This window comes from Pieris napi, chromosome 10, assembly GCF_905475465.1.
Source record: "Pieris napi chromosome 10, ilPieNapi1.2, whole genome shotgun sequence".
NCBI classification, from domain to species: domain Eukaryota; kingdom Metazoa; phylum Arthropoda; class Insecta; order Lepidoptera; family Pieridae; genus Pieris; species Pieris napi.
Genome location: NC_062243.1, coordinates 11,512,685 through 11,584,773, shown reverse-complemented (window position 1 = coordinate 11,584,773; position 72,089 = coordinate 11,512,685). Strand labels below are relative to the sequence as shown.

At 33.7% G+C, this 72,089-nt stretch overlaps 1 protein-coding gene across 1 annotated transcript; it reads left to right on the top strand.

The window, feature by feature from the left end:
* Nucleotides 1-16,505: 16,505 nt before the first annotated feature.
* Nucleotides 16,506-70,469, top strand: LOC125053006 (BMP-binding endothelial regulator protein). The gene is made up of 8 exons (XM_047654163.1): nucleotides 16,506-16,768; nucleotides 36,337-36,499; nucleotides 40,972-41,072; nucleotides 57,636-57,900; nucleotides 65,216-65,425; nucleotides 66,404-66,651; nucleotides 67,483-68,619; nucleotides 69,325-70,469. Exons 2-7 carry the CDS (start codon nucleotides 36,412-36,414, stop codon nucleotides 68,581-68,583), a joined length of 2,013 nt encoding a protein of 670 aa, XP_047510119.1. The 5' UTR covers nucleotides 16,506-16,768; nucleotides 36,337-36,411; the 3' UTR covers nucleotides 68,584-68,619; nucleotides 69,325-70,469.
* The last annotated feature ends 1,620 nt before the right edge of the window (nucleotides 70,470-72,089 follow it).

The following is a 72,089-nucleotide window of genomic DNA, read 5'->3' as shown; positions in this document are numbered from 1 at the left end:
ACGGTGAAAAGGAATTGTTAACGTAATAAAAATTATTATAAATATATATTTGGTACTATATTTTCATTCAATAGGAATATTTGACTAGAAATGAAAGCACAAAGAGCTAAGGGCTGTCGAAATTATTCACATTTTGTTGTATAATAAAATTACGAAATTAAGCTTACAAATCATAATAGAAGGAATGATTAGGGGTTGTTTCTGTCATAAGCCCTTTAATTTTATCCCGTTTTCATTTTGAGTATAACATAAAGGACTTCCTTAGAATTCAGAAAATTGTACTGGAATAAAAGTAACATTGAATTACCATAATTAAGAAATATGATTTGTGACGGAATAGAGAAATATTTTTTCGAAATTGTTTGATGGCCTGAAAAAGAGGTAAATTTATTTATGGTACCATATTATGGTTTTGGACCTGTAGTAAGGAACTTTATCTATTTTCAAAAATCATTAAATAAGTTAAGGATTGATTAACTATTATGATAGTTTATTACTATGATACCTTTGTAACGCCGAGTGTCAACATTTTTTTCAAGAGCTGGACAGACTTTTGGCCACCCACCTGATGTTAAGTGAGATTGGAGGTTACGCCTGTCCAGATGTCTATTTAACCGTGGCTTAAAAGAAACTATATAATACTGTCAAGGGAAGGTGAAAGGGGGCAAAGAGATTTACTCCTTGGCTGTTTTTACATGAAATTACGAACCAAATCGTGCAGTGCTGGGGATGTCAATGACGAAGGGGTGACATTCTGACACTCGGTAGTTATTATAAATAAGAAAGTCCTATAATAGGTGAGATTCTACTACTCAAAATGCAAGCTTGTCGTAAACAATTAATTAAAAAATCGCAAAGAAGCCATTGTAATATACCCCGGTAGTGCGTAATAATATTAATTCACACGCACATCTAGTATTGAAGCCGTATAAACAGCAACCTTCCTATTAAATATACTTTGTGTTCTAGATTGGATTTCTTAAATATGATATCGTTGACTTATACAGACCTAAATACAGTCCGCCCTATAGACGCCACTATGTCGCACAGCCTTCGCACAAGAAAATACTCAAACAAAATGAATAGAGGGTCGCCCACACAATTTGCACACAATGAAACTAAGCTCATGAAATGGATGTTCGGAGTTGATAGCCAAAACGCTTTGTTCCGAGTCGAGTTTAATATTTTTATAATTAATGTGCGGAATTATTAAGTAATTGTCTTTTTTTTATATTTATCTATCAAAACATCGACAAACACTAACAACAACATCAAAAAATCGCCAAACTGATCATGCATGCTCCTATTTCACCATGCCTCCTGCTGATAGAGGACAAATATTTATTTTTAATTTATTTTATTATTATTTATTACTTAAGATGTCATGTGGATCATGGTGTAATGGTTGCAGCTCCTTACAAACGTTGTGTAAAACAAAAAACGTGGCGATTAAAAAGAGTTGCGGAGAGTTTATTGCCAGTTCCTCTCTTTCGTTCTACGCCCTTGATTTGAGAACTGGCAGTAAATGTAAAATTAGAAGTATTTAATGTATATTTCTTTTTTGACGTTCATAAGTGAACATTGTGTTACCTATATGAATAAATGATTTTTGATTTGATTGATTTGAATATGTTTCTATATTTTTGCAATGAAACGGATTTTGTCGCATTTCATGTATATTGAAATGAACAGAGTATTAAATACCCTATGTGTGTAATAAAATACAATAAAAATGAATTTCTGTTCGTTTGTCGGTAAAACTCGAGAATGGCTTGGATTGATTTGGCTTATTTTGATATTGAAATATTTGTGGAAGTTCAGGGTTTAAACGGTAAAACATAATAATTCCAATAAAAATTGTTTCTAGCTTCAAAAGATCGTTTTTTTTATACAAAATTATATATAAGTATATAAATGGTCTGTTCGCGTTATTGTAATTAAACTCCCTAAACATCTAGACCTAAATTTGTTTTTTGTTGTGTGTCAAGCAGATTCAAACTTCGTGTGTAACAACGTCTATCGGGTCCGATAGTTTATTAATAAAAATATTCATTTTCAAACATAAATTAAATTGACGTACACAATTCAGGCTTCCTTATTATGACTGATTTTTTAAATCAACGGAATAATTAACTTAAATTGAATTCTATTTTACCGTAAAATTAAGACACCAATTTAAATTACTTCATGTAACGTTATTGGCATCGTACTAACGTATATAGAGAAAGAATGGATTTCAAAATACGAAGCAAAAGTTGAAACAATAAAAGCTTTAAAGTTGTAAGGAGTTCCAGCTGGTAAGCCGCCAAGTCGTTGATGCTACGAGATTTACAACAACAACAATTCTTTATATAAAATATTTTCTTTTTTGGGACAAGCAGACGGCCTCCACTTAAACCAATTCTTTAATTTCTTCGTCCTTGTCAATAATAATTGTTTGTCGATTTTAATTTATATACGTATCAGTAATTGATGTTGTTTGTTTTAATAAAAATTAAAGTTACTGAGTCTAATTGTTTTAATAGAAATTTGGGTCTAAAAGTCTAAAATAACTGCCTCTAATAGTAGATTACTATCTGTATGATTTAGTGAAACGGAATCAAAATTTATAGTAATTTTAAAGGATTATTTTGAACATTTATTGTTGAAAATTTCATTTTATTAGGTTTGAAATTACTTATTTCAAATTAGGCTAGATCAGTATTTCCCAACGTGGGGCCCATGCACCACAAGGGGGCAAATTGATAGTTAAGGGGTTATTGCAAACTTATTAAAATTATATCAGTAGGTGATCAGCCTTCTGTGCCTGATACACGCCGTCGACTTTTCGCCGTCCTTCACGTCGTTTTCGTTTCCTTCACCGTTCGAGCGAATGTAAATTGCGCTCATAGAAAGAAAGTCCAAGCCGGGGATCGAACCTACGACCTCGGGGATGAGAGTCGCACGCTGAAGCCACTTGGCCAATACTGCTCCACCTTATATGAACTAATGGAAAATTTTAATACTAGTTTTCACATGCACTATTTGCAGATCAATCAGTACAACAAGATTCCACGCAAATGAGCCTTGTTGGCTGTAATTATACCTAATTAAGGACATTATTATGTCATGAACTCAGAATCGGTTTAACCATATTTATTTAAATCATTAATGTTGTTGGATGCAATTTTTATAGACGCGTGAACTGACTAGCTTTTGTCATGTCGTATGGTAATTTTAAAATTGGACCAGTAGTTGTAATGACGGAAATAAATATTCCGACTTATTACTCCGGTATTACGTATTTAATATTTTTCCTAAATGTTTGAACCTTTTGGTATATATATATATTCCATCTTTGGCTACATGTTTAGTATAATATATTTTTGTTGTATATAAATTAAAACTAAACTAAAAAAATGAAATAGAATGCAATGAAAATTCATCATTGAAAAAAAGAAAGTCGTAATTATTAGAAGTAAATTTTGCTTAGAGCGTGTTTAAGTATTCTTTATCATAGAAATAATTACCATTCGTTAGTAGTTAAGATATAGAAACCTACAATTAGCGGATAACCTGCATCCGTATAGTGCGATTCCCGTCAAAAAGTAATTGTGTGTGTGTGTGTGTTCGTGTAGCAGCATTTGAATCACCTGCCCTGCGATTCTGTAACTCACTTTTCGAACTCACCCAGCGAATGAAATATGAAAAGGTGGGAGCTTGTAGTTTATTGTTTATCAGAATGCCAAATCATAAAATGACAGCTTCACGACTGATTTGAGAGCGACCGCCGATGCGAAAACCGCTGTGTGAGTTCGAAAAGTGAGTTACAGAATCGCAAGGCAGGTCATTAATTAATGCTAGTATTAAAGGTATACTGCAGGGAGTAAAACTGATTAAATTTCGGCCATGCAATGCGCAGAGGCAATGAGAACTTGGAGAAACTGATTGTGGCTCGTAACACAGAAGGCAAAAGGTCACATGGCCAGATGGATCGATCGAGTGAAGACTCATCGTCCTCAAATCTATACATTGTTATAAAAGAGGCGCTGGACCTTAGGAGAAACCGATGGAAACAGATTATCCGCTCCAGATATTTCCTTGCTGAGCACGACGCTCTGACATGAGCTCATGAGCCACCGACTGAAGAGAGAGAATTGTAAACGAAATGACAGTCACTAACTTTAAGCCATTCCTTTGTAGGTTGAATTGTTCGAACCTATTCTCTCTTCATTTCTGCAGGTCGTGTAAGTGTCGCTGCACAACTTCCTTCACTCTACCCTGTCTTCGGGAAGCCTCTGCGTCTGGGTGATGGTTAGACCAATAAAGGTAGTAGGCATTTTTAAATATATAATAATAATTTATTGCAAGAATATGGTACAAAAATGTGGAAGGTGGTACAATCGTAAGTTCGCATATTCTGCCACACACAAAGGCGCGCAAATTTGTCTTAAGGAATTTTACATTAAATATTATTAGTCAGTAAAATAATATGAATTGGTCAGTTCTTATAATATTATTTGTATCGTACATATCATATGATACGTTATTAAATTTATATCAACTACAGTGTCTCACGCAAATAATCATTTATTGAATAATACATTTTTTTCTCATAGTAATACACCAAGTCGATTTTTAAAGACTCTAGCTGGAAGATCTTTAAATTCGTTTGGTAAATTATTGTAAACCTTAATGGCCATACTAAAGGAGTTTTTACTAAACAGTTCCAGATTGATTTTTGGCACAGCCAATTTCTCGCCATGTCTACTTCTTACTTCGACTTCTACATTCGACTGAAAAATTTGTATGTTTCTGTGCACGAATAAGGACATTTCTAAAATATAAATACAGGGAAGAGATAAAGTTTTAAGCTTCTTAAATAAAGGTACGCAACTATCAAGACAGTTTGCTCGACAAAATGCTCTAATACATTTCCGAGGTATATGTTTCCCAAGGATTATTTTTGAAAACATACTTGGAAACGCTATATTTGGGTAATACTATCGATATTCCAAATCACTATTATTGTTGAACATAGCAACAAGATCTAATTGTTTATTACAACCACCTGTTTATTGGAACATCTGCCTCGCTATAAAAAGCCGTAACTCGCTTACCTACTGCTCCATATTCTGTTCTATATAAGATAACCTCAATTTTGATTGTGTTAATTAGTCTGAACGGAATTTTCCGTCTAATTAGTACTGCGAGAGTAAATAGTGTCTGAAGTAATTGGTAGTGTTTTGTTTTATAAGCGCTTTTTACGGGGTGGGGGGCAAAGATGGCGGGTCACTAAGGGTCTTAAAAATTTTTTACCGCTAAGTGCGAGTCCCTATCATATCTATAATCTTGTGAGTTACACTTAGCCCTAAGTATAAGGGTTAGAATAAAGTGCTCACCATTGCCCGTGGTCACCTGCAACCCCCAACTGATGAATTACCGCTAAAGAAAAGTTTTTAAATCTATTTCGTATTTTTAATTACAATTTTAAGTATCAATTACGATCAATTAATCAATTCTAATTGTAAGCTTAAGCTTAGTTTTTGTTAGTGGTCTAAATACGAAACATTGTTGTCAGCTGTCTCTTTATTATCTTATTGGTAATTGCATAAACATCACATATACACAGTTTTATTACGTTTCTATACGACATACTTAATGATAAAGTCGATTGTTCAGTTTCTGCGCTGTATAATTTATTACTCTTCCGACAAATCCGGAATGATGTCGGCTGGCCGGTACCCGCTCCTTCCCTTGCCCTTCTCCCAAGTGCGAATCTGGGTTTGCCAAAGATCCACAGAACGAAGAAGATCCAACATGGCCGTTGGTCGCCAAACGTGAACGACAGTCAGTCCAAAATGACTGTTCGCCGTAACTAAGCGACATCAAAGCCTCAACAGAATTATAATAAAATAATAATGCAGTAATCCTCGGAGCAGTGAGGCTCCATGAAGCCTGCGAAGTGTCCAGTCTTCTGAAGTTCTGGAAAGAGCTAGGCTTAATTAGTTAGGACTTTACTCACAACTAATCAAATAAAAAAGGTCTAAGTGCGGAAACTGAGTCCACACTACAAACATACTACTTCATACATACATACATTCTGCTCCGACAAGGACTAGAAATATCCCACTGCTTTCATTTCCTCGTATACTTCATAACAACACTAAACCTTCATTATTTAATGGGCAACCACTATACAACGAATTTTTTTCAACAATAGTATTCCCCCTCTCGCAACTTCAAAAATATATCCTTAGAACACAACACACACGCTTCAGTTACACGCATTCTCACTGTTATATAATTTTTTAGTCTGTAAACATTTTAATTGGCGTTTTGATTTCAAAATTGTTTTGAAGTATGTTTAGTGAGCTTTTTTATCTAATAAAGGGCAGGAGGCTCATCTGATGTCAAATGATACTGATGCCCAATAACTGAGCATTAGTTTTGGAACGCAGACGACGGATATACGGATGGAGTTTTGTATTCTGCCTCGACGTCCGATGATGAAACTCTTCTGCAGGTATTAATCCAAACAACTCATCTGAACATTCTCAGTGGTAAATGCGGTAGAAGATGCAGAGATACCCCACATCTCTACGCAACGCCAAGGGATCAAGCCGCTCGGAAAGTGACTGGTTGTCGACAACTCAAATCGCTCTAGCGAAGTCGTAAGGTTTTCTATATAAATAACAATAACTCTAGTTGTGTGTTTTGTGTCATAAATGTTATCAAGTATCTAGTTTTGTGTTTGAAAACTTGTACTGAAGTCTTTATTCATTGCTGGCGCATTCCACATAAATTCTGTCATCGCGTCTCAAAGTCTCATACAAAATAACAACGCTTTTATAGTTTCATGGTTAGTCACCATTATTAGGAGTTTCGTACGTGAGGCACACTTTAAATCACCCACTGAGACGTGCATTGTATAGATATGGTAGACAATCTTTATATTTACGCTGAAAGCTTTGCGAAAGTCAATTGTCAATATCGTTGACTTTTATCTGTGATGTTTTTTTTTCAGTTAGACTACAACGCATATACAAATGCTTTACACTTGTGAATACAGACTAAATGATCATAGACAATCAAGAGCGGATCTAGAAATCACGATAGGTCCCATATTTTTTTATACATAAGACCGTATTCCTATACAACTTGGTGTGTTTTTTATGTACCAACTAGTTAATGACCGAGCGGGATCATTTACAAAAACGAACTCTAAAGAAATCTATTTTGTAACCATAACAATTAAAAAATAGGGATACACCTACCATGTCTCCTCCTCATCTGGATCCGCCTTAAGCTGATAAGAGTGTCAATCGCAACTGATACACACCTAGAATAAAGCATTCGAAGATTTCACAGAGTAGCAATCTTTACTTGAATAGATGTAGTCTTCTAAAAAAACCTCAGCTAGAAGAAGTATTATCATACTTATTTTATGAATAAGCTATCAGCAAGAAAAGAGCGTACCAATTCTAAAAAGGCCGGCAACGTAATAGCGCGCAATCTGGCAATGTTTGTGTTCATCGGCGGCGGTTACACATAACATCAGATGAGCATCCTATTCCAAAAAAAAATCAGAAAAGTTTCTTACAGTTAAGTTTATTCGATTAAAAGCAAAACAGTTCTCTAGAAAGCGATTAACTTCGTTATAAGACGATAATTGTAAACGCGAATAAAAAACGGAGACAATCTAGAAACCGAGCTAGGTTTTTACAAACGTTGTACGAGGAAAGGAGTGACCCAAATAAATGCGAGTCTACGACGAAGATAAATAAAGTCAATATTAATTAATGCACGCATTGATTAAGGTATCATGTCGTCTACATCTGATTTATTGTATCGATAGATGCAATTAAATTTATTTAATAACGGCTTGGTACTTGACTTTGTCTGTACAGCTTTTATCGTATTATTGCGTCTTGCGATATTTATTAATTTATTTAGTCAACAAATTATGCGCATAAACAATGGCAGATGGACGAACAGGGTAACAAGGTGGAAAGGGCCACCAGGGAAAGGTAAAAGCTTAAAGAAGTTGCTGGAGAAGATTGGGAGAAAAATGCTCATGATAGAGAAGAAGTCAATTAGGGGAGGCCTATAGTTACTGTAAAAGAAGTCCCTGAAAAATAGTTCTGTATTAAATTTTAAGTGTAGGTATCTTTTGTAAAGATAGATGAATGTTTCAAGGAATAAATGAGGCTTTATTATTATTAGTAATGTCAAGACCAGACCAGACATGTGTAGATTCATTCGAAACGACAAAAATCTTTCAATCTTATATTTTGTCTATCAATAAATCAATCTGAATACGTTTATTCAGTTTATATGCGTCTTAGTGCATGCTTATGAATGTCAAAAACGTCTACAAAATTCGCGAAAGAGCAAGACTACGCCATCGACGGTACATACATTAATGTTGTTTTTTTTAATAACAAACATAGTTAAATTGTACAATCTCGTGTGCAATGCTCGGTAGTATTTGTAATGTATTACCATAAGTATCTTTTATGAGAAGCCGGCTGTATTGGCGCCGGCCGTCGCGCCAATCATATTAGATTGAACACGGTAAAATTACATACCTTGTTGAGATACTTATAAACATGTGTCTGCAACATAATTGTCCTCGTACCTAGAACGTATTAACGTCGCCTATTTTTTATGTATCACAATTATTATGACGTCTGCACAACTGCGTTTCATTTGTTTTTATTAAAGTATCGCGGAACATTCGATCACCCAAAATGTAAATATAAATATGTTAGGTTTTTGCATCTGTATCAGTGACAGTTTTTGTTTTTTTATGTAATTAAGATCGCTATGAAATGAACAGAGGAGTTGTTTGGATAAATATCTGAAGTTGAGTTTCATCATTGGACGTCCTTCGTTCCACAACTGAGCGTTTTTTAAGTCAGTTTTTGTCGCGCACTATCACTATATCGACAGCCAACCACTCAAATGACTGAAGTATTTCCGAACCATTTCGACTTAGGGTTCTGCTAGAAAAGAGGATACCAATTCTAAATAGGCCGGCAACGCACTCGCAAGCCCTCTAGCATTGAGAGTGTCCACTGTCCATGGTTTGTTTAGTCCGTATAAAAAAAGTTATTTATTTCTTTATTTATTAAGAAGATTTGCAGCACAATACAGAAATAGATGTATATAACATTGTGGGCCAATTAAAATTGAATCAGTAGGTATTGGTTTCACGATCAATGTAGGTACTTAGCCAAATTAGGTACATGACATATCGGTGTGGTATACTGAAGCCGTTGTGTATACAAGGTAGAAAGATTGTTCTGGCACCAATTGAGAATCAGACCAGGCAGAACCAAAAGCATAAATATACGACATTTGGGGTCTCATAGCCTAGCGGTCTTATTAAGTGGCAGCTAGGTGAGGGGTACCGGGTTCGATTCCCGGTTCGAGGGCAAGTTTTAATTTAATTTAAATTTGTTCTCGGCCTTTGGGAGGTTTGTGCGGTACCGGGCGAGTGCCTAAAACCGTACATGGAGAACACGGTCGAAGTTCTAAGGCAAAACACGATTTATAAAAAATCTTATACTTGACGCTGGCTAATGCACAAACCGTGCCAGAGCCATTAAAAAAAATATATACGACATCAGTAACAGCATTATACATAAATTACCGAATTATGTAATTAAAAAGGGATGTCACGTAGTACTAACCTTTATTCCGAACATGAAGTTATATAGATTATTTTTCCGACCCAAATATCGGCCAATAGAATTGCACCATTCGACGTCACGTGGTACAACCTACATGGTATTATACTGATAATTTTTTGTGAAAATTTTCTCTGGTCGTTGCTTCAAGAAAAGTATTAAGTAGTTGTTTTATTCATTATGAAATTCTTATTTGTTAACTGTACATTTCGTCTCATGGTGCAATTCTATTGGCCGACATTTGGGTCGGAAAAATAATCCCCCGAATACCACACGAGCTTCAAAATTATCGGGCATTTCCCTCAAGGTTCCCTGCAAACAAATATAAGTCGTCATGACGACTATATTAATTGTTTGCAACGAACCTATCGGGAAATACCCGATAATTTTGAAGCTCTTGTGGTATTATAAGTGATAATACACTTTAACTAATAGTAATTCTATGTAAAGTGATAAATTGAAACAAGGCGGTATGTAGCAAATGTTGCCAAACGATTATATCCTATCTGGCGAGCGATCAAAATAGCCGATTCATATCAGCTCATTGCATATTAAATGGACAAAGGAGAACAAATGATTGAAAAGCGGTTATTACAGTGTCTAGAAATCAGTCTACCAATTTCATATCTTACTGCAATTAGAGTGATAATTTGTGCAAATTAAACGTTTAGTTTTAAAGCAGTACTAACACAGAGGTCAGCATTAATGGGGTGTACCCACAGATACCATTTGTTATTTATTATAGTGTTTTTGTTTTATTTTTTGTTATGTATACAATATTTGTTTTGTAAGTGATGCTGTGATCGTTAAGGTTTTGCCTGCTGATGCTGGCTAAAGCCCGTTGAGCCTACACAATAAATTTATAAATAGTAAATGATAAAATATGTTTCAGCCAATAGTGTACATTATTTTTGATTATATCCTCCATGAAGTAGCTGCTGGCAATGAAATGTTGGATTGATGATAGACAAAGTATATTTGTGTGAGAGTACGATGAAAGACCAGTTCCTTAATGTTATCAAAGATTATATATTAGACTAAAAACTAAATAAAATATTAATTAGTAAGTTAAGTAGACTAGCATAGGCTAAACTTAAAGGAAACCGTATTTTAAAATATGTTACATTCACTAGGTGGCATTATACACAATTTCTAGAAATCTTGAGAAAGAACCCCATTCCCCATTAAAGGTATACATTCCTTGTATATATAATATGCTATGTACGGGAATGCTTGTTCGGATTAATACCTGCAGCTGAGTTCTATCATCAGGTCTTAAGACAGAATACGAAATCCACCTGTATCACCTCAACGTCCGTCCACAACTGAGCGTTTTTAGGACAGTATTTGCTGCGCTCCACCACTATGTAGAACCAGCTGCCCTACTGAAATATTCCTGAACCAATTCGACTTCACCACCATCACCTTCAAGAAAAGAGCGTACCAATTCTTAAATATCTTTGATTTTAAGCAAACGATATCAAATCAGCTTATTTGTAAATAAGCCGCGCTTATTTGGTTCTCATAAAAGGATAATCGACTATAAATATTCAGTTAGCATTTAACAGCTCGAAATTAAAGCGAATAATTCATGGTTAACTCCAATCTTGAACTATTGAATATTGTCGATTATAGTGCCATTAACACTTTAACACACTTAATCACGCCCAACGATATTGTCAGATAGGATCTTTAAGGGCAGTCGAGTGTAAAACCTTTGCTGTTCGGTGTTTAGAGTTATATTTGCATATATTAATGCAAAGTAGTACCGTAAATAGAGCCTTAGTTAATGTCCTTCGATGCAAAATGATGTTATAAGTCGTATTATTAGTCTCTTTTTTGCTAAAATGACTTAATAGAGCCGGTATCAAAGGTAATTCGAAATCAAAACTCTTGTTGTTTCTGCTCTGTAGTAACCGTGTCTGTGAAGTTAGCAGAGCACTTACCAGCAGAGCACAAAAAAAATAGAGTTCTGGCAGCACACTCAATAGTTCTATAGTTCCTGATAGTTTTTAGAAAGAGTTCTGGACTTTTAAGTCTAATAAATAATTTAATGATATATAATGTGAGTACGTTTTGTGAAGTAAGGTTTCGATACATACATACGATTCGTACTTGTGTCATAGTGAAACTTGATTTTATTTATAATCTATATTATGGTCCATTACACCGTACATCTTGTCCTTGTGTCTTTTACGCTTGTCACGTTTCATCTGCTTCCTAAGTCTAATTTCCGCAAAATGTAATTACTGTCATTATTGTGTAATGGTAATACATAAATGGCTGTTACTGACAGATACGATTTACTTACTGTGGCTAGAACAAGTAAGTATTTTATTAAGGTATCACGCTTAACAGCCTGGCCACGGGACATTCGCCGACGCGAATATTCGCGCGGTGCGAACCGCGATGCGTCTAGCGACTGAATTAAACTCATAGCAATGTACTAATCAAGCCACGCGCAACGGCGACCAGCGATGCGACCGGCAAAATGTACCGAGCGAATCGCGCGGGCGACTGACGTCGCGACGGGCGAGCGAAACAAATGCATGAATCAGTACGGTGCAAGGCGCAAGCCACGGAGTCGAGCGGCAGTCGCGGCGAATAGAGAAGGGAATAAATAAGTTTAGTCGTGGTCGCGGCGAAAAATGAATACAGAGTTTTTTGTTACTGAAATACTGGCTAGACCAGCTATTTGGAAGTCTGGCCATCCACAGCATTAATTTAATATACCTTAATCTCAAAAACAATTTTTCAGCGGCACTTAAAATTCTATTTGCATTAACTTTTTTCTCCAATTCTGGTTGAATATTCATAAGAATATAATTGAAGGTTTCAATACTCATTCTGGTATACTCAAAAAAATAATTCTGGATATATTCTGAATTTCTCATACTTCATGTGGAATTCTCCACAATTTCTCCAAATATTAGATCTTGCACCAAAAGCTATTACTTTCCAAGCAATATCGAGATGATTTCGATAAAGACATTTCGCTGTCGAACTTCCTTACTGGTCGCGGCGGCAAACGTGACTGGTCCGTGGCCTGCAAACGGCCCCGCGCGAATGGTCGCCTCGCCTCCCGCATCGCCGTTCGCACCGCGGATCCCCGTGGCCAGGCCGTAAGTATGGACTATTGCACACTTCTCTATTCTCCTTGTACTTCATTAAAAGGCAGGCTTTTCGGGTTCCTAATTCCTAATCCTGAACGCCATAATGCAGATGTTCTGAGTCTATGAGCGTCTTTTATGAAGTTGGAGAGTATTCTAGTGATGTGTTTAGACATGAGTACACTGTCTTGTTAAACATGGGCCGAACAAATTTTCGTATTCATCAATTAAAAATTCCACCAATGAGTAATGCCTAGAAATCCTGGAAATTCGAACCAAGAATATTGTCTATTCTTCCTTGAAAGAGCTGCATTGGTTTATTTTTGGTTATCTTATGTTGGAAGGGTTTGAAGTATTCGTAAACATTTATAAGACTGCTGAAATGCATAGATTTTCTATACAATAATGCAACGCAAATTATTTATATTACGCTTCCGGTTCCAAATACGCATACGAGGGCTGCTTCAAAAAAGTTACTTTAGATTTAACATAGCATTCGTGCCCGTTTAAGAAAATATTCTAAACACTCAAAGGTGTTATATACGCCACTCGTAAACAATTTTTTCACTCGGTTTTTAAATCATTTTTTATTTCACACGCGGAAATTTATACATCAATAAATTAGAAATATTTTAATGACCTTTTATAACTCGATTTAAAATAACAAATCATTAATCAGCTAACTAAACAAACAGCGTTTTGACATCTATAAAATTGCGTTGAGTTATTGTCGTGTCATCGAGTTTAAATATTGTATTGAGCCTTCGTCAAGGAAAAGATTTATCAAGCTGATAACAGATGAGATGAATATTAAAACATCGATAAGGTATTGCTACTTAAGAATTAGTAATAGATTAATGTCTGACACGTATGACGTAGCGAGAGGCGCCGCGCTGGTCAGATTTTCTTCATATTTCCATTAATTGCGATAAATAGTTGAAATATTTGAGAAGTATCATTGTAAAACCGTAGTTATAATACAGTGGCGCTATAACTCTCAACTCAGTTGTATTACTCATTGTCTGTCATGTATGTACTCCTTTTAATTTCATGGACAAGTGGATCAGCCTTCTGTCCGGTTTCCTCACGATATTTTCCTACACTGTAAGAGTGAGTCGAAATGCAAATCGAACCTACGACCTCAGGTTGAGAGACGCACGTTGAAGTCACTAAGCCAATACTGCTGTCTATTGTTTTTTTTATAACAAAACCCTATTTTGAAATAAGAATGAATGTAAATATGTATTTTAATTTGACATTTAAATTGTACATATACAGGAAAGGAGGCACTTCCTTAAGGCCATTTTTGCCTGGTATTTCAGCTACGAGTGGGCTTAAATTCTCAATCGACCCATTTTTGTTTAAAATCTACAAGCTACTAAAGCGCTACAACCTTTTAGGTTTGGGCCTCAGATTTCAGTACCTGTTTTGTGATTATTTGTTTTTCCCTGCAGGTTGGTGATCAGGCTTCTAAAACGAGTCGTCGTTTTGTTGGGTCTTAACTATGCCGTTTCATCACGATATTATCCTTCACCAAAGGAGAGAAAGTTTATTAGTGGACAGCCCGAGCCTACGGCCTAAAGGATGAGTGTCGCACGCTGTGGCACTTGGCCAACAGTTCTATGTACATATAAAACTTAGAATTATTTATTTATTTCGTAATCCAACAGCGAATGTTAATAATATATAACAAAAAACAGTTTATTAAAGATTGTTAATAATATATACAAAAAGGTTCTAACATTAACGGAAGGTAAAAACCTATAAACATTATTATATACGTTTCATTCGGCTGTGTTGTATGTTGGTGTGAAAGCGAGGGTGTGCTCATGATGTAGGTAATCATAATCATATTCATCATGGAACATGATGTAATGGTTAAGCTAAAAAAACAAAAAACTTGGGTATTAAAAAGATTGGCGGAGAATTTATTGCCAGTTCTTCTCTTCCGTTCTACGCCCTTGATTTGAACACTGGCAGTAAATGTAAAATTAGAAGCATTACATATATATTTCTTTTTTTAACGTGCATAAGTGTACATTAGGTTACCTATATGAATAAATGATTTTTGAATTTTTGAAATCGACATGTGCCGGACAGAAGGCTGATTATGTACATAAAATAAAAATTATCAAAGAAACTAATGCGACCTGAGACCCAAACCCATAAAGGGTTGTAGCGCCAATGAATTACGATTATGGTTTTCTCAAATATTTCAGGCATTTATGACAGGCAGGCATGAATCTTAATGGAAAAATAAAGAAAATCCGATCGCCGCGGCGTCTCTAGCTACGTCACAGATATCAACCATTACAAATTCTTCATTGAAATACAATTTACACTAAAAGTAATTATTATCTACACCAAAGCTAGCATTTATCATGTTACCTAGAACTGATTTAGTTGTTCTTAATTGACTGCAAAGGCGCACCAACTATTATTTCTTAATGTTCGTATCTCCCACATAACCTATTGAAGTACTTAGTCAATAGTCAAGGAAAGCTTGTTTCTAAACTGCACAATCACCCCGCCTTAATGTTTATTTATTATGGTTTTTGCAAACGACATTTATCCCATTAAAATAATAGTCTTAGATTTCTGTTTTGTAAGAATTTTTGGACTCCTTGAACCTTTTGTGCCTGACACACGTCTTTGTTTATAGATCACGATGTTTTCAGTGGGCCAGTGTTGCTTGCGCAAGTAGAAAAATTCTGGTCCAGTCATTTAAATGCTGACCTCAAAGTAACAGCCGCTTGAACCTCTGCTGCAGCAGTTTGTGTAAAATTCTTGCCTTGCATCTAAACATATTTTTACCCGCTCAAGAATCTCTGAAAGATTCCCACGCATATAAATAAACGAAGCATATGTTCCATTTACCTTGGTCTCTAAGATGCCTCTTTTATTTCACAATAAAATTCCTAACCCTCCACTGATTATTAGTTTCATAATATTTTTCCACTTAAAGGGCGTTCACAGCTCTGCCCCAGAAATAGAATTCATGTAAATCTTAAAAACTGATGTGTCATTATTGTTTTGTATTTTGTGTGACAATTAAATTGATAAGGATTAGATATAAATGATGAGAATTATATTACAATAGGCGTAAGATTAGGCGCCCAAATATCAAGAATAATACATGTGTTCCAGCAGTGTGTTGTCGATCTTTTACAACGCATTTAACATGTTATGCTTGCACACAATGGTGGGCCAAATGTATATGAAATTCCATTATTAAGACGATTTAATTAATACGCAAAAGCGCAGATAATACATGAGTGCAATGTGCAATACCTATGTGATACACATCCTTCAGACTGACAACGACTTATCAATACTTATCTGGGACGTACTTATTTACGACTCGTAAATATGTGTGGTCGATAATTGTATCTAAACAATCGGGTGTGTGGTCCGATTGTTAAGCTGTGACAATTAGAATGACAGCAACCATAAAGCAGCATATGTCTGCTGTAGTCGTTGTACTTCAAAATTTAATATGATCTATGGTAGGAGCAATGCAATAATTATTTGTCATGACATGAAGTCGTGGTCACTGACCTTGAAGTTTGTCCAGTTTTTACTAAGAAGTACGTATGTGTATTCTTTGGCCTGGTATTTTGCTTTTTGAAATTTTTGACAGTTATCGAGACAGCCATGCTTATTGGCCTGGATGTAAGGAGGGTTCTTGTAGGCACTTCCTGTACGGCTGGCCCCTGGTGCTGGCGAGATTAGCGCAGGAGGCTGTAGGAACTGGTCCGGCGCACGCGCGGGGAGTCGCGCCGCGGCCGGCGAGTTAGCCGACCGGCCACGGTACACTCAGTGTCAGTACTCGGTTCGCCTTGCCGCAACCAACTAGCGTTGTTGAGACCTTGCGATCAAACCTCAAAAAATTTCGCACGTGAGTTCCACTTGCTGCTTGTTTTTGTGATAGTGTCGGGTGTGAAGTTCTGAATTGTATATTGACGGGATTTCTCATTTGTTAAGGTATTTTTTAATTATTATGCGTTTGTATAGTTTATTATTTAAATTTAAATAAAAGCTGTCCCTTAAAAATAAATGTTAAAAATACAATATTCACGTTTTGCACAGTAATTCTTTATTCAAGGCTTCGATAATTTTGCTTGACTTGCTAATTGATCCGGCATATTTTATTTTATAATCTACTTTAATGTTTAGTCATCGACGATAATCATTATAGAAATGATAATATGTATAAATTAGAAAATAATTTAGTAATTTACATAAATTTATTTTGACGATTATAAAAAAAAATATTTAGCGCAAAAGGTACTACAAAATATATAAATAATTTTAAAGGATTACAACGCGTTTAAATTTTGTTTAAATTAAAAATTTACACTTCAGTGTCAAAGTTGAATCTGAATACAATAAATTACTTTTTTTTAATAACAGTAATTCCTATTTTGTTACTGATAATTAAATGTATTAAACTATTATTAATTTATCTATATACAGTAGTCTTATTCAGTCTATTTTCATTAGGGTTATTTGGATGTCAGTAAAGATCCTACTTGTATATATAATATATAATTCTATTTATTAAATTAGCAAATCTAATTATCCTTATTTCTCTTTCAAAAAATCTGAAGGAACTGTATTTTTTTAAACGCCAATCAACTCACTTCGTAAAATCAAAAGGTGTTCAAACACTAATATAATGTTTTTAAAAAGTTGTACTTTTCATATAAATGTATGTGTTTAAGCTATCTTCAGTCTCAAATATAAAGCCAACAAACGCTTATAATTATGTTTTCCATGGCGTACTTATAGATAAGAATCTTCAATTAATAATATTTTTTAATGACTGTCATACGACTCCAACTTTGTATAATTGTGATCTTTCTTCTGCTTTTTCGTAACACAAATACTTTCGTCGTATTGCAAACTAGGTTTTTTAAACCTGGCTGAGATAAAATAGGAATTGAATCTATTTAAAGCGAAATTAATTTTCCTGTTCCGACGACAATTACTGTATGACTCTGTTCCTAGAATGAAGTCAAAACTTAAGTAAATGTTAATAAGGAAAACTAGCTCTATGACTTATTGACCAAACGAATATTTAATAACGCAAAGTAAAAACCTAAACGCACATGGCGTAATCGTAAGGTCCCGTGTTCTATTTCTGGCAAAACTCCGCCAACTTAACTTGTCGCGAAATATGTCCTGATGAATTTTTGTATAGTCTTTATACCTTTAGATAGTAAGTAAATATTGAAAATAATTTCATTAAACTTCGTTTATAAGTTCTACCTGAATTACAGTTAAATTTAAAGATCAAAATTTAACATAAGTTTTCGTATTTCCCACATTTTCCAAGTGTATGGTATTATGAATTATTTATATATTAGGAGAGTAACTTAACTGAAACGCTGGCTGAAGTCCAATTTATATAAAGGCAGTGTTGGCCCATAGCCATGGTTTATTATCCCGTGTATCCCTTTCATATATCTCATATCATATAACATAGTGAAGTTAAAAAGCTTTGCAATTAGTTTTAATTATCTTTTGTATGTTTATAGATGTAAGATTTTATTGTCATACCTTTTTTGATAAATAAACCTTATTATGGAGTATTATCAGAAATGTATTGAAAATGAATGTTAGCTTAGTGGTTAAAGCGTTTCTCGCGTGGTTGTGACTTTGGACCTCCGCTGTGTGTCTTTCATGCAAAATAATTGATATTACGAAAATATCGTAAGAAAAGAACATAATATGTCTTAAGACAAAAAAATCATCAACATTTATCAGGCACAGAAGCCTGCCCATAAACTATTATTATAGACATTATTATTATACACTTAATGATTGTCTTTTAATTTTGTTGGAACAGTACATATATATATTCATCATCATGATCATCAAAATAATTCGGTATAATTGCAGCACTGTCTCTTTCGATCACAGCGTAAACGCAATTTGCCAGAAAGAATCGAAAGACAATGTTGGTTAAAAGAATGCAATATGACTGATTTTTTTATGAATCAGATTTTTTTTGATATGAATTTTTCCGGAAATTCGAGCAAGAGCTAATTTTAAATTATAAAAAAAAAATACTAAATTACTCTTTACTATCCACTTACGTGAACATTGCAATTAAATGTCGTATAAATATTATTAACAATAAATGTATGTATGTATGTAATCAATGTGTGTAAATATGTGTATGTTAAGTAGTCGATATGTCAGTGACTACGAAACTAAAGCAATGTTTTCAGGAATCGAACCCAGGATTACGAGGCATGCGTCAAACCATTACCATAATATCGAAATTTTGTACTTAATTTTTAAATATAAAAATTACACTTTTTAGGCGCTGCTAGGCGACTCAGAAATGTCTGCAATACAACACAGGGAGAGACACTTAATATATCTATGACAAAACATATCTATGACGAACCGTTTCACCACATTCAGTGAAATTGTATGAGTCACACTTCAGCAGACTTCAGATGTTACCCTTACGCACAATATTAGTAATACACAACAATTTAATCGCATCCGGACTCCATAAATAGAATCTCTTCACTGATACGATTGTTCTGAATATTTAAAAATTCTGACTCATATTTGACAATGCGAGAATTCGTGTGACCATGATTGGTAATGGTAAAGTTCTCATAAGTATTTAACTAACTAAAGATTCATCCTTTTTCTTGAGATATGTATGATAATAATAAATCCTTTACTTGCAAAGGAAGTAGTATAATAGTGGAATAAATACACAATAAGTCCAGTCAAATTAGCAAATGACGAAATGCAAAAGATTAAAGTGTAAAACAAAAAACTTGGCGATTAAAAAGAGCGGCGGATAGTTTATTGCCAGTTCTTCTCTTCCGTTCTACGCCCTTGATTTGAGAACTGGCAGTAAATGTAAATTGGAAGCATTTAATGTATATTTCTTTTTTGACGTTCATAAGTGTACATTGTCTTACATTAATAAATGATATTTTACTTTGACTTTGACTTCATTAAAAATTCTTAAATTATTATAAACGTATATTATTCTTATATTATTATATAAGCTAAAAAAATATACGTCAGTATATCAAAACTTGTTCGTAAATGTAACAAGGATTCCTCGTACCTTTTAAAAAATTACAAGACAAGATTTTCATACAAATTTCCAAAACTTATAACTAGTTCTATAGTAGAGCTACTTACTAGCGTAGAGATTGGAACGTTAATAAGGGCCGGATTTAGGGGAGGGCTACCGGGGCTACAGTCCCACAAACATGAGTACCTTTGTCCAAACATGAGTATATTGTTCTTAAATAAAACATAAATTAATCTGTATTTATATATGATTGTTTAATACTACAATAATCTACTTGGTTTCGCAATAAACTATTGATTGAAAAAATCGACTGAAAAAATTTTCATTATTTCATTTTATTTTTAAAATAATTTGTGGCTAAGGAGTTGATCCTTCAATAAAATAATTAAATATTTTTATTTATGTGTTAATTATACACATTGTATAACAATTATCTCGGCTATTGTAACCACTTGGGAGCACATACCACCCTAAAGCTTACACAGGTCCTTTTCAATACGTAAAAGTACTTAAAATATTATTGTTTTATAATATAAAGATGAGGTTATCAAACATCAATTTTATAAAACATTTCATAAACTTTTCCTTTGTGTGCTGACGAATTATGTTAATATAAATCTAATGTTCTGTTCCAATTACCAGATAATTACAATTTTGTAATGCTATGAGGGAAATACCCTAGCTCTGTGCTTTACTATCTATCACGCGCCCGATTTAATCCCTTAATTAAACTGAATTAATCTAACAATAATAATATCTGTGCCTTAACATGCTGGGCACAGCCTACGATTTACTTTGATAAAAATATCGTAAAAAATATAATATAACATAAAATTATTATCTTTGTGATAATAGTTTTATATTATAGTGATAGTATAATACGTGGGCCTATATTAATAGGAATTTTTATAATTCATTTATTTATTATTATCCCAAACAGCCCCCATACTTTTCAAGAATCTTTGTATGAAAAGTTCATACAAACTTGACAGCTTAAAGTTTCTATAGACAACAAAGAACTTATTAAGCTTAAAGCTAAAAAGGCGGTAAAATACACATCTACATATATAAGTGTAGATTATACAATCACAAATATAACGTTTTACTAACAGTATTTAAATTAAATTTACATATGGGAACAGCGTATGAAGCTATTTAAAAAGCTCGTAAAGTTTTCTCCATAAACATTTAAACACCGAACATAACTAATTAACGCTAACTTAAGGCTAGACTAACTCTTGTTCTGTTGGACGAAGTCATTAATATCTTTTGACAGATTTACACACCACCTCTTGTCTGGCAAAATGCGGTGAGGTTTGCAATTTTATGTAAAAGGAACCCGCAATTTCATCTTTAGAACAGATGCTTTTTGTATCCGTTAATGACATTTCACAATCTCCTATCTATTATGTTCTGTAATTTTATACACTTTTTTAATCTGTGCTGAATGTAATCTTGTTTATGGTACACAAGGTACTATATAGATTTCGAGATCGGCATTATCATTAGATATATTGTTATTTAATACTTTTAGGGCACTATGCAGCCGAATTTATTAGAATGTATTTAATAACTATAAGTAAGGGGCCGTTCAAGTATTACGTAAGCAGATTTACTGTAATTTACCCCCCACACCCTCTCCCTTCTTCTTGTCCGTGAAATAATAGTATATAAACGTATTAAATTTTTGTAGGAATCCTCAAAATGCATTTCCTTTTCAAGCATGGACAATGTGTGGGTAATATTTGTAAAAAAAGTAAATATAATAAGCTAGTAGACCTCCATTGGATATTTCACTATCTCCTGTGTCTATTATGTTCTGTTATTTTATATTACTTTTTCACTTTTTTAATCTGTGCTAAATGCAATCTTGTTTATGGTATACACCTAGGTCTAGGATGTGTCAATAAATGTTAGCGACTTTTTAAATATGTATAGTTAATTTAAACGCGCTACAATTTTTATTGATTCTTTATGACCAATTCTTTATAACGCGTGATAAAATAACAATGAATTTTGTGAAATATAATTTGTATGACGTATGAGACAATAATTTGAAGAATTCGATATTATCAGTGTGTCATCGATTGATTGTGTTTGTTGAAACGATATCTCAATTGCCTCTTGATTACGGCGAAATTCCACAAGTGGGAGCATACGTCATCGATTTAGATTTTTCATAATAATTGTTAGTATTATTCATATTGATAATAAGACGAAAACTCACATAAAATGTTATAATCATTAGGTATACAAAATAAAACAGTGGCGCTAAACCATTTTCGGGTCTGGGATTTCTGTATCTGTTTCATGATCATTTGTCAATCTTAGGTTATTACTTATTAGCCTCTTGTGCCTGACACACGTCCATTTTTTTTTGACATGTCGGTTTTCTCACGTTGTTTTCCTTCACCGTTCGAGCGAATGTTAAATGCGCAAATAGAAAGAAAGTCCATTGTCACAGCCGGGGATCAACCTACGACCTCAGGGATGAGAGTCGCACGCTGAAGCCACTAAGCCTACACCCCTCTTTTTTCATAATCATTATATATTATGTTTTATTTTTTTTGGTTTTTCATGTAGTTATGTTAGTCATTATGAAAAAGCGGCTTAAAATCGTGAACCTTAAAAATACGTATCAAGGTTTTAGGGTAAGATTTTGGAGAAGAAAATACACTTTGTATGTGTCAATTGTGTCAATACTACACGCAAACTTTGACTCCGGTATAAAATTCTATATATTTTTGACATACACATATGGAAGTCAAACTGAGCGATCTTCAGGATCTTAGCAACTCCGCCCAACCGGACACTCCGTCAATGTTCCGGGTGTTTCAGCGAATGATGAAAAAGTTAAAAAGCATATTAAGAATAAATAAATGAGAATTTTGATAATTTCTATCAATTATGATAATATTTGCAACAAGATAATTGGTTAAACCAGAATTGATAGCCCATATTTCTATGATTAGGGTTTACCACAGATTAGAAAAACTAGTTGTAACTTGACAGTGGGATTAAAAACAGATAAGATAAAATTATATCTAATTTAATGAAATTGGTTTACAGCTCTTCAATTTATTCGTTCATTTCCTGTAAGATTTTTATATTCTGTACTGATAATTTTTTCACGTGTCCATATGATGATTTCTTTTCTCTATTTTTTTGAGAAATAATTATTTTATATGATACAGTGTTTACAATACTCTTAACCTACAAAATAATAATAATAATTAATATAAAAATAAATAGAAAATTAAAGCAAATTTAAAAAGTTTGATCCCTGTGGTATTGTACCATTGAGGAAAGCACCAGCTCTGGGGCTCCGGTACTATCTACCAGGCGCCAACTTACTTCTTTAATTAGCCCCTGTACACTTGAACCCCAGGACCCAAGAGTCTCTACTTCAAAGGGAACAACATCAAAATTGGAAGAAAAATCATGTGTCCAATTCACACGTGGTAGAAGTGAAACCTTCAAAAACAAAGTTTTTATAATTAAAATATGTAAATTAGACTTTTTCTCTATCTAAATGTAGGATCTTTTCTTTAAAAAAAAATATATTTTAATGTTAAATTTTTATTTATAACTTTAATATCAATCTATAACTTGGTAAAAACTAAAATAATAAAAGTTTGAAATAAATTCACAAGATCCAACGTGGGAGAAAATGAGATAGGAAGCATTATATAGTGTATAAACTTTTAATTAAGTGTAGTACGAATTTTTCACTTCAAAAAGTTTCTATAACTAATGATTTGTAAATAAAATTGATAAATAATCTAATTTTATAATTAAACTACTTACTTGACTTACTTATTTAATTTTCATCAAATCTGGTTTTTTATTTCAGAAAATGTTCAAATACACACTAATTTAAAGTTTATACACTTCTCTCTCACGCCAAATCCTATTAATTTATGTGTCTGTCTCTTTTTACTGTCGCTTTTTCCGTTGCATCCGGTTTGAAATCACAACGATTCTAAAGAAATTTATTTTTTATACCTAATTTTGCATTTGCTTCGTACATTCCAAGTTTTCATCATAGGTATATATTGAAAGAGCTACTAAAATTGAATTACGATGACGACATTAATGCTCTTTGTTAGGGAGTGGAAGCACTAAGCAGTAAACGAATTATTGGGCCAATAATTGTCTACTATGTAAAATCAGTGTAGGTTTTACACAGTAGCGATATGTCGATAGATTACTATCTACTTAGATCTCTAGATTACTAAACTTACTAGTTTCGAGAATAAAATTTTAGCGAACTATGACTCCTGTATGTTACATTTTTGACGTAGGCGTGTCATTAGCGCTAAGTCTCGTTTCTGAATCTTAAGTCTCTAGATACCCCAGCTATCCCATCATTCCATTTGTCCGTCCTTTCCGAAGAACGCGTTTTGGTCAAAGCTCACCCATGTCCAGATTGATCATTCTGATAAACGAGCTAGGTCTGGATATCCATAGTTGCTCCCCTCACACTATAAAATCGATTTTCGTTTAGTTTTTGTAATTGTAATTGTTTTGTTTCTCTTCGTGTATATCATGTTTGCCTATAAGTGCTTGTCACATTGAAAATTATATATTGTGGTACTTTTACTAAAGTATTTGTGTGCCAGCGTTGGCAAGCTTTTTTAAATAAAAAAAAAATCTCCAGATGTACTTACATCTTAATAAGTGTTGGTTGTAGTCCAAGTAAACTTCAGTTAGGCAATTTAAACTAGGTGTACCTCGAAGAATAGCTCGTTACGATCATGATTGTGTAATTAAGTTGCGACATTTACTAGTTCATTGCTTATATTTGTGTGTAGCAATTTCGCTACTTGAAATCGATAGGACTTTAATATATAAAATACACATATACAATTTATTTAATAGTATTAGAACTCTCTAGTAGTAGATGACTAAGTTGTTGATTATATTTTATATAAAGTAGGCTTTTCAAAAAAAAATTAAAGGCATACAAACACAGTATTAGACGCAAGTCGATAAATTCTGATTTCACCGAAATTGATTTCTAAAATTGAACCTAGGACAAAATGAAACACGCCTAAGGCTAGTTTGCTTGAAAAGTAAGCTTATTGACTAAAAAGCTATTAAATCATATATAGATTTCATAGTCAAACGTAGAAATATAATTATCACTTAAGAAATTATAATCTTGTAACTTTTTATCATAACTTTACACGTGTCAAAGTCGCGTGTCGCTCAGCTGTTTTCACCACTGGTTAGAGATATTTTTTTACATATCATACTTACTACAGCCATTTTAAATCTAATAAATGTTTATTTTGTAGAGACATGGTAAAATATCAATTGCCAAACTTATATACGGACATAATTTTATTAATTTTTTTTTATTTATTAACTTACATTAACAGTACATAAAAAACAGGTAACATTAATTTTTTGGGCGGCAATATAGCAACAAGCGATCTGTTCCAGACAACCTTAGTAATAAAAGGGTTAAAGTGACTTCTTGCATATGCATAGAAAAATATTAATAACAATGTAGAATTATACAATTATTAAACAAAAACAAACGCAAGTTAAAGTTCAAGAATCACAAAATGCAATTAAAAAATAATAAAATAGTACATCAATTACAAAATGTACGATTGAGTAGATGGATGGATATAATAATTGTTATCTTTTTATGCAACAGGACATTGTTTAAGATGTTTAAGAGGTCGGGAATAGAATCGTATTCCAAAACTATTGGAGATCTTAATTGCCCCAAAAGTATGAGCTGGGAAATGGAATTTTGAAAATTTTATAGGTATCGAAGTTAAGCCAAGAAGAACTCACCTAAATTTTACGGTGTAGCTACTGTTGAATGGAGTTTAAAAATGTTGGTTTTGGCTCGGCGACAATCTGGCTGCGTGGGCCTATCAGTTGCACCGAGGTCGCCCGCTCACCCCACTATCGCTTGTGCCTCATTAACTCTATTAATAAATAATTCATCTTGTATCCCTATTGTTCTGCAAAATTCATTGAGAACTCGTGCTTTCGACGTATTGTCGCTTGTTTGTTTCTTTTTACGTCTCACGCCAATGTTTAAAGAAGTGCAGGACAATGAACCGCGGTTCAAGGCAGCTGTAACTGTCTTGATTTTGTACTTATTTATATGACTTTAAGCTGTAGTGCTTCAGAGTGATTACAGTAGATTTACTGTATTCCTTGTTCACTGTAAAACATTATTTGTATAAATTATAGCTATTGGCCCTAAACTTAAAGACAGTCTTTTTATAAGAAAGATCTGTACTTTTACCACAACCTTTGAGGTCTGTTCAGATTTCTGTATCTGTTCTGTGTTCTGTATCACTCCAAGAATAGAATAGAATAGACAAGTAGGTGATCAAGCTTCTGAGACTCGACACACCGTTGACTTTTTGGGTCTAAAACATGCCTGGTTTCCTCGCGATGTTTTCCTTCCGATAGAGTGTTAAATTCGCACGTAGAAAGTAAATTGCACAGCCGCGGATCGAACCTACGACCCGCCTTGAAACCTCTAGCCCTGTAGCAATTTAAAAATCTTACACAGTTATAAAGCTATGTCATCGACTTAGGTTAAAACCTAAATATTTTTAAAATTTCCAATAAATATTTTAAATCCAGCCAAGCGTAACCTATACATCTACTGTATTATAAGGTATCTACAGTACTTTTAAGAAGCAACGTCATTTTATACTGGATCTGTTGCACCGAGGCACAATAACATTCCTGTCTTGAGCTTATTAAAGCGGTGCTGTTAACTTTTAAATGAATATTATCATTGAATGGCGAACATATAAGGAAACTACTAATCATCGAACGCTTTACTTTTATAGCAATATGCGGAATTTATTTACAAAAATATCTCGTTTAAACTGTCTTGTTATTAGATTTATATAACATGTTTCTAACGCGTAATTTATTGCACAATTTACCTTAAATTAGTTTTGTATGTTGCGAGTTGCTGTCTTTCTAAGATATATTAACGCATGACTTGTTGAGATGCAATAGACTACAAATGACGGAGGTATATTTTTTCTGTTTTTATTCATTTTTAGTCTGTGCTTAAAGCCAAATACAGATGGTAACATTGTTTGTAGTATCTGTGATTAAATATTAAATCATTAATCTATTATAATTGAGAATTTTTGGTTTGGACAAAACGGGACTTACCAGTAAAACATATTATCTTACTTATCTATAATACAAATAATGTATTACTAAGTCAAAGTACTAAATAAATATGTAAAGTTGTTTTAACCTAATTAGGTCATTATAGGGTGTACTGTGAACTCAATTTTTAATGTTGGTAATACCTATGAATCATAATTTTTTGTTCTTTGTCTTTCGCAAATGCAATGACTAATGAAATGAAATCGCTATTTTTAATAATTTTATAATTGAATTATGACATTTCCGAATAATGTATAAATTGTTTTTTTGAAAAAAGGTTTTTAGGTTTCTATTCGTATGTACTAAAACAAGAGAACAAAAGGATAAGGCAAAGATTAAATTGATTAAATTTTAAAGGAATATTTTCTTTAATAAAACCATTTCAAGAAAAAAGCGTACCGATTCTTAAAAGGCAACGCACTTGCGAGCCCTCTGGCAATATGAGTGTCCATGGGCGACAGCGGTATCACATAACATCAGGAACCTCCTGCCCGAATGTTACAAAACAATTGAATGGCCAAAATAAACAACTTTAAGTTTGCGACAACATTGTACTTTAGGCCAACTGTCTATCGCTATATCTAAATTTATTACTTGACAGCTTATAATACATTTGCAATATTTGGATTTGCGGCTAACTTCACTCACAAATTTTTGTTTACAAAGAACGCTTAATGGATATGTTATGTTCAGGCCTGTTAATTGAATTAGCCACTTGAAGTTGCCTCTCATTCAACAGCTCATTGTTTAACGCAACGAATGCTCTATTAGCGATAATGGCTTTTAATATTTAAATTTGGAAACTGCTTGCAAAAAGGGGTGTGGCTATACTTGCAAATGCCCGTGGTTTAAAAACAAAACGCAGCTTTTACTATCCAAGGTCTTTTTTGTTAAATGTTATATGCAATAAAGCTTTTGTTGTGTAAAACCTTCTTTTGTCCTTTCCACTTAGCATTTAACTATAATCGAAACGTTTCGGTGTAAATTATAAAACATAAGTGAGCGGTTTGCTTGATCTAATTTTGCCATTACAAACAAAAGATAATTATGGATTCTTCTCCAATATTTGCCAAGATTATCTCACTGCAGCGGCTGACGATAGCGGTTATCACAGTGAGATCAGTGTTATTTTAGGAGAATTCACCACATCCAGTGTTTTTGCATACAAATGTCTCTAGATGTCACGCGAGTGGCTATAAACCGTGACCACGAAGCGTGACTTGAAGCCATGATCCTATAATTGGCAGATTCAAGCCGCTAACCTAACCGAATAATTGGCCGAGCAGGTAAACGTAAACAAGGAAGCGAACGGAACTACACCCTACGGTGGTCCCGCCCTTCGAGCGAACTTGTTGAGCAAAAAACCCGATCTTGTTTCGAGTACAGTTAGGTGGAGCATTAAGTAATCTGAGCTGAGAGAGCGGAGATAATGTTGCACGTGAAATATATCCGAGAGTTTTTATTGCGGCCGCGGACTGGTATGTGCGAAGAAATTCACTTCGACCTTGCGTATTGTTACTGTGAAAGTACCACGGAACCTGGTTGAAGCCACTCTTTCTCAATAATATTATTAACTGCTATTTGTATATCTTATATATATCGTCTATCTGACTCTTTTTGGCAACTTTTGAAGGATAAATTAGCTGGAAATAAGTATGATTAATCTAAACTAATAAAAGATTTTATGCTTGGTTTAATGCCTTTGGTCTTGATTGGTTTTGAGAAAAGCTATGGCAAAGACCAATAGCAGTAATGATCAAAGCACCAAGTCATTCAGAAGCAGCAGTGGCAAAACTAAAGTAGCCACGGATCGCCAAACTTTGAATTAGAAGATGACACTATAAGAAGACCAATGAAAATATTACAAAAACGGGATAAGTTATAATTTTTTTAGATTCAGTTACAAGCTCTGCGTAATGTTGTTGAATATACATTATAACTATACTATAACTTGATAATAATTTTTATTCAAAAACGTCGATTTCCAACACGAAAATCGAGGGTAAAAAAAACGAAAAATTCTGATAAAATATCGCATAAAAATGTATTTTCTTTATCGTTGATTTATAATTACATACCATTTTATTGAATGAATAAAATATGTGACATTAATTGTATCACCAATTGTAAATATTTGGAAAGTTATCAAGTAGGTACGATAAACAAATCAAGCCAGAAACGTATTTTTATCATTGAATATCTATTTTATTTAGGGCTGAACACAAAATGCCTAGACCTAATTTCATATAAAAAAGTATATTTTATATAGATCCCGAAGTCTCGGTTAAAAGTTGGCAAGGTATGGAGAAAAGTCAGATATTAAATATGATAAAATAGATATGTTATAATAACAAGCGTAGGTAATTTTAACATCAGGTCATCATCAAAAGTAAGGGCTTCTAAATTTAAACACGCCTTTGCGTGAGTCTGACCTATAACGTGGATTAAAAAATTAAACAGAAATTTAATAATGTCAGACATTAATAAATTATTAAGTATTTAAATTTTGCGTGGAATTTTGGTTAAGTAATTAAAGACACGCCCACTGTTAAGTAAAGATGTGTCATGATGATGTGATACTCTCAAATAAATTTATATTAAAAAGGTTTACACTACGAGATTTCCCAAACATTAAAAGCTGTACCACCCGTAGTTGAATATACGTTTGTGTCAAAGTCTAGTACGAAAAACTTCTTCAGCATTGGGACAATAACGGGCCACTGTCACCTTAATAAACATCTCTTTGTCCTTGGAAAACAGACACTCCCTTGCGGGTTTGTTTCAGCGCAGAGGAATCAGTCACCCACGTAGTCCTGGAATGCGTGGCTGTGGTTTCCCAACGAACAGAAATCCCAGTGCTCAGGAAACTTCTGATTCTGGAGGAAGCTAGGCTGGCTTAATTAGTCAGGATTTTACGCACAATGGGCGACAAAGTGCTTAAACTGAGTCCTCACTACATACATACTTTTGACTGACTCCATTAAAGCATTAAATATTGTTTATTTTAATTGACCTCAAACGAGAAGTGTCTAACTATTTGAGCCTTGAGGATTCTAAAGAAATTTTGCTATTAGTTAAGCTAACTTCATATAAACCACATCTTTAACCACTTACTTAAAAAATTATTGCTATCGATTCAAAACTTTATACCTACATTCACTAACAACCTTTAGCAACATCTTCTCAACCTGTCCTATGCTGAAACAGAAAGTATTCTTCTTGTGCAACAGTAGTTTATTTATAAAATTCTAATTGTTATGTAGAATTTATTAAGTCAAGTATCTAAAATAATTAATAAATTAATTGACTAGCTGCCCACGACACAAGATGGAGGCTTATGTACTCTCTCTTTTAACTATACATCCTTTTTTTGTGTAATAAACTGTTTTTCTTGCTCTATGTGAATAAATAATAAAAAAATCAGTGGTGCTACAACCTCTTTAGGTCTTGGCCTCAGATTTCTCAATCTGTTTCATGATCATTTTTTAATTTAATTGGCAAGTAGGTGATCAGCGTCCAGTGCCTGACATACGCCGTCGACTTTTTGGGTCTAAGACATGTCGGTTTCCACACTATGTTTTCCTTCAGAGCAAATGTTAAATGCGCACATAGAAGGAAAGTCCATTGGTGCACAGCCGGGGATCGAACGTACGACCTCAGCTATGAGAGCTGAAGCCACAGACCAATACTGCTATTCTCTATGTGCATGCAAATCTAAAAAAAAAAATGCCTACGCATGCATATGGAGTAAATATGTAAAACAAAAGACTATAGCGCTTTCCGTTTGTGATTGTTCAGAAACATCTCTAATCATAATCACGATGACATGATGCGTCATGATTTCCGTTTTCCTAATTACAACCAAACGGTTGTGGCCTTTCTTAAAAAACGTTTCTACTAAAGACGCTTACAACAAATAATATACTAGCTTGTCCTACAGAGGTTGTATAACAAAATTGGGTTGGAATTTGATTAACAGAATCAAATGCCTAATTGGGAATCATCGAAGGTTTCATTAGTGGTAACTAGTGCTAATTATGTCGTCACGATGTTTAGGGACTGTTTTTTCAATAATTAGATAAAATATGCCAGCCCAGGGTTCATTAATACAAACTAGAATATTGTGAAAAATAAAACAGCATATAGTTACCGATCGGAGGTATTGGATTCGTTGAAACGATTAATAATTACCATTTAATTAATGAACAATTTATTTCGACGGAAATGTTTCTATGCCCAAACAAGTATTCTTTTATAATTACTATATTATTATAGAATTCTACTAACAATTAAGTAGGCAGTATATTAATAGGGTTACTACTCTTTGTCTTCATTGTTTTAATTATCACGTAATATAACTAATATGAAGTATTTATCTAAGCTATGTATGATATCTCTGACCTTAGATTGCCATTGTACATAATAATTCCACTATAGTAATTAAACAGTATTTAATTGAAGTAAACTTTGCCACGGCGCACATTTAATTCACTTGCATAAAGAATTAATAACGATAATAATACAAAATATTAAAGCTAGACGCACTAATTTTCAGTTCCCGTACAAGTCATTATTATGCATTATTTAAATCAACATTCAATTATCTCTTGTGCATAATTGTTTGTGAATGTTGTAGTGAGACTAAAAACGTCGTTCTTTTGTCGACGGCTCGTGTGATTGGTGCAATAAGTGAGCGAGCGTCTTTTGTGTGCCGTTTTATATTTATCAAGCTCAAGTTCCGTGTGTGGAGTATTGCATCTTTGAGCCGGTGCTGCCATATGTCATCTGGGTGCCTTGGATGCAGTGGTGTTACAATAGGGTGGCAGGGCTGGCAAAATGCCACGGGCCCCCGACCCAAGAGGGGCCCTGCCCAAGAGATATTATGTTCTATGGATGAATGTGAAGTCTCTAATACGCATTGGGCTAGCGTGGGGACTACAGACCATTCTCTCTCGCCTAAGAGAGTTGGCCTATGGCCATTAGTGGGACATGTACAACGTGTAATTCAGTTCAATTCTCGAAGTGTATTAAAATTAAACTGAGTACAGCGTGACGATTTTTATGCTGATAGGGCCCTATCAAAAGAATTTGCCACGGGCCCAAGATGGTATAGTTACGCCACTGCTTGGGTGCTATTGAGAGGCGGGCTAAGTGAATCATAGTCAACTTCTCTCGTTGAATCTCAACTCTTGAGTCTTGGCCATCGCAGTTCAGTTACCTGCCTTTCAGTCTTCTATAGATTGCACTTCGGAGAATGCTCCATTGAATCACACAATCTGATTCCGTCATCTCCTTTCAAACAACGCTCATCCAGAAACCCGCTGGAGTTTCACGCCCCTGTACGATTTGGTTCGTCGTTTCTTATAAAACAGCAAAGGAATGGAATTCCCCTTGCCCCCTTCCATCTTCCCTAGACAGTATAATATTGGTTCATATAAGCGGCGGTTAAACAGGCATCTCCTGGCGTGCCCTTCATTAGGCCACATCTCACTTTACATCAGGTGGGATTGTGGACAAACGTCCAGTTCTGTATAAATCTCACCCCTCTGTTGTGCCTGCTGTTTGTCTTCTGTACCAGAAAAAGCCTCCATAAATGATTATAAGGCTCAAAGACATAGACTAAAGAAACTCTTGTTGATATCATATTATGATAAAATTTATTTAGCATTAACAATTAAAATCATATAAAAATCAGTTAAGTCCTTAAGACACTAATATTCCTTTAAGAGCAATTTTTTTCTCGGTCTCGTTTTTAAACTAATGATTAGCAGGTGGAAGCTAATCATCCTTTGTAAATCTAATAGTTTAATTATTAGATCGAAACATATATTTGTAGTAGCGCAATTTCTAAATTGAACGTATTGTTAATTACGTTATTACTTTACAATTAAGTTATAATGCAACAATGTAATTAAGAACTTATCAATTGCTTAACGTGTTCGAGGAAGGGGTATTGTATGGAGATTCCGGACACAGCAAAAAGGTTTTAGCGAATGCTTACTATAATTTCCTGGACAACTTGGTGGCCCGAACGCTCAGTTATAAGTTGTGTGTGGCCTGTACATAGTGTTTGTGCAATGATTTTACATTCGGGCAACATTGAGAGACGAACTAAGGTAATGGAAACATTTTACGCGATTTTTTAATAGTGCTTAAAAAATAATGAAAGCTGTTAAATGTTAACGTGTAGTTACTATACAAATGAATAAAACTTGTTTAAAAAATTTAAACGCGTTAAAAAATTTACCCAGCAAGTTTTATATGGGCTAATAAATTTTTGTAATGATCTTTAAATTTAGTTTTACTGTTATTTTTTGTGTGTTTTAATTGTGGAATTGTTTAGTTTTGTTTTTTGTGATTAATGCCAAGAATTAGTATATTTATACTATAAGCTTTTCTGTAAGCTTCGGATACAATTAAAAGCTCCTGTAGTTTAAACAGAAAATGGGGTTTATAAAACCATACACTACTTTAAAAGTTTAAAGTAGCCATTATAAATTCCATTGTCCGATTACATTATTATTAGTCGTGTTGATGGAATAAAAAGTAAAACAATGCATAAAGCGGATGTAGGATCTTCTGTTTTGTAATCTAAAGAAACGTCTCTGGTATTACAGGAAATCAATTGAACTTCTTACTGCGCTGTTAATAACTTCTTGCGACGAACTTTCTTATGCTCTAAAAGTTTACTTTTAAGAAGCTTTAGCCAGTCAATTAAATTGCGGTCATTTTACGTGATCCTTATTCCAAGCTAAAAAACAATGGTAATTGCAAGAACTAGAACAATTAATGTTGCTGACGACTTTTTAGCTTAATTAATAGAAATTGAGTCGATTTTTAAAATTTGTATTAATTTTAGTTGGGCTAGTTATGTCATTGTCGTGAAGGTTTGGTTGATATGAAAATAATAAGTATTGTTATGCTAAATGAAAAAGAAAAAAAAAACTAATGGCCTCAGGTGTGTGTGTGTTTCGTGGTCATGTTTTTTTTTCTAATAGGCAAGTAGGTGATAAGCCTTCTGTACCTGACACTTCTTTTTGGGTCTAAGGCATGCCGGTTACCTCACGATGTTTTATTTCACCGTACGAGCAAATGTTACATGCGCACATAGAGAAGTCCATTTCTGCACAGCCGGGATTGGAACCTACGACCTAAAGGATGAGATTCACACCCTGAAGCCACTAGGCCAACACTACTACTATAGATGCTAAATGAATGATGATAAACAATACAAAATATTCAACCGCCTTAAAAAGTAGTAGCGTATTACGAAGATATACATCTTATTGTTGTTAGTTGTATTATAAATAGATAATTGAAACTATTTAATTGAAAATATTGGTTTGATTATTTATTTTAAACATAAAAATGTAAAACTCGTTTTCAAACAACAAGTTTCAGAATACAACGATAGTTTTTTTTTAAATTGCAATTTCTTCTTTTTGTTTTAAAGCATCATACTAAAAGACAATTTCAAATAACAGTGATAATAAGCACATTTTATTTATTAATGAAAACATTTTCATTGCAGAAATATGTGTCGTTTTTTGTAACATTAATTACGTTAACAAAATTACAATTACTAATACAAATAGTTCTAGTACCGTTTTAAAAATGTAGTTGAGCGAATTCATTAGGTTTTTTGTTGAATCTAAAACGCATTACTGAGGAGGATCTAAAGCCGGAACTTGTCTAATTGACAATGAGAACCTCATGGCGCTTACAAAAGCTTAGCAAGCATCACCCGATTTACAGCACATATTTCTAAGTAGTTACCACGCGTCTTCTTTGCCTGGAATTTGGAATTATGAAGCCAAAACTTATTTATTTAGTGGAATTTATTGACAAAAGTTTGTACAAAAATATCGTAAATGAAATTCCTTATTTTACGTCTACTGGCAGTTGTATTATTTAAATATGATCTTACGAATCATACACATTCTCATCAATGATAAAAGAGCATACAAATTATTATGTAGAATAGGCAAATAGCAATGAAGTTCACAGAAAAAAAATAATTCTAAATTAAATCTTAAAACATATTTTTGACCTTAAGAGTAATTAATTTAGATGAAATAAGTGTCCATTACAATACACAATCTATCAATTAGTAAATCAACAACTATCAAGCTAACCCGAAAGCTTTTTGTAGACACTACACCTGTAGTGGTGGAGTCCTCATTGATGGACCCCAGCTATCGTTTTTGACGTTATAGATATATTAAGTAATATCTGATATAGCAGTCTCTCTAATATTTTTTAACCGTATCCTGATTACCTTGACTGGAAACACTACATTTAGGCAATTTATAGAAGGTTCGTTTTTTCGCATTATTTAAGGCAAAATTAATCAGTAAAACATGAATAGAAAGAAAAAATTAACGTTATTTCAACAGCAATTAATTCAAACTAAAATGTTTTACTATAATCACTTGTTTTTTTAAATATCAACTAAGTTCTTGGACTTTGACTTGCCATGATGAGTTGCAAAACGTAAAATCAATTATTAATTTCACTACATTTATCTAAGCCTATAGATTTATAATAATAATCCATGTGCCAACATATGTGCATATGTAAAATCTATTAAATTTATTATACCCTATAATTCTTGGCATTCTTCTGCATCTCCATGGGTCTTAATAAGAACAGAAAGATCCATTGAACAATTGTAGTCCAGGCACACTAGGGGTTCGAGGGTTAGAGATCCCACCCTCACTCAGACTGTGTCAGCCAGACCTCATTGGGAAGTTACGTAAACATTTAATTTCAATACAGCGTTAAGAATTTGAAATGGTCTAGGCGTAATTAGAGGTAAATAATACGAGGCATTGACCTCGTGTGGAATGTTATAAAAAATGCACTAGGACGAAGTTTGGCAGTCAATCGATATTATCGTGAGCTCAGGGTCACTTTGAATAATTAATTGATCGATCTTGTAAGGCATATATTTGAAATTTATTGTTTTATTAATTTTTATTTTGATTTATAAAAGCGATTTGCGTTTAGTGACTTATTTCTGGTTATATATGAGTTTTAATAAAGTTTTTGGTATTAATTATCGGTAATTTTTTTAGACTCTTAATTGTTGTAACTGTGTAATTACCCGTAATTGTAACCCCTGTACGATCAACCCCTATTTTTTATTATAGAAGTTAGTTATTTTTATTGAACTAAAAAATTTTTCTTGGAAATAATATACATGGCAAAACGACGTTTGCCGGGTCAGCTAGTTATATATAGAAGTGTTCATCGGTTGAGAGTATCGTATGCATTTTTAAAACTTTGTCTACTGATTGTCCTACAGGTGTGTCGGTCGAGTGGCGCGGTGCGAGGGTGTGATGCGAGGGGGGCGGGGCCCGCGCAGGCGCCGGTAGCGACCATGCGGAGACCGCGCGTCGCACGAGTCGTCGCATGGTTTTTTGCAATCGCCGCTACTCTCTCTATTACGACTGCCTCTAGTGTTATCAGTAAGTACCTCGTTTGTTTGACAGCAGTCGGTTTTAGAACGCTAAATAACAGCAGAGAAACAATTTCAAAGACAATTTTGTAGCTATTTGATGTTGCATTATAGGTACAAGTCAATGGCTACAAGTCAAGTTAATGTTAGTAACTTAGTGCTGCGTAACAAACTATTATAAATTTCATGTTTTTTTTAATAATAATAATATGTTAAGTTTGATCGATTGTTAAAACCCGTTTAAAATTGTTGTCAAAACGTATGGTCTAAATCAGTGTTTCCCAAGCTTTTTTTTGCCATGCCCCGAAAATTCTTATGTGGAAGCACTACAATACATAATTTCTATTAAAAAAAAATTGTTCACTTAAGAAATTTAAATGATAGGTTTTCGGAAGAAAAAGTACCTTGCTTTCAAAAATTTAACCACCTTCCACGGCATTGATCTTTAACTACTAGGAAGTTGATTAAATAGTTTCATAGTAACGTAACAAATTTGGAAATAATCCATCATCAGCATGTTTTTTTTTTTTCAATAATAAAAAACAACTGCAAATTACCGTTAAGAAATCGCAACATACCAATGCAACATTGTTGTATGATTGACGTGTCTCTATAAGCTTAAGCAACTTGGTGTATGCAAAGTTCGAAGCGTCGGAGCACAGCCGGTTATATAAAATGTGTACAAGTTTCGATTGCACAAGCTGTACCGTGACAATTCTGCGCTTGAGCAACTCGGATCCCATGCATAGATCACCGTACACCTGTTGCGATATTTTAATTTAATCTACATAATTTTGTATGCGCTTGGCATTTTTACGATTTAACATAACTTTTGATTCCTTTAGCATTTTGTATAGGCTTTTTGTATGCCTAAAAATACGAGAAAAAGTTTTATATCGAGTGAGCTAGTGTATTAAGTGTGCAACTCTCTTCCCTGACGTCGTTCGAAACCCAGCTGTGCACCAATGGACTTGTCTGTGTCATTTAACATTCGCTTAATAGGGAAATCATCGTGAGGAAATCGGCATTTAAGACCCAAAAATCAACGGCGTGTCTGTTAATAGAAATCTGACCAGTGTATGAAAATTTGACGTCACGAACTGTAATTTTCATACAAATTTAGTTTTCGACGATCTCATTTTCTCAACATTAGTTGGTATATTTTATAATACTGTCTGTTTGACGATCTGGCTGCCGCAACAAATTATTCAATAATATTTTAAACTAGACAAGCAATAAACAAACAAGCAACAATAAAAGACACATACAAAATGTACTCATACAAAATCAAGACAGTTACAGCAACCGTGAACCCGAAAATCGACAGCGTATGTCAGGCACAGAAGACTGATCACCTACTTGCCAATTAGAAAAAACAAATGACCACTGCTCTTTTTCTAATTAAACAGCTATGACGTCACCATCGGACGGATCTATATACATTCTATTCCCCAAAAACGTTCTAATCACTCATCATAATGTATATGTACTTATTATATTTAAGCGAAGTGACGCGATGTGCTAATTAAAACCACATATAACATATACCTTAAATACTTTGTAAACAAAATCCATAGAAATGTCAATCATATTGATTTATAAGAAAATATAATTGAATGGCAAAATAATTTATAGAAATAAATAAATCGGTCTTAAGGTCACAAATAATAAACGAGGCCTTAGAATTCTTATAACCGGACTCAGAGTCGTCTATTAAATTATTTATAATTTCAGATTATAATATGGGAAGACACCTACAATATTTATTGATTAGTTAATGAAGCATTTTCATTAACCAGTTAAATAATTTGGTAAAATCAAATAATTAATTATTATATTATATTTTAAGTACGTCATTCACATTATCAAATCAATTAAATAACTCTAGTTCTACAGTGAATGTAAAAAGTATTGATGGCTGTATTACTAAGTATTCCTACGTACTTTATCAAAAGCAGCCTAGCGAGTATCTATTCTCTATACTCGATACGATATCCCGAGTTTTTAGCAAAACGAATACGATTTTTTATAATACAGCGGCAAAGGGGTGGGGGACTCAATGTTAAGTGAACCATAGACACACACACTGCCAGAAGGTTCGAAATTTATCTATAATAAATTTATTTAAAACTTTATCTTCTTTATGCGTAATTTCATTCCGTGACTGTTTTCTTTTGATTGTAAGATAATATATAATATAAACGTGTATAATATATAAATATACAAAATCGTATATAACAGTTAATGATACTCATTCGATTTCAGCAATTTAAAATGAGAAATAAAAGTCCAACAGCTTCGCAGATCGCAGTCTTCGGAATTAAGAACATATATTATGTAATATCTCTTCTTTTTGTTCAGGAAGAGGTAAAAGTATATTAATAAAAAAAACACTTCATCACATATATATTAAAAGAAACAAAGCTTAATAAGAACAGTAAAACTTATAATATATAAAATTCTTGTGCCACAATGGTCGTTCCCATACTCCTCCGAAACGGCTCTACCGATTCTTATGAATTTTTTATGCATATTCAGTGAGTCTGAGAATCGGCTACTATCAATCTTTCAAACCCCTAAGTGATAAGGGTGGTCCGGTCCACCCCTAAACTTTTATGTTTATCTTTAGATTTTTTGTTTTTTTTTTTCTTATGATACAGCATACAAAAATACATACAACCCTTAACTTTCACCCCCCCTACGATTAACCCTTATTTCTTATTGTTTTATTAAAAACTTATGACATGAAGTCTGAGGTTTATATGGAGAAAAATTCACAGAACAACCTAAAAAGTTTTCATTCCGGAAAACCGAACAGTCTCATAGCAAAATGTTCCATGTTGGTAGGTACTAAACAGGTAGGCTAAGTAAAATCACATTGAGGAGAAACGAAGTTCGCGGGGGCAGCTAGTTTCTAAACAGAAAAATTCTATCTACCAATTTATTTGGAGCGCGGGCTTATCTGTGAATACGGATCCTGCTACTCTTACACAGAACAATACAGCATTCATCACGCTTTATGTAACAAAATCTTTTGCTAATCCTACTCAAAACCTAATATATTAGAAACAGTAGCAAGTGAGAAATATGAAAACAATAATAAGTTGCGAACGTTCAAATGTTTTCCTTAAATACTTCTAACTTGGTTTATTTACGATTTCATTTACGTAATTGCTTCCCTTCCTGTTATTATTGTATAAATGAAATAAACATTTTATTCTTCCGGATGTTTTGTTTTCTCAATACGAGATAAACTACATCATATTAATAACATTAATTTTGCATCGCATAGCAACATAAACAAGTTGTAGTTCAAAAAAACAGATGCAATGTGTATCTGATTCCTTTCATTGTACTCTCACAATAAGAGTACCGCAAAGCTCGTAACGACAAAAATATTGGTGCCCTGTGTACTTTTAAGCTCTCCCAAAGGCACCCATAATGTTATAAACAATAGAGGAATTTGCAAAATGAACAAAAGAAAGGATTATTTTCCCTTTTGTTCTACTATCATTAGATGAAGCTTAATATACGGAAAGTAATATAAAACGTTATCTAAGCAAAGTGCAGGGAAGCCGCGGCGAGTCGTATATAATAATTTATAACCTTGATGAACCGTTGGTTGCCAAGCGAGATAGACGACGATGTAAAAATAAAACTAATTAGGTATTTTATCATTGAAAATATTGCTCAACATTATATATTCGTTGATAGCCTTTGCGTATATTAACCTGCAACATCCAGGAGTTTAAACTGGAGATGCAGAGATCAATTTCCGATAATTATTTTGAAATGTCTATGAAAAATGTCTCATGCTCTATGGTAACGGGACTCCACACTTAAATCTAAAACAAAAACAATAATGCTAACGCATATTACGCTATAAATGTGTTTTTCTTTAATTTACTACGTCACAACAGCTTACACGTAAGGCATTTGTGAGTATTTTACATGAGCGGAATGTTTTCGTAGTGTGAGCAAACATTACCAAAATATTTGCGCAGGAGATGGTGGCGCTCATATCTGTCCGGTACGTAATAAGAATGCGGATCTGAAGTTTTAAATCAAGGTAAATGATCGTGCGTTTCGGCAGGGAAATAAACTTGTATCATCTCTAGAGAGAATTTGTTTATTGTTGGAGAGTTTAGTCTATAGTGAGTTGACACTATGACGCGTCTGTGACTGGTCGGTTATAAAAAAATTACGCATATAAGAAAAGAGTTCTTATTTTAAAAATTCAAACCGAATTATTTTACGTCTTAGGAAATTCAGACACTTATTGGAATATAATTATTCTAGTTCCATTCAGTTAAATATTTTTTTACACAGCTTTTATTTCTTTTTTTTTCAATAATATAATGGTTGATTCATTATAAGTTTAACGGAGAGAGATGTGCTGATTTGTAAGGTTGACGTGGTCTTACTAACGAACATTGATTATATATTATTATTAACTTTATTAATCAAATTGAGTTTTTACAGAGGGTCAGCGGGCGCCGTGCTCCAACGAAGGCGAGCCCGTAAGACTTCAAGACGCGCGGCTCGAACACGATTGGAGTAGCTGTTTCCGTTGTATTTGCAAGGTACGTGCCTTAATTATAAAGCTGGTAAAAATTCACATAACATACAAAAATACCTACCTTAAAAATGTTAATGTTCGTAAAACTACGATTTTCCTTATAAAACTTTTTATTAAGACACTAAATGACGTATAGTTTCACAGAAGATAAAGAAATGAATGGTTTCAGGCTAAAACCATTTTGAAATTTCAAAAACTTATACGTACTTTCGTATGTATACAGTGTTCCGAATAAATGTCGTTGTGTTGTTCAATTGATCGATAATATGGTAGGCTCTTCACGCCAATTATTGTCTGTGGGGATCTACTTAAAGCACGTTTGTATTCACCCAATGACAACTGTCAGTGTACAAATTTATCACGAGCCAACTGCGGAATTATAATTCAAAGACACGTGCGACTCTCACCAATGGACAGTGTAATTTTGACCTTCAAATGTAATGAAATAATTGGGGAAACCCACTTCGGCATTAGCTTATCAAATGTCTCACATATTCTAATATTTATGGTAAATATCTGCTTAAAACAGTGTTATTTTTTAATAAATCTTATTTGTCACGGACGCTGACGGCTTAGGCCCACTATACAATTTATTTAAGTTAAAAATAATATTCTTAACAGGCTGGCAACGCACTTGCGAGCCTTCTGACAATGTGAGTGTCCATCGGCGATATCACTTAACATCAGATGAGCCCTTCTGTCTGTTTGCCTCCTATTACATTGAAAAAAAAAACCAAATAAATCACAATAGATACACAATTTTAGTAAGGAATATTCTCTGTGTCTTCGTCCAATTTATTTATATTCACTCAGCCTTGGGTCGTGCTTTTGAAACCAGACTGTGTTGTGGTATTGTTTCTGTCAAAAAAACATTGCGAGGATACTAGCACGTCTTAGAACCAAAGACATATAGACGTTTTTGAAAAAGAAAATATGCAATCTAAAGCCACGATATAGGGTTATTATTAATTGGATGCTTGGCAACAAAAGTTAAGTACTTGAAATATTATTTATGAATAAAATTACAATGTTAAATTACATAATCGCATTACGATTGAAAGCGATCCTCTGACGATTTAACGGGACACGTACGGATGTGAAAGTATGATGGAAAATTTAATCGTGAACTTGCAATAATTGTTAAAAGTTGTTTACAACGTTAAGGTATAACTTGCGTATGTATCGCGAGTTAGAATGCTCTTTTCAAATTACGAATCCTGCATATTTTTATTGGTGTAAAGCTTTTTAAAATCTTTGATACAATCGGGATATATGTAGCTCATATCCTAAATAATTTTACGTTTATATTATTTATGTTAGTCTCATAGACTACCAGAAATAACGAATAGATTTATTTGGAACTCCAATAAATTTATTAAGTGTTGCTTCTCGAAGTAAATAACTTCCAGAATGTGTTTAGCTAATTTTTTTTTAATGTTTTAATAATAGATTCGCTTGTTCGCGGTAATTTAAATAGTAAGATGTAATAAACATAAAATATATATGTTGTTATATCTCTGTAATCATAATGTGTATTCAAGGTAATAAATTTAATGGGGACCAGGCCGCATTATAGCTTGAAATATAAAAAGTTAAATCAAAATAGTTTTTCATCAGTAATCGCTCGGAATTTAAAACCTCTGCAGACAATAATTTGAATAGTATTTTCAAATGACAAAAGAACATTTGAAACATGTTAGTGTTGAATAGTGGATACAAACGCGTGCGTGGTATTTCCCAGTCGATCTCACCTCGCCGGATGACTTGTGCGGAATTTGAAAGCCCATCGGGAGATTAATCGCTCATTTTGTGTTAAAAATTAAATGTATTTTCTTGGCTAATGGTATTTTTTGTCATGTGCTCAGTATCTAAATAATATTACGTAACATTTAAATATTTTATTTAGATGTATCTAGAAATTTGGGAGTCTACAATAAAGTCCAAATTAAATCAGTGTAGTGGGACATATTTTTTGAAAATATTTGATATATTTATGATCTTAATTTATTTAACTTGAAAACATTTTGTTTATTCTTAATATAATATTTTGAATTGAGTTGAAACCTCTCTTTACTAGCTTGCAAAGTGTATGCCTGTCTTGGGTTTGATTCCATGTTTCATCAGCCAGCTTCATCATTATCTGATTATGGTGAATCGGTAATGCCCTTGCGATACTACTAGTAAGTAAGAGGAGATTTGATAATTAAGTTCGATATAATAAGAAACACGTGCGGTGCGCAAGCGCGGCGTCAGTCTGACCCCATAGTAGTAGCCTTTTTATGCAGTGAAGTAACAGTCCGATAGTATCTCTCAGCTACCGGTCACCGCTTACTTTAATGAGGCATGTCATTTATAGCAGCAACGATTGCGTTCGACTTTCTGTCCGTAAAAATTATTACTAAAATATCCGAGCTCTCTTTTAAGTCTGTTTGCCGCAAGTGTTTTATAGGCAACATCAACTCTGTTTGATAGTGTAAGAATTATTTGTTATTTGTTTTCAAAGTGCCCTAAGAGTGCTTTTCGGCTCAGGGATTAAGGATTTTAATGATAATGAACTCCTGTCTTGTGTGTCAGGACTATTTTTTCATTAAGAAACCAGAGGTAAAAATTCAGGAACGCTGCACCAATGTCTGCACTGATATAACGGGGCTCACTATCTAGAACAAAAAACTTGGCAGTTCTTCTCTTCCGTTCTACGCCTTTGATTTGAGAATTGGCTGGAAAATTAGAAGCATTTAATACATATGTATTTCTTTTTTTGACTTTCATAAGTGTGATTTGATTTGAATACTATTCGTAGTTGCTACGAGTCGTACTAATAGGTCCTTTATACATATACATTTTGAAATATTTTCTCTTTAGACATTTCGTAATTATTTTATATATACCATTACGCTGAAGTGTTATTCCAAGAAACGTGTAATCAAAAAACAAAACACTGTGCAGCACTTACAGTAATCATGTATCTTGGCTCCTATATGACAGTTTAATTGAATTGCGGCGAGCAATTCCTAGTTTAACATCAAGTCTTGATTGCATATAATTAAATATTTTACACATCGATGCTATTTCTGTACTGTAATTCAGTACCTACGCAAGATATTTTCCGGAAAAATAAAATAAAATACAATATATTTTTATACTATTCTCTTCTACATGCATTTCATAAGGAAACATGCTTTCTTTTACCACGTTAGTCTATACCAACACGTGTAGCTGGTGTAGATTTTATTAGAAACAATGTCTTTAACAGTAGAGGTTTTAAAGCGCGTAATGCACGTGAACTCCACTCCAGTTTGGGCATGGGGTTAAACTTTGAAATGGGGTTCATTTACCACGTAGAGCAGTGTTGGCTTAGTGCCTTCAGAGTGCGGCTCGCATCCCTGAGGTCGTAGGTTCGATCCCCGGCTTTGCACCAATGGACTTCCATTTGCGCATTTAACATTCGCTCGAACGGTGAAGGAAAACATCTTCGTCATCGTCTTAGGCCCAAAAAGTCGACGGCGTGTGTCAGGCACTGGAGGCTGATCACCTACTTGCCTATTAGATTGAAAAATAATCATGAAAGACATTCAGTAATCTGAGGCCCAGACCTAAAGAGGTTGTAGCGCCAATGGTTTTTTTCTTCATATATCACGTAAATCGCTAAATTACAGTTTCGGTATAAGATGCGACAATGTTAAGAGATAGTTGTTATGTGATGCCGTGGTACGAGAAAGTGGGTAAGTGGAGAGCAGGCGCAGGTGGCGGCAAGGCCTTGCCGCGAGCGCGCGCCTGGTATGCGGTCGCACCGGTTCTTCTAGTAAAGTTGATTTTTTTACACGCCACACATCAAACACTGTTCGTATATTTTACTATTATGCAAAAAATGTGGTCAATGTTGCCATCGTAAAATAAGTTTTTATATCTCAGTCGAATGGCATTGAGAAGGGCGTTTTGAAACCGTTGCGCGACAGCTGTTTATTTATTTATTAATACTTCGTTGCAATAACATAATAAAATTGACAAAATTAAATGAAAAGGAGGGCAACTGGCGGCTTTGGCTTTCGAGCGATCTCTTCCAGGCTGTTGAAAAAAAAGTTATTTACATAAAACTTATACAGGAGCAAACAGAAAATCTAAACTAATAAAGGACACGTGAAAAATAAAAGTGCACATGAATCACGACAATTCTAGATCAGTCTCACGTCAGTACGAAAGTTAGGGATACGATGTGGACAGGTAATGTTAGTAGAATAGAGATAAAGGAAGATAGAGAAGGAGCTAAGGGAATAGGGACAGGAAGTGATTATTTTTATATTACCTCCTGCTCTCGACTTTGACTAACGTGAAGAGATCTGATTTTCAATAGTATTTTAATAGTTCGCAGACACAAAACTCTTACAGGAGTATTTACGAAACTTTTGCTCTGCTTAACCAGTTTCGATTATTATTTAGAAGTTGGACAGGACAAATTTTGATTATGCGACTAATTGTCTTGTACGTAACTCAGAGACTACCAGCTTCTATAACAACTACTATAGAAATAGGCCCCGATAAGGAGAATAATATATTTTTTCGCCGCATCTCCGCCCACGATTGGCCTCGACGTCGACCAGGATCATTTACTTACCGAGATACAATTACAATTATTAATGGCATTTTCATAATAAAAAAGAAGTGGCGCTACAACCTCTTTAGGCCTCAGATTTCTAAATCTGTTTCATGATCATTTTTAGATCTAATAGGCAAGTAGGTGATTAGCCCCCAGTGCCTGGCACACGCCGTCGACTTTTTGGGTCTAAGGCAAGTCCGTTTCCTCACAATGTTTTCCTTCACCGTTCGAGCAAATGTTAAATGCGCACATAGAAAGAAAGTCCATTAGTGCACAGCCGGGGATCGAACCTACGATATCAGGTTTGAGAGTCGAACGCCGAATCCACTAGGCCGACACTGCTCCACTCATAATAACAAGTCTAAAAATATTACACAATTTACCCAACTACTAATTTTAACCTTGCTCGAATAGAACTCAAAACCGATTCAAATATACCTATATGAGTCCTGGTATGGTATTTTTGACCACCTCGTGGCTAGTTACGTGTAACCAGAAATCCCAAGGGTGGTGGGGTTGGATAGGGTCTATTTTATTCATAAAATTGTTGCCTTTGAGAAGTCCTGGATTCAATTACTGACGTAAAAAATATTGTTGCACACTTTATACATTCCTCCTAGACGCAACCGCATTGGGGTTTTCAGTTATTTTAAATAGGGATTAATTTCATAATTAGCGCTTATCTTCGCATTGCTCGTTGTTTAATTAAGTAATAAGTAATTATCATTTGCCGGATGCAGCGTTACCCCAAGGCTACTTTAATGGAATAATTTTATAGTTTGCAATATTTGATAAATAATTAATAGTTAATAAACAAAATAAAATAAAAACGTTGTCGACAAGACAATAGACAAGGCATAGATAACGCCAGGAGGTGAAAAGGTAAAACAAATGACGAACGTTTGCATGTTTCGCTTGATTTTGATTAGCCAACATTGAGATGTTGTCATGATACCATCGGTCCATCTCATCGGCCACCAGGCGGTCCCTTGTACTGCTGAGGTCTTTATTCAAGAGAATATGGACAAGTCCATCTGGTCCGCTATATATCCCATCCGTTTACAATCTTACACAACTAAACACTTCTCTAGAAATGATAGGAGTCAATTATAACAGCCATTTGAATTTCAATCGTACTTAAGAACGTATCCAGTTATGTCATTAAACTAATTAATGATGCATAAATTAGCACTATGTCAAAAATAAAGTATTGATATTAATAGAATTTGATTGCCTCGGAGGTCGTTGCGAGAAATATAAATATTGACGGAATTTTTCTAAATCTTCTTCGCGCAACTCCTGGTCTCAAACTTACAAAATTCGTATTAACAAAGATAAAAGAAAACAATTTTTTGGGTGTTTCTAAGGACAGTCCTGGCTTGTGCCCCGCAGTCTGAGCTTAACGTAATTCATTATGTAAATTAAGAGATAAAGCACATTCGAAATGAATATTATATGCTAACGTCCATTTTATAACAACATTTCAAAGTCGTTTTGTCACTGACATAAGTTATTTAATTTCTATAACTAGTGATATTGACTTTATTTTATTTCCCGTTTCGAGTGTGCAGACAGCAATTGTAGCGTGTTTATGCTTAAATTAATTGACAGTAATGAATATGCATTTCAAAACGTATTAAGAATACGTAAATTCTAAATACGTCTCTAGATCGATAGATTTTGAATTTTCCAATGACAAAATTTTAAATTATTTTTTAGAACGCTTCGATTACAATGACGCGGAGGTATGTATATTGTATAGTTTAGTTTTTAAGTTTCCTTTATAATTCTTATGTTACGACCTCTATTTATTCAAAAAGAGAGTTTAGAGTTTTTGTTTTAATTATCCATAGGCTAACTGCTTTTTTGGCTGTTTCGGAGTTTTATCAAGATAAAATAACAAAAAAATTTGGTGTTTTTGGTGAATTTGGACGATTATATTTTTATGTAATGACAAAATTAACGAATACTTGAGAGAAAAAAAACGTAAATTTCGTGCTAAGGTATTTCGTTGCACTGACTGTACATCTGATAACGTAAACTTTGCCACTCATTTTTATTACGACTGGAAAACATTGAACGTACCACTATGGTTATCAAACATAGGCGTATTAGGAAGTGGAATTGCGCAATACTCCCGGAAGTATTTGCCCTCTGTTATCACATAACGGAAACTGGGTTAACTTTGCCGAAATATCATATTTGAATTAATTTTTATAAGACAATATATATTTTATAAACTCTATGTTGAATAAACAGTCTCTCACTGCCTTTTTTATCTGTCAATGGATTTATGAATAAAAATATTTTTGTTTAAAGTATGCCAGCAAATATTTTTTACGATCGTTAAATTACATTTACTATCAAGAGGATAACTTAAACATCATTTATACACGTTTTATCCTTATTCCGAGAAACTAACGTTTAGGTATGTATTACATAAATTATTGAAAATAATTTTAATATGTAAATATTAAATTCATAGAATTATTCACTTGCATGGTCACAAGCGGGTGTCGATTCAAGGAGCCATAATCAACGCTATTTTCTCGGAGATTTTTAAGGAATACAAAAAAAAAACGAATCTAAGCCTAATAAAGAAGAGTATGTTGCTAGCGTTTCTTTCTGACAAGACATCAAATTAAGTAAATAATGTACTTCGCATTTGAATCATTTAAAAAGGTTTTTTACGGCTTATTCACCATCGAGCAGTGTTGGCCTAGTGGCTTCAGCATGCGATTCTCATTCCTGAGGTCGTAGGTTCGATCCCCAGCTGTGCCCCAATGTACTTTCTTTCTATGTGCGTATTTAACATTCGCTCGAACTGTGAAGGAAAACATCGTGAGAAAACGGGCTTGCCTTAGACCCAAAAAGTCGAGGGCGTGCGTCAGGCACAGAAGGCTCATCACCTACTTCATATTAGATTAACAAATGATCATGGAACAGATACAGATGTCTTAGGCCCAGACCTAAAAAAGTTGTAGCGCCATTGATTTTTTTTCCATTTTATTTATATACACCATGGACTCCTCTAATTAGGTTTACGGTCCTAAAGACATTATCCTAAGGTCCTTATAGGCAAGAATTGTCCCTCAAAACTGTTCACTAATATTTGCCAGGGCTACTAGGTTCGATTAGCGATTCGAACCTAATAAATTTAGCGCAAACGTGAATAATTTTTAATAAATACTTGTTCTGGTTATAGCATTTAATTAAAATGACTAGCGTACAAATTTAACATTAATTTAAATTAACCTACATCATTGTATTATCAAAATAACTTGTCATTGAAGTCCAAACGTTTAATTAATAGTACAGATAATATATACTATTTGTAAACAATGGAAACTTTAATTGCACTATCGCTTGCAAAATCCACAAGAAAAGTCAGTACAAAAGTTCGTTGACTTTGATAAACGATATCACACAAAAAATTAACTTGAATGAGTACTGTATGAACAGCGTTGGGATAGTGGTTAACCGTATCATTATCAACCTTAAACACTGTGTTTTTAATTGCGAGTAAACAGGACAGAAACCTGCAAATTTTGGGGAAAGATTTAATTCATTCAATTAGATTTTACATACGAAAGTCATACTTAGCGCGCTCGATGCTTAGTAATTGTTATTAAGGAAAAGAGGGCGTCGTAAAAAAAGGTGGATAGAAGATTTAGAAGGGTTAGAAGAAAGCAAATGTAGAAAGCTATGGATAGAGATATTTGGAAAAAGAAGTGAAGGGTTTCCTATCAATGTTACTGAAGAGAGATTTAAACTGTATATTGATTTTATGATGAGCATGTTTGGTAACTGTTTTTTTGTACCTCAGGATTGAAAGAATCTCGGTACACTTTTGCACGCGGGCCTAAGCCATGTAAACACAATTTTCTTTCTCATGTAGAATTTTGCGTGTTATTATTGTCATATTGAACTGATTTTTGAAGGATAATATAAATGGATTTCGGGATAATTAACAAGTAACTTTGATTTTATTTGACGGTTATCGACTGCAACCTGCCTCAAAAAAATCTTTTCAGTTTCAGAAGCATTTCCCCATGTGTGTCAAAACATTTAATTGTAATATCAACTTATCTTACTATTTACTCATAGATGACAAATCGAAGAACATGATCTCATGTCGAAACTATTAAACTATTGATAACTCGAATTCCGTAGACAACACGACAATAAACAGATAAAATTATCACTGTTCCCTTTCTAATGCGTATTTAATGACGTAATGTAATAAAATTGCCAAGTCATTTATTGTTAAGCATCATAATATTTTTTTACACTATCTAGTGCATGCGTCACCTACAAGGTATGTTACCCAGAGGTCCTAGGTTCAGGTACATTGTGACAGACTGAGGCACAGAAAGATAATTGCCGACTTGCTAAAGTCACACAGAAATATGCCTGTTTAATAAACTTTATTCAAACTTACGGTACACCATTTTTATAAAGATTTATCTATCGGTGTTCTCTTACCTTAAAAACGACTTTAAAATGCACCAAATACATCAGATATTTAACAATACAAAACAAAACGTCATTATTGGTTATTTTTTTATTATCTGTAAAGTGTCAGATTTCAGACCTGTCAAATCGATTCGGAAACCAAAACAAAATCGTTACCCAGTTTGACATTAATAATTGCATTTGACATTAATTATTTGTAAAACCCAATTTGACATTAGTAATTGTATTGACGCGAATTAATCTTCATCTAAATTCTCGAATGTATCATAAGATTTCTGAGAAAAGGTCCGGAGATTCTAACAACAAACTGTTTAACTATTAGTCCATTGAAAAGTTACATTTGGGGTTGCGTTTTTTAGAGGACGCAATTTTATTTATGGAACATGTAGGGGGGGTCAATACAAGCTTAACTCCAAGTTTGTGGGGTTGGCGTGCTTGTCCCCCGGCCGCCATCTTGGATAAAGGGGTCCAAAAACCATGTTTTTGGCTATATCTCATGAACTATCCATCGTACATAAAACTTGCAAAGACACATTTTGTAGCAAATCGCTGTGTCTACGATTATGTCCATGTAACTTTTTATCATAAATCCAAAATTCAAAAAGTTATAAATAAAAAAGTGATAGCTAGCTACCATTCTAATAACTGATTGATAATATAATTATGTCGAAGATTACCATATCAGCAAGTTGTCTGTGGAATAGGCCTACTAGGAATACCAATAAGTAAAATTGTAAGAATAAAAAAAAATAAAAAAAAATATATTTGGAATTTTTTTTTTAAATAAACGAGAGATCTTAAAAGTAAGGTAAAACTGCTGTTTTGATCGGCTTGTCATGAGCATTGACGCACCTAGTCAACTTTAGAAATAGAAAATATTTTCACTTTTTTTACTTATAACTTTTTAAATTTTGGATTTATGATAAAAAGTTACATAGACATAATTGTAGGCACAGCGATTGCTACAAAATGTGTCTTTACAAGTTAAATGTAGGATGGATAGTTTAGGAGATATAGCCAAAAACGTGGTTTTTGGACCCCTTTTTCCAAGATGGCGGCCGTGGGACAAGGGTGGCGACCCCACAAACTTGGTTTTAGCTTTACACTGACCCCCCCTACACATCAAAAAAATAAAATTGCGTCCTCTAAAAAACGCAAGGTTAGGCCTAAAAAATGTAACATTTCAATGGACTATATCGAATTCGTGGCAATTGATAAAACTCAGACACCTCTCTGTCGAAATCTTCGCGATGATAACGGATTAAACAGTAGGTACTTATCCGGAGCTAGATATTCAGTAGTGGGCTGATCAATTTTATAGAAAGCATTGTTAAGTGCCTATCTCATACCTAATCCGCTATTTTGCTGGTATTTTTTTCTGCTTAACAAATATTGCTAGCATTGTATTTTTTTTTAAATTTTTATAAACATTTAAACAAAACTCTTATATATATATATATATATATATATAAGATCTCTTTTATCTTGTAACATATACTTACTGTAGATAAAGTATGATGTAGTAAACTTCAATAAATAAAAACTTAATATATTCTGACCGAAATATTATTACAGGTGTTGAATCTATAATCTATTTTCACACTAAATTAACGATCAGTAGAGTGATTTAGGCACATTGTAAATATTTGGGGGTAACATCAAAGAGCTGAAATATTAATAAACAGAGGTGTAACCTCGAGCTAAACATCTTGCATTGAAAATGGTCTAATATATTTTTATCGTCTTAGTTGGAAGAATTGTGAGTAATGATGACCTAGTTCATTGATTATATCGCTATCAGTAAAACAAGGAATCAGGGCATTCAAGCTTATGAAATTTTAGCTTATTTGTCATATAGGCGAGGTGGGTCAACGACTCATCAGTGTTTATATCCTTTCTCAAAATTTGTACAGAAATTAAATAGTTTAAAAATCTTTCCATCATCACCTTAAAATTAAGTTTTCACATAATTTTTTTGTATATATAAGGGGGGCAAAAAAGCCTGCGGGACGCCCTAAAAGGGCGTCATTGCAGCCCATATTTAGGTGTGCGTTGCCGGCCTTTGAGGGAGGAGTACAGTCGAATTTTGAACCTAATAAATATATTGCATCATAGATAGCCTACGTTATTTGGTGAACTCAAATTTTAATCTGCTGGTCGTAGGTTCTATTAGCAATATTAATGTATTCGGGTCATAGGCACGGGAGATTAAAATGCCTTTTTCAAATGTTGTTTTTTTTCTGAATAATAACCTCTCCCTTTCATTAATTATTATGAAACAGACGCAGAAATACTACTGACATTTCTTTTCTTTTTGCGAAAGTAGCGAACTGTGGAATTGATTTCTGGTGGTGACTTCCATCTAAAGTTCTAATATGTCCTTTCTCACTCTCTCTCTCAATCGGTCTCAATCGCTCTCTCCCTTTTCTTCGACAAAAACGCTGCACATCTTCGTGACGTTCCGTAAAAATGTTACCCTTATACGCCTAAAGAAGTTTCGCTTCAAAAATATGTTTATCTTCCCAGTGACTTTCTGTATTGTTACTACAGTGATCACAGTACGTAATCTAAAAGTGTTAGAATAGCCAAGAAGCATGACTCAACCCAGAAGTTTTCAATCCATGTGCGCAATATTCATACTTGCTCAAACGCTGATTTTAGATTGCCTTTATCAGTGAATTTATATTGAATAATAGAAAATGTTTTAAATATGATGAAATATTAGGCAATTGTTATTCTTCGTCGATTGTTTATTTTTATGTGTTATTCGTCGTTCGTTGAAGTTCCCAAGTGTAAAAGATCATGAAAGCAGCTTAAATTAATTCATTTCACAGAAATAATACTAGTTCGTTTAGGTTCTTTATTTTAAATTACCTTTTAAAGAAAACACTTTTTTACCGGATTGAACTTATAATTCGTAATTCTACCAAATTATGTATTGAGACAAAGAGAGAAAGAAGAAGAGAAAGACAAATTTGCACGCCACTGACTGACAAAATATGCCATATTCTTAACAATAAACAATTATTAATATGTATCTCGTATTCCCGGGACACTATTAATAAAGATACACTTAGTGCTACTCAAACCATTGGTAACTGGAATATTGTAAATTTGTATTGATTTCACCTTTTTCGTTTCGGATACTAGGTTAAAAATAACGAAGTACATGGCGTTATATCGTCATGAAGTCACGCACGCGGCTTTATGACCACAAGTGAAGGCTAAGTCCTCTTGTCATGGCCAAACAAAGTAGGACGCCATTCGGTGTTAAAACGTTTGATAGTCTACAGATTTAAGCAAATATTAACCGCTAATATTGATTGTCTGCGACCAATTGCTGTTTTTTTTACTTGATAATATTAAATAACGTTTTGTATAGATGTGAGAAATATAAATATTAGGTTGTACCGTTTCAATAATTTAACTCTGGGGGTGTATATAGAGTCCATTTTTTAAATAATCCACTAAATGCGTATTAATTACGTAAATCAATAACGCTACAACCTTCTGGTCTGGGCCTCAGATTTCTGTACCTGTTTCATGATAATTGGCCAATCTAGTAGGCAAGTATATAGGTGATCAGCCTCCTGTGCCTGACACACGCCGACTTTTTGGGTCTAAGGCAAGCCGGTTTTCGAATCGAACCTACGACCTCAGGCATGAGAGTCGCACGCTGAAGCCACTAGGCCAACACTACTCTATATTCTAGCGTATGGAAAATATGAATCCTGGTGGAAAAACTATTTTTCGCTCACCAAGAACGCGTAATGTATCTACTTGGGTATAACGAAAGAACATCAGTGAAACAGAGACACAAAAATGTGTTTAATAGTTTTGTAAAATCTATTCATAATAATTATTTCCACGCTTAAATAGGTAAACTAATTTCATAGAATTAGTTATGAAAACGCTTATTATGAAATCATGCGTACTTTTCTCCGAAAACAAATCAAAACAGATGATTTCCTACAATTTCGTTATAAAGAATTTGCATATTATAAATATTTGTATATTCAAAACAAAATAACTTTTGACGCATTTAAACCAGTTTGACTATATAATTCCACTAACGAATATATAAGTGTGCTCATACAATACGGCTAAGCATTAAAAGGCCGGCAACGCACTCGCAATTCACTCTGGCATTGTCCATGCGGCGGTATCGCTCAGATGAGCCTCCCCTTTTTTGTTCTATAAAAAAAAACAAATACCTTAGATCGTGGTTTGAAACTCGAGCTGTGCGCTTAATTTTTGTAATATATGCTCGTAAAGTGAACGAGAAAACCAACAGTGCCAAATTATTAATGAAACAAACTTCGAAATGAAATTTAGCAAGCTGGAAATGCGTTTATTGCCCGGTCATTTTAGACATAAAAATAGTGATCAAATAAAGAAAATTCCGACAAAGCCAAATTTTCGTAGAGACCTTAGGTTTACCACAAGGAATAAAGTGTCAAAAGTCCCCATCAGTCCCATGTGAGCTTAGGGACTAATTCGGGGTCAAAGGTCAAAATTTTAGGTTTTTTGGATTTTTCTCGAAAACGGTAAGTTTTATCGAAAAGTACCCTAATAAGTATACTAATAGTATACTAATAATGTATACATAAAAGAGACACGAGTAGGCATTTTTGCTTGCTTGAGTACCTAAATATGTGTATACGTGGCATATGTGTGCATATAATGTAGAACATGATTCTTACAAGCGCAATATCTGGGAAATAGTGAGTCTTAGAGAAAAAATCACGGAAATCGTTTTTATAGAGAATTTTAAGATCTACAACTTTGCTCTGAGGTACTTTTCGATAAAACTTACCGTTTTCGAGAAAAATCCAAAAAACCTAAAATTTTGACCTTGGACCCCGAATAAGTCCCTAAGCTCACATGGGACTGATGGGGACTTTTGACACTTTATTCCTTGTGGTAAACCTAAGGTCTCTACGAAAATTTGGCTTTGTCGGAATTTTCTTTATTTCAATTGTCTAAAATGACCGGGCTATTACGCGTTTTTCGCCTACAAAGCGATGGGTTCCTCCAGGCACTCAGATTAAAACCACCTCGGGTAGTTCCAACGCTGCATTGAAGAGGCACGAGGGTTCGCGTTCGTATTCTACAGTGACGTCTGTCATGCCTCATAAAGTTATGGTTTCAATTTTATTGTTTTACGCAAGAAATAATTTTCTCATTGAAACGCAAACAAAAGGATAGGTATCAAATTCATAGAATTCTTTCGATAACAATGGTTTATACAATAAAGTAATTGATTCGCATACAATTTCAAGTGAATCAGATGTTACGCGAAAATATTTAGTAAATAAATCTAGGTATTTTTTTTCCTTCGTGTTATATTGTATAAATTACCTCTAGAAATGATGTCCTCAAGATGATTTTGAAGGCCAAATGTATTTACCTAGGAATATGGCCTTTGAGAGGGGGAGGAATGTCCCGCGCATATATCATTATAGTTTCATCTTCAGACGTCAAGACAGAATACGAAATTCCAACCGTATCGCCTCGTTTTTAAGGTAGTTTTTGCCGCGCACCACCACTATGTAGAACCTGCCAATGAAGTATTACCGAACCGAAGGAACTTCGGTCCTTCAAGAAAAGAGTCAAGTGTGTACCAATTCTCAAAAGGCCGGTAACGCACTTGCGAGCCCTCTATTATATAGGCAATATTCGTGTCTATGGGTATCACTGAACTTTCTGCCGGTTTTCCCCGATTAAAAAAGTTTTTTTCTTGTATGAAACTATTAGAACCATGTTTGATCTAGCATCCTGCATTAAATGTTTAAAGATATTTCTGTAAATTGTATACCTGCGTCATATTATTTTGATATCCCAATTGTACGCTCCCTACAACATTGTTTGGCTCAATATATTGAATAATAATATAGTCGATATTAATTAATAGTTACGATAGGCCGTATCAATTGTCACCACACAATGCGGTTTACCATAATTAAACACAAGTTACGTACTAGCTCTGAGTCGGTAGTACCCTTAGGACTTCGTAACAAAGATATTTTTAATGAAAACATGAGCGGCGCTACGTGAATGAACTTGGAACTAAACGGAAACACGAACATACATACACAAAATGTAAATATTTTTTGTTTACTAAGGGATAAAAAGAAACAGCTAAACACTAGTTAAAACTATACAATAAAGCTGATTTTTTAATGAGAAATAGAGATATACTAAGAATTATTTACGACCAAATTAACTTAGGGAAACAGTTTTTATAAAAAAAATTGAATAAATACTTTTGAAGTTACACTTCTTTTGGCGCGTTAGGGAAAAATTAAAAGAGTAAATTTTTACGATGCGCACGCCGTCACAAAAAACCGACACCCTGAAGTGAGCTATACTCAACATTTTAGTTTTTTCTATTGTTAGTGTCGTTTTTCCTACATACATAAAATAAGGCGAAAGATACAATTTTTTAAAAGATTGTTTTCTTGGTACGCCAGAGAAAAAACACAAAAAACTTCTAACGCGTGTACATAAGTACACACGTTTTTCTGTATGAATGTTTTTAATTCAGTGTTAATAACATGTGAAAATGATCATTCGTAAGATTACAAGAGATCAAATGTCATGTTGTCTGGGTCGTAATTAAGCAATTAAGAAATGCTGTCTCCCAGTTAACACAACCAATTGGCCAACCGCCTACTTCTATTTAGTTCCCATAATAAATATTTATAAGGTAATCTTTACATATAAAATCGTTGATTCTGTATGGAAATGATTTTAACGCACAGGTTTACAAATAAAAAGAGCGTAATAACACATTGAACATAAATTATTTAAATCTAAATATCTTTAATTTATAAATCTCTTTTTATCACAGCGTAAATATAAATTGACAGATGAGACAAAAATGAACTTCGGTAAAAGTACTGTTGACTGATTTAGTTTTTTAAACTTATAAATGGGGCCTATTTTCATCAATCTAAGGTATAACTTTTAACACATCAAATACAACGTTCAGGAACAGCAACAGTAACCCCAACGTCAGCTGTCAATTAACACTTAAGACATTTAACTAATAATAATGTTGAAATTTGAGGCTTACTTGCGATCATGCTTTTTGTCGTTGATAAGTTATTTCTTTATTTGATAAAACAGTCATTTGTTTTTCATTTTAATGTATATTATATATATTTATATTTACACGTGTTTCGTACGTTTCCATTATCATATGGAAAAAATGTGAACCCGTAATTAAAGTGGATACTAATTGTAAATTAATTTAATTCACTAAAATTTGTATTTTTTAATTGCTTATGCCCGAAACATTTTTCAGCTTAACTCAGTATTTTTTTGTGCTTTCTTCTTTTAACGAATAATCGCAGTACAGCAAGAAAAAGCTGCAAGCATTGAAGGGACAGGGACTTTTAAATTTGTTTTAATTTACTATTTACGACTTTTTAATTATTATAAATTGTAGGTTAAGAATAGTGTACAGTATTAATTTAGTTTTCAACATTTCAGAACGGTTTCGTGGAGTGCCGAAAAGGCGTCGAAGAGTGCGGTCTAATGGAAGATTGTGCGGTTGTGATGCCGCGTGAGGGCTGCTGCGCCCGCTGCAAGGGATGTTGGTACAATGGCACAGATTACGCTTCTCATACAGAATGGGGAGACAGCGGCAAGCTGTACAGATGTGAAGCTGGAGTGGTCACCATCTCCCGGCCAGAATGTTATGCGCCGTGCGATAATCCGAAACACCAACGACACTATAATTGTCCTGTTTGTGATGGTAATTAATATCATTAATAATTGTTAATTTGTATTGGTAATTTATATATTTCAAAAAACAATTTATTTCATTACCTATTGAAATAAGATGTAGTTTGTTTCAACTAATCTATGAACTGAATTTGTCTTGCATAAATTTATTCCTGAGAGATAAAATTAGAGAAATTTACGCTATATGCTAAAGTAAGTAGTATAAGTAGTAGAAACTACTGAAGCTTTGAAAGTTTTGACAAGTATTATGAGTAAGGTGATTGTGGAGTTGTGGGTTACAGCTAGTAGCATATATAGGAGTTCCTAATCCATAGCAGGCTAGCACATACTCCATTTTTCGGAATTTTAGCACACAAGAAAGTTCTCAAAACTAGTTCCCTAAACTTGTATAATAATTTTAAAAAAAATGATTTTTTTTCGCATAAAAAGCTTATACCAATACCGGATACACTTTTTTAAACTTGTGTACTAATACGCGAAGTAGGTACCATATATTATAGTAAGGCATGTAAAATAAGGTAGAATCATTTGCATTAGGTGATTGACTTACAGATATATGTAGTTAGGTAGATATATATGTATATACTCGGCTCGTAAATACAATATGTATATTCGGTGCACGTGTAGGACAAGGTAAACGTACCTTACATACCTGGACCAAATCCAGTACTAGATACCCCCCCTCTCTTGCAAAGTAAAAGCAAAAGTAAAGAAAGCTCTCAAAAATAATAAGTACATAAACGTATTTTGTAGGAACCCAAGAAAATGCATTTCATTTTCAAACATAGACAGTGGGTAATATGTGTAAAAAAGTAAATAATTACTGTTGACGTAATCACCAAATAAGAAAATCAAAGACCCCTATAGTGCCTACGTAATACTTGAACGGCCCCAAAGATAATTGTTAGTCTTTGATTCAAATTTCATAAATCTATCGAGCCACATACAAAACCACCCACCAACTCAAGCAATGATTTCAAGAAAAAGATAAAATATATGAAACATTAAACCAATAAGCTTTGTTTTAAAAGGCTCTTGAACAATACTGAGAAGTTTAATTCGACGAATAAGAAAACAAAGTAATAACTGCAATACCCATTGTATGCTGCATTTTCCCATCAAAGAATGTACGCACACATTCAAGTTATAATGAAATTGCTTCGCTGGCGCGGGTCTGTCTCATGGCATCGTCGTAGGGTTATTACGAAAAAGGCTATCGGTAGTTAATCGCACGATTCCCTTCTAGCCGTACAATTAGATATTAGTAGTACGCTGTACGATCAGCTTCTAGACGTACAGTTAGCTGCTAGTAGTACAATTCGCTTCTAGCTGAACCATTAGATACTAATAGTACAATTCGCTTCTAGCCGTACAATTAACTACTAGTAGTACTCTCGCTTCTAGTCGTACAATTAGCTACTAGTAGTACGATTTGTTCTAGCCGTACAATTATCTACTACTTGTAGTAGTACGATCGCTTTTAGCCGTACTATCGATTCGCTTCTATATGTATAAATTAATACTAGTCGCTGCGCTGTAATATAATAAATAGCTATTATTAACTTAACAATGCAGTGTGCCGTAATTTTGTTTTATGTTATTAATTTCAGATTTGTACTCTGTAAAATGACATTTAAGTAACATAAACACAAAAACTCTTGTTTAATGTATATTATATTAGAAAAAAGCACTATGCCTACTCTCAATTTCAGTTCATATTATTATTTCTTCAAATTCGGCGATCGCATTAGAATTGTGCACCCATAGCCATATTTGGTAATAAGCCTGCACGCGCCCACCCAGTCGCCACAGCGGCTAAAAAAGCTTATAACCCCATTCAAAAAACAAACACGCCGACATGCGAGCTCAATAAAACCAAAAAGCTGGGCAATTTACCTTCCCAGACCTTAACAAGATTATTAATTCAAAATCAAATAATAGTAATTTTCGAGATGACGCTACAGAATCGCTTTTGAGAATAACCGACATTCCTTCCTATGGTTTTATTGCTATTCATTATCCAATACACGCAGTTGGTTTATACCAGTCTAAAGTTTATAACGACTGCCCGCGACTTCGTATATTCAGCTATATATATACCGAGAATTTTCCTTGAACAATTTTTTCAATGAGAATTGAAGACTCGAAGTCTGCGAAATAATTCCAGCGAATTTAGAGAATTATCACTGAATAAATTCAAAATTCTCGTTAAACGTAATTTAATCAATAAAGCTTTTTATAAAATTGACTATTATTTAAATTAAATGATGACTGCTCTGCCTTGCAAACAATTTGTATGACTCAAAACCTGGCGATTAAAAAGAGTGGCGGAGAGTTTCATGCCAGTTCTTCTTACCCGCTCTACGGTCCTTCACTTGCGGACTGGTAGTAAATGTAAATTTAGAATCAATTTAACACCTTTTCTGTTGACGTTCATAAGTGTTACTTGGTTACCGATATGAATTAAATAAAAAAATATCTTGGTAGTTTGAAGACTGTTTATGACAGACAAAAAACAAATAGGTATTTTTGTGTTCCACTTCCTACATAACCTTATTTTATTTAGTATAGGCTAAAGGTAGTTTACGAGGTCTTTTATTTAACCTATTATATCGAAATTGATCAGCGTTAGCCTAGTGGCTTCAGCGTGCGACTCTCATCCTTGAGGTCGTAGGTTCGATCCCCGGCTGTGCACCAATGGACTTTCTTTCTATGTTCGCATTTAACATTTGCTCGAACAATGAAGGAAAACATCGTAAGGAAACCGACATGCCTTAGACCGAAAAAGTCGACGGCGTGTGTCAGGCACAGGAGGCTGATCACCTACTTACCAATTAGATTGATAAATGGTTATGAAACAGATTCAGAAATCTGAGGCCTACCTATAAGGTTTTAGCGCCACTGATTTTTGTAACGAAATTACCAAAACGCGTCAAAATATTTTCGCTTAAATAACATTTTGGTGATTGTAATAAAAATCAATGCCGTTTTTTACGAAGGTGAATTTTTAATGCTTAAATCGGCTCTATAAATATTCTATGAAGTGGACGATAAATCTTTTGTATATAGGATCGCCCACGTGGATTGGTGACAATGGTATAATAATACAAGATGTTGCGCAGTAGCCAATAGACAATAGAGCACTCAACAATAATTGTCAGAGACCACCATTTGGTATTAAACCTTTGGTCTCTATCGGTCATCATTGATTGATTGTTACACCTTTTTATTAAGGTAGTGTATTAAAAAAACAATTTACAATTATTAAAAAGAATAAAGACAAAAGGTAATGGAAGTCTATGACCATATTAAGGTAAATGTTGGAATAGTCTTGAATTTTATTTATTGTAACTTTTTGTCATATAATCACAAAAAAGCTAATAATATTAATTATTATTATTTTTGGATAACTTTAAATCTAATTTTTTGTTGCAACAACCTTCCTCAATAGGAATAAGACCACCCATATTTCATTTAGCGTGTTGAAGGACGACTCCCAAACCTTGTTATGGCTAACAGAATCATTAAAATTATATACATTAGTGTTCTGAAAGTCTCCCACGGCGTTGTGTCTCTATTATTGACTATAAATCAAAAACTTAACAACATACTTAAAAGGTTTTTGTCCGTTCAAAGCCGCCGCGCCTGGATGGCTTCGAGGTTGCCCTGTTTGTTTTACGATCCCCACGCTGCATTAGCTTTTTGTTTCTCTTACATCTTATTACAACCTTATCAGAACCTTTTATTTGGGGCTCAGCAAAAATGGTCATCGAGTTTTTTGCTTGTATCTTTAAGGAGTTTTTATTGACCTAAGAATTGACTTCACAAATCGATCCATTTGACCGATATTCATATGTTGTTTCATATTATAATGAAAAGTGTATGTTGTATTGTAAATTATTGTTTAACAAAGCTCGTTTATTTTTTTATAGACTTAAGATTAACAACTCAAGATTTTTTTTGAATTAGCCACCTTAAAAGTCGAGCTAACTTTGCCACTAATATTGGCCACGAACAATTTTTATATTTTTTTAATCACGTTCTTTACTTTTAAAATAAAACAAAAGCAGAGAAAAAAAAGTAAAACACGCACTTTTCTACCCCATAGATAATATAGGTTAGAGTTTGTTAAGATTAACATCATAACAAGATTTTGAATTAGTTATGAATATCTTGAAAATTGAGCTAACTTTGACAACTTTGTGGCCATTTTTTTTAAAACACGCACGTTATTACCCTATACGTTAAATTTTATAAATCTGTGCTTTAAAAAAAAGATTGTCATAGACACTAACTATGTATGATAGAACCTTTTTTTAATTTCCTATTTCATCTAAGTCGGACTAAAAACTAAATAAAATACACGTTTTAATTAATATTCTTATGTCGTCTTAAGTGCTATCGTTATTATTGAGCGGACCGCGACAACGACCCGAGAAATTAAAATAATTATCTTGTGATATACTCGTGCTACGTACATGGAATAACTAAATAGTTACATAAGAAAATATTATATTGAGTTCTTATAATGAGACGATTGGAATGAAGGAAATGTATAGCGGATTTTAATTGCATTTAATACTTTAAAAAGAACCGACCTCATTTAAAAAGTGTTGTCTATTTTAATGTTCTTTTTGATCGGAATTTGATAGTTTTAATTAAATAACCAAATTAACCTTTAATATAATCAGTATGTATAATAATAATATTTAAAAATGGTCCCTGTGGCAGTAACTTTAAAAAATACAGTATGTATTTAATATATAAAGAACTTGACAAGTTTATGTGTCACTAATGTCATACATTGACTTTTAGAAGCTAAAGTCCTTAAGGAGTTTGACAACCGCCAATTACTCTATTCTATTTCTTTGTATATTTGTTAGTTCTATTAATAATATAATATAGATATATACATTCAATTTTGCCTCTGTATTTTGTCATAAATATTATTACAATGATTTTTATAGAAACATCTAACGGCTACTGCCTAACAAATTGGCCACGGCTAGTGGTGAATACCAAATATTTTTGGCTCATCGTCGAAACGTTTCTATTGTTTCAAGTTACTTCAAGTGTATAAAGAAGAGATCTTTATAGAAACATCATTTGTTTTATTCAAATGTATTTGAAATGTGAAAACACTCGTGTACCTACTTATTACACCACAATTTAAATTTGGAACAATGAAACCACAGAGTAAAAACAAATAGATTAAAAATTACTCATCTGTCAACGTATACAAAATTTGACAGAAAGAGACGAAAATTATGAATAATGGGGTTGGATGTGATTTAAGAATAAATATTATTAGTTATTTATTCCTATATTTTCTTTCCTTCCCTTTAAAAGGCTTGCCTATGAAACGATTGTTGATTTCCAAAAATTATCGATCTAAGATCACAATGTGATTTTGGTAAGAATCCCTAGTTTTGAACGGCGTGATTTAGAATATTCTAATATTATTTATGTATAAATGATTTTGTCTTAGTAGCAGATAGTGCCTTAAAAATGGTTACAACCTGTAATTGGTAATTTATTCCCTAGAATTTATAGTACCTACTATATATTTTATGAGCCGATAACTTATATTATTTTACTTATTATAACGAGCTCTTCGCCAAAGCCGTAAAACATAACTGTTAGTTTTACGCCCCGAATTATCCTGCATACTAATTGGAGTATAATAATAAAATTGTAACTGTACATAGTCGTGTACTGTAAGCACAAAGATTTCAGTTGAAATTTCAAGGATTCTGATTTGGCTTAGGCTGACACATTTCTAAAGATTATTTGGCCAGGAATCTGATTAAGTATTTCCAGGTAACTGTGTATTATCGTATGTGCGTACGCATTAAACCATAGATGCGGTCACATAAGTGAGTTACCAATAAACATGACAATTTTTTAGGTTATTTTATTAAATTTTTGATGTTATACTTCTTTTAGCGCGTTAGAGAAAAATGATGAGAGTAAATTTTTACAATGCGCGCGCACACCGTCACAAAAAATCGACACCCTGAAGTTAGCTATAGTCAACATTTTAGTTTTTTCTATTGTTAGTGTCGTTTTTTCTACAAACGTAAAATAAAAAATTGAAAAGATTTTTGTCTTGTTACGCCAAAGAAGTAACTTCTGACGCGTGTACATAAGTACACAGACGTTTTTTGTATTAGTTTAGCTTAAGGTTGGTGATTTTATATTTTTTTTTATAATATTTGATTAAGCACTTCTTGCACTTCACCCATCATATTGCTGTTTTAGTTTTTTTCCTTACTAGGGTAGCCTGGAAGAGATCGCTTGAGATCGTTGCATCCCTTACAATTTTGATGTGTTATTTGTTTTTCTATAAATCTAACGAAGTATAAATAAATAAATAAATTACCATCTATTTTTCAACTACAATTTACAACTTTTTAAATTTAATTTCGCAATTAAAATCCGTAATTTAATTCATAATCTGCCAGTTTCAAAAAGAATGCGACCGTTTAAAATAACAATCGCCTAATCGAGCAAAAACAAAATCGCATTGTTTTCCAAACCGACGTCAATAAATAAGTGCGGGTAACGATGAATCAATCCTGATGAATAAGGTATGGCCGCACACAGCGACCACCGTGGGCCGCGTGCCTTTACCACAGATTCATAATTATACCTTTACAAACCCTTATAATTATCGTATAAACAGAATTTGATATACTTGCTTGGTAAAGTTGATTGTTACCTTTTGGAGGTATTTTACTTCGACTTTCAGTCAAGTATATTCCAACTGCCTAAGTGTAAATATTATTTGTATAGGGGGTGTTCCCATATGTGCTTAAATATAAATATATCTTCCATTACATGCAAAAAAATTCATAAAGGAACTGCACTCGTCAACAACTTCCTATTGATTTCTCGCCCCAATTTTGATATAGTTTTTTTCAATAGCGGTGCTGTATATCTAAATAAATGCATCTATATGTTTATATATGTGTGTGTGTGAGTGTGTGTGTGTTACATCAGCGTTAAGGGGAAGTTCAAGTATTACGTAAGCAGAGTAAGCAACGCTCTCAAAAATAATATTACACTAACGTATAAATTTTATTGTAGGAATCCTCGAAAATGCATTTCGTTTTCAAGCATAGACAATGTGTGGGTAATATGTGTAAAAAGTAAATAATTACTGTTGACGTAATCACCAAACCCCCCCCCCCCCATAATGCTTACGTAATACTTGAACGTACCTAACTAAATACTAAAATCGCTATCGTTAATCGGACTTATAATAGATTGATGGGAACAAGTGAATTTTTCAGCTGAGCTTAAAACTTTCTATAAATTTTCAGAATGTGTTATAAACGGCCAGCGAGTCTGGGAAGGTCGGGATGTACGGATTCCAGAGGAACCGTGCCTGTCATGTCGATGTGTGCGAGGTTCGCTATCGTGTACAAAGCGAGCCTGTCCAGTACTACCTTGTGGGAAAGCCCAGCAGTTCACACCAGTTGGGGAATGTTGTCCAAGATGCTCACACCCAACAGCTGATAAGATACTACCAAGTAAGTATTTGCTTGTTTTATTATTTTATACCTTATTTTTGTATACCTTAGAAGGGTTTATACATCGAATATCTTGTCATGATTGTAGAACAATGTCGGATTTGAAAAAAAACCCACTTTTTATCATATTTGGATACTACATTGACTCAATATTACGGCTAGATTAAAAAAAAACCATGTGTTTTGAATTTCAAATCAATCAGTCGGTAAAGTGACAAGTGTCGCTCATTGATTTTTCTAGAAAACTGTGTAATTGAATTTTATTATTTTTCTTTTGTTTCAAAAGAAACCCTATTGTTTGCTTGTATGCCACTTTTCATAATTACAGAATATCAATTAAAAAAGGTTATGACAAAAAACTAACATGATCAAATTATTTTGAAATGGCTGCTCTGTAAAGTTTACTATTTGTCAGATCCGTCACTATTCTACGACTATGACGATCTTTACTTAAATCAAGCATCATTTTATATAAACATCAGAGTAATTTTAAAAGCACACAAGCACAGTAGTTGTATCATTGATCAATTTACTAAAGAAGTGTACCCATTAAATTTTATAAAAGATGTTAATAATAATATAAAAACTTCGTAACAGAAATATGGTTATGACATGACAATGCCCCTGAACATAACAATTATTCCTTCGTACATGTGATGGTGCATATTTAAAACATTTTTTTAAGAAAAAACGTCTTAGTATCAAAGTATCATCAAACAAAATTCGTATAAGAACTTAAAATGAATGTATGAGTGTGTAAATAGGTGTGTGTACAATAACTACACTCTGTATTTGAGAGTGTCACTGAGAGCTTTAAGCGAGCGCTGGCTGTTTTAGTTTTTGGAACCTCATGTCATGCATATTAATACATTGTTATAGATTTTTGAGTTTACAAACCTAACCTAAGTCCTTAGATGCCTTCAGAGCTAAAATGCCGCTCTTGTATCAATAAAAATAAGTCAATATGATTAATTATAGTTTCAGGAAGCTCGCTACCAAAGCCGTGTATAATCGGCAAGGAGTATCACGCGCACATGAGCCAATTCCAAGTAGACCCGTGCACTGACTGCACGTGTATCAACGGGACCGCCGTGTGCGCACGTCACACGTGTCCCGTGTTGACATGCACGCGTGCGCTGCCCCCGCCACCTGGCAAGTGTTGCCCCGAATGCCCTAACGTCGAGGAGGCTAAGGCCGCTTGTATTGTGGCGGGAAAAACTTATCAGGTAGTTTTTTTTTTTTTTTATAAATAGCTTCACACTGATATCAGGTAGTTACAAATAAATATTACAACTTCTCTTTGCACATTTTTGTGATATACCTTTTTCTGAGTCTTCATTTATTTATTTACTAGCTGACCCGGCAAACGTTGGTTTGCCATGTATATTATTTCTAGGAAACATTTTTTTTTGTGTAATAAAAATAACTATTTACTATAATAAAAAATAGGGGTTGATCGTAGAGGAGAGACAATTAAGGGTGGTATGTATTTTTGTATGCTGCATCATATAAAATATATTTTTTATTATTATTAAGGCGTTTGAAAGATAGTAGCCGATTCTCAGACTTACTGAATATGCATAAAAAATTTCATAAGAATCGGTCGAGCCGTTGCGGAGGAGTATGGGAACGAACATTGTGAAATTACTAGTAAAATTGCGGATTAGTATCAAATAGGCACTTGTTTTTTTTTGATCAGCCCTCTTCCGAATATGTGAAGTTCTGGATAAGCTTGCTCTCATATTTTGCACCTCTGTGCCTGAACTCCTGGGTTGGTTTTTACAGACCGAATTAGCAAATTTTTGCTGATTTTAAACCTTGAATTATTTATTAGAGATAAAATTAACATAATATTTCCATTGATATGAAATATTTAATATACAGATTTCAATACTAATAGTGCAGTTTCCGTTATATAATAAAACAATTTAAAAAATGTAACGCGGAAAAGGAAATACTCAAAGTTTTAAAAGTAATATTAATAAAAAACGAATAACTAACATCCTAAGTAAATTTAAACTTACAAATATGAAGTTAAGATATTTTTTTTATTCCAGGAAGGAGATACGTGGCAACTAGATGCCTGCAAATCCTGTGAATGTCATGGTGGTGAACCCAGGTGTGCCATGGAAAGATGTCCAACGCTCTCTTGTACCCCAGATCAAACACTGCGACAGTCTCCAGGCCAATGTTGCCCAAAATGTATCGACATAGACGGAATATGTACAGTTTTTGGCGACCCACACTACAAGTCTTTTGACGGAAAGTTTTATAGCTTTCAAGGATCGTGCAAATACCAACTAGTCTCAGATTGCAAGAACCACACATTCTCTATAAGAATATCGAACGACGCCAGAAACACCTCACATTCCTCTTGGACACGCACCGCAACACTTCGGATTGGCTCCACTAAAATAAACATGGGAAGAAAAATGCGTATAAAAGTGAACGGACAAAGGATAGCATTGCCTCATATCATAAATGGCATCGCCGAAATTGGTCGCAGCAACGGGTCGGTCGTGCTCAAGTCTGATATAGGCCTACAGATGCTCTGGGACGGGGATGGGTTTCTGGAAGTGACCGTGTCGAGTTCGTATAAGGGTCAGCTCTGCGGTCTCTGCGGGAACTTTAATTCCGTAGCGAGAGATGACATGAGAACCCGTGACGGCAGGCTGATAAACGATGCATGGAGATTCGGTACTTCGTGGCGAGTGGGCGGTCACCGAGCGTGTACGAGGCGTCAGGAACGACCCGGTCTGAACACGCGGTGCAAAGCGTCGAAGCTGACTAAAGTGCGTCGTCTGTGTCGGGCCTTCGACCATCACGAAGCTTTTTCCGAATGCGGAGCGAAAGTGAATCCGCATAATTACAAGGAAGCGTGCCTGTTAGATGCGTGCAGTTGCACAGGTGTTCGGTGCCATTGCGCCGCATACAGGGCGTACGCGAGGGAATGCACGCGCGTCGGAGCCGAACCCCGTAACTGGTTACAGGCCGCGTGGTGCGACCCCGCCGGCTCTCAACCGCCCTGGCTCCTTCGCGGACGGAAAGGCTTCGGCCGTGCTGCCAAGTCGAAAGAGCACAGCTTACCAAACTTAAGCGCCATACCGAGGCGGAATAATAGTCGTGCGAGGCCGCCACCACTGCATTTAAGACGATAATGTCACTAGTCAAAACTGCCAGTGTGGCTATGTTAGGTGAGTTTTTTTATAATTTAATTCAGTTATTACACAAGAAGCAAGAAGTAGAGCAGTGTTGGCCTAGCGGCTTCAGCGTGCGACTCTCATCCCTGACGTCGTAGGTTCGATCCCCGGGGCACTATTGGACTGTCTATGTGCGCATTTAACATTCGCTCGAGCGGTAAAGGAAAACATCGTGAGGAAACCGACATGTCTTAGTCAGGCACAGGAAGCCTATAAGACGAATGATCATAAAACAGATTCAGAAAGCTGAGGCCTAGACCGAAAAAGGTTGTAGTGCCACTGATTTTTTTTTAATTACAAAAGAACTGCTTAGTTATGGTACTATTTTCACCGTGCCTTGATTACCGTTAATAACTAAATGGGTATCCGTTAGTTGCAATTTATTTTTGAGGATTGGTATGCAGTTGATGATATTATTAACTGGCAAATTGGAAATCAGCCTTCTATTCCTTCTAATTCGAAATGTATTTAGTTAGATATAGTTTTACTGGTATTTTTCAGACACTATAGACAATTATTTATTTAAAATTTATAATTATAAAAAAATATCGGTATTTTACGCGCTTTCCGTCAAGCTAAATAATTGTTAACAAACGTTAAATAAACTCGTAACATAAAATACATTAATAGATACTTAAAATGCTGCATTATCTGTGGATGTAACAAATTATATTAAATTAAAATAAATAATATTTTCAGCTTACAAAAGTGCTTCCACGCTGCAGCTCAAAGCTGCAACGGCGAAGAGGAATGGAATGAAGATCTTACTTAACAGTATTCATAAACTACTTATAGTTAGAAAATAAAGCATAGGTAATAATTGTACCACCTATAGCTCAATATAACCTCGCCAAACCAGCTTACATTCCTATTGTAATACACATATTTTTGCTGGTCCAATTCAATGGCGAATATATAAAATATGTGATATTAGCTTTTGATTCATGATTTAAATAGTTCAAAACGAGATCTCGTAGGTAGTGTTCAGAATAGATATAGATATTTAAAGACGCTATGGGGCTCCGCAAATCTACCTATAATGTGTTAATGGGGTCATTCAGCTTCGAAGTTACGATAATCAAATTGCCATGATTAATTTTTTTTGATTATGTAATATGTACGTATATTTTAATAGAGTGTAGAAAAATGTCAACTGACAAAGACAATATACGTCTTAAATTAGGCACTGACATTTGACAGCTAGACCAATGACAATATCTATGGTTTCGTGTGGGCTATATATGTATATAATCTATTATCGTTATTTATTCTAATTCGAGCTGACGTAATCATTTCGTAGCGACTATTAAATTATCAAAGAATAATTTCGGGTAAAATAAAAAATGTGAAATAAAACGTGCTCTATGTATTTGAATAGTTAACCGAACTAAAGGTTAATGACCTGTTTGTTGACATTTCTACATTCTATTGGAATAAACGAGTTGCGTATCAAAGATTTAGACGTAATTCTTTTTATGGCTTACTGTGTATACGTGTTAAATAAAAATATATAGCTTGAAGGTTTTAATGTATCTTTTTATAGCTGTTTATAAACTATAGATACTAACCAGTTCCAATTTTTTTATCTAATTTCACGTCGGTTAATTTAAACTTACCAAAAATGACTCTTTGAAGACTTGAATTAGGTATTTAAATGCGTTACCAATGAATTTTTACTGACTTTTGAAATGTAGTTTTAAATCTGCAATTCACTTTCATAGTTCAAATTCCTAAACATTAACCGCAATTTATTTATTAAAACTAAATCAGTTTTATATCACTGTTTGAAGTAGCACAACAAAACACATTTTTTTAGAGTATTTAAAACAGTAGACTGATATAGTTTTTATGAATAGTTGCTATTTAATTACAATATTTTTATTTCTATACAAAAGAAGGCGTGTGAACGTGCCATTTAATAAATTTTATAGGAATAATCAAAATTATTGCTTAAATGAAGCTCGCTCTTATTTTGAAATAACAAATCAGTTTATCACACTTTAAATTATGTTTTATATCGAATTGTGAATTATGAGAAATAAATTTAAAAGTGTTTCATGTAGTTTCAACAAATAGGAGTTCTAAACAGTTATTTTCGCGATAAAATTAATATAATTAAGTAATACATATATATTTTATTGTCTTAGTTACATTTCATTCCTGTATTATATTTTATCTGTTAAGTTTAAAGATATTTTATGATGACACGTGTGGCAGATATAATATTACCAATAATTTGCAATAGCGCCATCTATCGATTCGAATATCAATTAAGATTAATTAACGTACAGGCTTAAATGAAATATGTTGAAGCTTACCATAGCTGGTATTGACCTTCTAGCGAAGAGATATATTTATAATTTAAAAACCTATGAAAACGTCATATAAAATATATATCTGCCGTATGGATTATTATATGATGGATTTAGTTTAGCAGGGCCTACGTTTTAAGTAGGCCTGTAAGTATGAGATTAATTTAATTTTCACTAACGAAATGCACATTACATAAGGTATCTAACGTAAGTATATAAAAATGTATTCTTTCTTAGTATAATTAATGCTTCATATTTTAAATGTCTCATGAAAAATCCCTAAATACTGATGTTAATATTATTTTGAAAATCTCAGTATTGGGGCTCATTAATTTGATGTTAAAAAATTAAACTACTTAAAAAAACGTAGCACAGTCATACATAGACATAGCGCCATCTTTGAAGCGCTCACTATACTTTTGAAGGCGTTTGTCAAATAAAACGTTACCGATTTTTGAATTATCTACGTTCATTTGTTTGATTTTACTTCTTTTATAAAAACTAAATCTTACTATTATGGAGAACAATTATCATTGAAATCAGTGTAATAAGGATATTACACAAATTGTATTTATTTAAGGACAAAACCAATCAAATCGCTGTCGCTTTTGTAAAATTATATAAATGTGAATTTGTATATAATGAAAATTACTATGTGTAATTATTTATTGTGCATTTATGAAGTCTTGTATTTACTTAGATTACGCTAATTTTATTGACAATTTTTACGCAAGATTCAACTTGATATAAATCAAGGATTTGTAATTAAAATATTATGTAATATTTATAAATTGTTTTATTTTCTGCACATACTTTTTTCGGGTGAAATATTTGTTTTTTTATGATCACCAACGCATTACTATGGGTAAAATTCGTAAAGAGACGGAGCTTAACATACATAAGACATGTAACCTATTAGGTATTTGATAGTCGTCAAGTATTATAATGTCAATACGATTCCTTCAGGTTTCTTTTTAAATTTTCAGCCAATTTATATGGTTTGTAACGTATTCTAAATATAGCTACCTAGCTAGGGGAATAAAAGTAAGAAATAATGTTCAACAATTGGTGAAGAGGCATCTTTTTGGAATTTGCTGTATATAAATGTTATACACAAAGCTGTTAAAAGAAATAGGCAGTAGTGTTTTATCA

Bases quoted from the DNA above. Each gene is read 5' to 3' on its own strand.
- LOC125053006 (XM_047654163.1), top strand. From the start codon at position 36,412: ATGCGGAGACCGCGCGTCGCACGAGTCGTCGCATGGTTTTTTGCAATC. The intron at 41,073-57,635 runs GTACGTGCCTTA...TCAACATTTCAG, and splicing joins GTTTCCGTTGTATTTGCAAG to AACGGTTTCGTGGAGTGCCG. The intron at 65,426-66,403 runs GTAAGTATTTGC...GATTAATTATAG, and splicing joins AGCTGATAAGATACTACCAA to TTTCAGGAAGCTCGCTACCA.